A 60,948-nucleotide genomic window follows, 5' to 3' on the forward strand; every position below is an offset into this window, starting at 1 on the left:
CTGAGTTCAACTGTATGAGTATGTTACCCACCTCAGTCTGAAGAGACCCAGACGGGTATGTAGATTGCATGTTTAGGTGTCTGGAGAAAAATAAGAGACACACATGAATATGCTGCTCAGATGATGTTTAATAAACTCTGTATTTAAAGTTTTTTTTGTTTATGTGACAAATTTGTAAACAATAAAAAATGTAAATACACTCAATGTAGTAAACTGCATGCCATTGAATGTCAATGTATGCAAAAACATCACTGTGTCTCTGTGATCCAATGGCATGACAGTAAACTATACATTTCATTAGCTATCTTAATGTTAAAATAGCCAATTATATTGCTTTCTTAAATGTTTCCTTTTTCTACTCATACATTCTGTTCACATAATGTAAGCAAAAACATACAGTAAAATGCACTTTTATCTTTACCCAAAAAGTTTGACCTTTTGTTTTCACATTGATTTCTAACAGTTTGCTTCTAACTCAAATACACTTGTCACCATTTTGGCTTAACTTACATGTACTTCATTATGTACAACCCTAAATCAGAAAAAGTTGGGACAGTATGGTATATGCACATTAAAAACAAAATAGGCTTTCTGAAGAACGTAGAGATTTTGAAGTACAATATGCTACCTTTTTTCCAGGGATGCCCATGCAAATTTCAAAAAAACAATGCAAAACCACATTCTCCACGTATTACAAAGTCCTGGCTGTAGAGGAAAAGGATACAGGTAATTGACTGGCCTGCCTGAAGTCCCGACCTATCTCCATAAGAGAACGTGTGGCGCAATTTGAAGCATAACATTGTGACAATGAAGACCCTGTACTGTTGCCCACCTTAAGACTTGTTTGAAGGAAAAATAGGACAAATTTACGTGTGAAACACTTTGTCACTTGGTGTCTTCAGTACATAAAGTCTTTTATGTGATGTCAAAAAGAATGGTAACATTACAAAATGGTAAATGCTTTACTGTTCCAATTTTTTCAAATATGTTGCAAGAACCAAAATTGTAATACATGTTTATTTTTATTTTTTTAAATCATGAGGAACAAATTATGTTTCGAACAAATAATGTTTGTTGTATTGTCTCCAATGAATTCAAAGTAAATTTAGAAATCACTACTTTGTTATTATAATAAAATGAAGTGTATACAGTCTCCATACAGTTAAAAGCTTTTATATGTTTGGACGAACTTCAGCATAGTTTTTGAGGACTTGAGAGAATCTAATGATTTTGATCTCTTGTGGTTTCATTTTTTGGTCATCCCAAGAATATTCGGGTGAAAGCAGTTTACTGGGTTTGTTATAAAGGAAGTACTTGTTCAAATGGGACTCCTCCTGCCATGCTGCCTCAATGGATTTAGCTGCATCAATGTCCAGCTGCTCTCGACAGGTTTTAGCGAGCTGATATACGCACTTCACTGAACCACCAAGCACAGCTCCACCATAATAATAATCACCCTCAGAATAAGGGATAAACGCTTGAGACTCAGGCCTTCTCTCATATGGAAATAGCACACATGGAGAATTATAATGCCATGCATGTATCACACCTATAAGATCACCTAAAGTCTCTGCTCCCCAGCGGCCGTAGAACTTTGTATCCACATCAAGGCTAAAAAGATAGTCAGCATCATTGACCAGTCCACTCTCAATCAGCATCTCCAGCCTTTTCATCCTGCCTAAACTCATCTCCTGCCATCTGCTTGAACTATTGACTGTCATCACCGTCAGTTTACGTTCTCCACCCAGTTTCACATCAGGAACCTGCTCTGGATGATCGGTGAAGACATAATAGTGCACACGAAATCCAACAAAGAAATTTTGCTCTGCAGACTCCAGGAAATCTTGAAGAAACACTGTATACCTGGAATATTAAGGAATGTGATAAATAATAAATGAAATGGCAGTTCAATTTTCCAAAACATTATAGATGATAGTCTTAAGAATACATTATAAAAAAACACATTTAATTTATCTACTTAATAAACTACAATACCAGGCATTAAAGATGAGATAACACAAGATAAAAGAAGGTATTTGTTAGGGACGTAAATCAATAATGCCTATGGCTTTATGTTCCTCATAGTCTACATAAAAAATAACAGATATTTTTCTAAAAAAAAAAAAGTCAATAACAACAAAAAGCCTCAGAATTAAACTAGGTTTAAAGTATACATAGCTTTCCTTGGCAATCCAGATTTCAACACAGTATTAAAACAAGCTGAGTAAATTATGGCAAAAATATAATACAAAGCTGAATAATTTCAGGGAAGATGAACAAACTCACTTGCCAAGAGCGAAGACTGTAGTCGCTACAGTGATGTTTTGTTGTTTGTAGATTGAATCAATTAGTTTGGGATCAAAAGTTCCTTCCCATACTATTGGAGCTAACCATGATGTCAGGTCAGCTTGAACATCTGCTCTGTTTAAAAAAGAATGATCACATACATATGCCTGAAATGCTAATTAATTGCAAACATTACACAACAAGTTGTCTTTTACTTAAAACATATACAGTGTATAAAATCGTATTTAAAACTATGTTCTTTGCAGAATTTGGGTGGGTATTATGGATTGAATTTGGGTGCATTACATTTGCCATGCCAATACCATGTATGATACACCAGGCACCCCATTCCCCTTCCATTACATTCTCTCCCATAGCCTCATGGGATGAAAAAGTTTTTCCTGGTTGCTGTACATGAAAAAGAACGTTCGAGGTTACTAAAGTAACCCTTCGTTCCCCGAGGAGGGGAACGGAAGCACTATAAGTGGATTTGATTTGTAAAATCCACGCATTGGGAGGTTCGGTTCAGAAGCTACTCGTCTGAAAGAGTATTGAACGGGCCAATTAAGAATGAATTGGCAGCGCAAGCCTGCGCAGGTGAGCGGCATAAGCAATCAACTGAGTATATAAGCTCACCTGGCGCCAGCAGACGCTATCCTTTTTAAGCTGAAGAGACGTTCAACAGCTAAGGGACAGTCATTATGGCGACGGAGTATAGTGCTTCCGTTCCCCTCCTCGGGGAACGAAGGGTTACTTTAGTAACCTCGAACGTTCCCCTTCGGGGGGAACTTCAGCACTATAAGTGGATTTGATTTGTAAAATCCACGCATTGGGAGCCCATTGAAAGCGCCATAATGACTGCACCTTACCAACACCCCCGATGAGGAGATAGTCAAGCAAGCGTGACGCACCCGCATCATGGGGGGCGCGGTCCTCCAACGTGTCCCTGGCCCTAATTTATCCTACTTCAACAGAAGTTTTACGGATTTATATATATTTTTGGGAAGTCGTGAGCATCTAGATAATTCTAGGAAAATACGACAGTACGTTGGGAAGCGTGCAATCCCGATAGGGAGGACGCTGCGGAGGCCATCCGTTACCCAAGGGGGGATAGATGGCAGAATTTACATATGGACTAGCCCTAAAAAGGGGGAGTACGCATAGCAAAAGAGTGGTTAGCGGGGAGGGAAGACACGGGTCCGCCCAGGGGGGGGGACTTAACCGTGGCTGAATAAGCATATGGGATCGCCTAGTGGGGACCACGCATAGCAGGCACCTTTACCCAAAACGCGGGCTGACCAGCGGGCAGACCTACAACGTAGTGGGCCAGCAAGTGACTCCTCCGCTGAGTCAGTGCTGGGGGCCACGGAGGAATCTGCAGGGCTCACCTGACGGGGAACTTTACTGACAGATAAAAAGGCGCACGTATCTCCATGTTAGGGAAAATGGCGCAGCAAGCGTGTTTCAACACCCTACCGAATTGTTTCCTCAATCACCAAGGGTTACCTAATACCCTTGAGGAAACCGGCTCCACTCGCAGATTGTAAAACCTTGCAAATGTGTTGGGTGTCACCCAGCCCGCAGCTCTACAGAAGTCTGTTAGAGGGGCGCCGCGTGCGCGCGCTCGAGAGGATGCGAAACTCCGAGTGGAGTGCGCACGCGCTCTCGGGGGACGCGGCTTATCTCGGCTCTGATAGTGAAAGAAAGGCATCCACAATCTAGTGGGAACTTATTTCGGTACGGCACTTCCCTGCTGCCGACCGTTATAACAGACGAAGAGCTGCTCAGATGATCTAAACTCTGAGTGCGGTCCGGATAATACGCAAAACGCGAACTGGACAATAAAGAAGGGCTGGGTCTGCCTCCTCCGAGGGCAGCGCTTGCAGGCTCACTACCTCGTATTAAAACGGAGTGGTAGGAACCTTGGGCACATATCGCGGGCGGGGTCTCAGGACGTGAGAGAAGCCAGCCCAATTACAGGCACGAGTCACTGACCGAAAAATGCCTCCGGGTCCCCAACCCTCTAATCGATATCAACGCGACCAGCAGAGCTGTCTTCAGGGACAGAAAGATACTGAGTCGAGGATCGAAGGGATCTGACGCGGCTTGTGTAGCGAGGGCGAGATCCTAAGAGGGCATGAGAGGGGGCGGGATGGATTAATTCGCTTAACGCCCCTGAGGAACCGGATGATGAGGTTATGCGTTCCCACGGTGCTGCCAGCCACCGCGTTATGAGAGCGGAGATGGCAGCCACGTAACCTTGAGTGTGGAGGGCGACAGCCTGCTCTCCAGCTTCTCTCGGCGTAAAGAAAGCACAACGCTGATCTGGCAAATTACGGGGGTCTTCTCAGCGAGAGACACACCATTCAGTGAATAGACTCCACGTCAGGGCATAGGCGCGCTCGGGGAGGGGGCTCTAGCCCGAGTGACGGTATTAGCCACCGCAATCGGAGGTTACCTAAGTCTTCCTCGCGTCTAAAATCTCTTCAAAGATCGGCGAGGGTGCCAGGTGGTGCCCTGTCCCTGAGAGAGTAGGTGCTCTCTCGAAGGGACTGCCAGGGGAGGGCTATCGCGAGGGAGAGCTCTGACATCCAGGTCCGGTTGAGCCAGAGGGGCGCAACCAGCAACCTGTTCCTCGTCCTCTTCCTGACCTTGCACAGTAACTGCGCGAGCAGGCTCACTGGGGGAAACGCGTATTTGCGCGTGCCCCGAGGCCAGCTGTAAGCCAGTGCATCCGTGCCGAGAGCACTCGGTCAGGGAAAGAACAACTAGCAATGAGCGATCTCGGGGGAAGCAACAGATCGATCTGGGCTTCCCCGAATCGCGCCCATATCAGCTGAACAGACTCAGGGTGGAGTCTCCATTCTCCAGGACGCAAGGCTGCCGTGAGAGCGCATCGGCTGCACGGTTGAGCTTGCCTTAATATGAATGGTGTGCAGCGATTTCAGCCGCGGATGACTCCAGAGGAGCAGACGGCGGGCGAGCTGAGACATGCGGCGAGAGCGCATACCCCCTATACGGCTGATATACGCCACCGCCGCCGTACTGTCCGTCCTGACCAGCACGTGTTGCCGCTCCAGCACCGGAAAAAAACGGTGGAGAGCGAGGAACACTGCCAACAGCTCCAGGCGATATGCCAATGCAACTGGGTACCTTTCCACAGGTCCGCAGCCGCATGCCCGCAACGCACAGCCCCCCAGCCCGTGTTGGAAGTGTCTGCTGAAACGACAACAAGACTGGACGCCTGTTCTAGAGACACCCAGGCCTGTAGGAACGAGGGGTCGCTCCAAGGGCTGAGGGCGCGGCGACACAGCGCAGTAACAGAGACTCGGTGTGCGCGCGCGTGCCATGCGCGTCTGGGGACTCGATCGTGAAGCCAGTGCTGAAGTGGTCTCATATAGAATAATCCGAGCGGCATGAAGCGGCTGCGAATGCCATATGCCCCAAGAGCCTCTGAAATAGTTTCAGTGGGACCACTATTTTACTGTCGAGCTCTCTCAGACAGTACAGCATCAGCTGAGCGCGCTCTCTGGAGAGGCGCGCTGCCATGGTGACCGAGTCCAGCTCCAGCCTGAGAGAAGAGATCCTCTGCACGGGGGCGAGTTTGCTCTTTTCTCGGTTGACCTGAAACCCCCACAGGTGGAAGTGCCAGAGCACTTTGTCTCTGTGCATAATCAACTGCTCCGAGAGAGGGCAAAAATCAGCCAGTCGTAAAGAAATTGAGTATGCAGATGCCCGCGAGCCGAAGGGGCGCTGAGGCACCCTCCGCGGGCTTGGTGAGGACCCGCGGAGACAGAGAGAGCCCGAAGGGGAGGGCTTTGTATTGCCAAGCTCGACCTTCAAACGCAAACCGCAGAAACTGTCGGTGGCGAGGAAGAGTGGAGACATGGAAATACGCGTCCATCAGGTCTAATGCTGCAGACCAACCCAGAGGACGAACGCACCGGAGGATGCGCTTCTGCGTGAGCATTCTGAACGGCAGCTTGTGCAGGCAGCGGTTCAAAACGCGCAGATCTAGGATTGGCCGTGACCCACCGCTCTTTTTGGGCACGATAAAGCGTGGGCTGTAAAACCCACCCTCCATCTCGGCTGGAGGGAGCGGCTCGATTGCATCCTTCGCCAGGAGGACAGCAATCTCCTCTCGCAAGACAGGGGCGGACAGGGGGCTGACCCTGGTGAATACACACCCGCGACTTGGGGGGCCGTTTCGCGAACTGAATCGCATAGCCGAGTCTGATTGTGCGTATGAGCCACCGCGAAGAGCTGGCCCGCGCTAACCAGGCAGGCAGAGCTCTCGCTAATGGACTCATCGCTACAATCGCTGACGTACCAGCAGTGGGGCAGCGCGGAGTGGGTGTGCTGATCCGGGAAGCTCGCGGGTCCCACGGAAAAGCTGGAGGTGAGATATTTGCTCTCACTCCAAACCCGAGCTCCGGAGGGGAGGCTCGAGGGGTGGGAGAAAGGAGACCGTCCTCCCAGCGCTCGTGAGCCACTGGCGAAACGCACCGAATCTGCAAGCTAGAAAGCATAGCGTCCCAGACTGGCAGATTTCGGGCTGTCACATCTGGGGAAGTGAAAAGTGCCCTTTCATAATGTTTTCATGGCAGTAAAAAGTGCCGTTGGAAATGGGGCCCCGCCCTCCAGCGGGGAAAGAGCAAGTTCCCTCTTCTCCAGATGGCCTGTCCCAGGGGCGCTTCGCGGTCCGTTGCCGGACTTAGCGGCGTTCTGGGCAGGGGGGCTGCCTGCTTCCGAGGTGCCCGACGCGCTCGCTTCGCCTGAGGCGTGTGCGGGGGCGGAGCAGCTCTCGTAGGCGGGCGCCTTCGGCGAGGAGCAGGTATGAATGGCACGGCGGGCGGAGCGGGCTACGGACCGCCGATAAGACATCACCCACCAACTGCTCTCTCACCGCCTTGAATTCCTGGGTGAATTCACAGACAGTGTCGCCGAACCTGGCTGGGGATATGGGGAAGTCAAGAAAGCGGACTTTGTCGACTTTGCGCATATCAGCCAGGGGTGGCGCTCCTGGACCACTAATGTGGACATCGTCCTCCCCAACGCACACGCAGCGGACTCAGTAGTCCGAAGAGCTAAGTCGGCGGCGGTGCGAAGCTCGTAAGCCTGGGTTGGACCCACCCTCGTGCAGCTCGGCCAGCGCCTGCGCTTGGTAGCGCTGGTAGGTGGCTATCGCATGCAAGGCGGAAGCAGCCTGGCCCGCAGCTATGTAAGCTCTAGCTCCGAGGGAGGTAGATAACTTACAGGCTTTGGATGGGAGACGAGGCGGACCCCGCCAAGAAGAGGCGCCGCGCGGATTTACCGCCATCGCGCACTCAACCTGAGGAATCGCCACATACCCCCTGGCTGTTTCACCGTCAAGAGTGGTTAGGGTGGAGGAACACGCAGCACGAGCAGAAAAAAGTGCTTTACAAGACCGCGTGAGCCTACTGTGCACCTCCGGGAAGAAGGGAACGCCCCTCTAGTCGGTCCGGCCGCGGAGCTGGGGGATAAACCATCTCCAACCCACGGCCGAAGCAGCCCGGGAAAGCACGGCTAACATGTCCGTTTCAGGATCCGTAGTGACAGCGCTCACCAGCCCGAAGGGGGCGAGCGGGTCTGGATCATCATCGGACAATGAAAGCCCACCCTCCGATGCCGCGGTGGACATCTGGTCTCCGGTGTCATCGGGCGTAAGGGCTACCATCTGTTAGACGGATCGCTTCCCCCGCCCGAAGCTTGGATGGAGCGCTTAGAGGAGCGGGAGGTCCGCGGGCCCGTGGGCGACGGATTATCTCTCGCTGAAACCCTCAGATCTGCCCGAGTGCCCGCTGCAGAGCAGGGGACAACTGGGGTGGTTCACCCTTTTGCAAAGGCTAACCGCGATCTTGCGCAACAGTCATGGCATCGCAATGACGACATGAACTGCCCGCGAGCAGCGCATTAACATGCTGGACCCCCAGACATGTAACGCAATGCCCGCGCCCATCATCCGAGGACAGGAAACCACCGCATCCAGAAACGCACAGTCGGAGCGCCGTCCTGATAAGGACGTGCTGCACGACTGTGTTGCTCTTTCTGTGAAGTTTGCAACTTTATACGCACCGCTCTGGAGGACCGGACCCAAAGAACGCCAGGCAAGGGAGAAACCCAGCTCGACCGTCTGCCACTGCGTGTACACCAAGTGTGCCGCAAGCCTACGTTTGAGTGAAGGTTTCGGCCGTTAGATCGCCCCCTGGGGGCTGGCTGCAGTACAAGTCATAAAGCCCGCCTCCTCCGTGTTAATGAAGGAGACTTGAGCCCAAATAAAAAAAAATATTACACTTGCAATAAAATGTCCCGAAAGATAGTTCTGGTCGATTAAGGCACTGGTTATTGTGCTGAAATAGGTGCAGATCTTCATTTTTGTAAACAGTTTGTTTTTAGCAGTAATTTAATGCTGGGCGTGTCATCGTGATTGACAGCTGGGATTGACAGTTTCTCAAAGCGCGGCGTCTGAGCTTCGGCAGGAGACTGAAGTAGACTGAAATGTTATTATTCGATTTCTGTGTTATTTTACCATGACAAAATGAGTTCAGCAGTAAACTATAGTTTCTGACATACATGATCCTGGTGGAACACTGTTTATTCGCTAAGTTCAGGGCTTTTTTCGGGCTTTATTAGTTTGCTGATACACGCCTAGCCACCCAGATAGCAAAACACAGTTCCGGCTAGATTCTCGCCTGCCGGAGACTTATCTCTTAGAGCTCAGACTGACTAATGTTACCTCTGCTGGACCTACTCCGGATGCCTGGACTCACTGCCCGATTCCAGTCCGAGTCAATCGAGCCAGATGCAGTGGCCGAGCGAGCCGGCGCTGCCGCATGCGAGCCGGAATCAGCCCGCGACGCCGCGAGTAAGTTATGCGCTGTGGCCCGGAGCTGGCGCGATTGAATATATAAAACCCTCATATTTGTTAACGTTATTACATCCATTTGTGTTGATATGACAGCAAACGCATGCTGAGAAGTTCGGGGGGCGTGGTTGATTTTACATAAAGCGTTTGATTGGAAGCTCGACTCTGCTCGTTTTCGCGGCTCCTCCTCTGGCTCCATCAGACAGTCCTTCTGCGCATGTCTGGCTCCAATTTCAGCAGTCTTTTGCGACAGTTTGTGCCCGTCAAGCAGGCGTTTTGCCCTCAAGGCGTTCAATGGGAAAAAGGGCTGTCGCGTCGTCCATATTTTTTACAGTCATTGGTGTACACACTCTGGACCGGGAGAATGCTCTCGTTCGCTCAGAATCGCTGGTCACAGAAGGAGGAACCCTCATCGACTCGATCAGAAAGTCTCTGAAGCGAAAAGGATAGCGTCTGCTGGCGCCAGGTGAGCTTATATACTCAGTTGATTGCTTATGCCACTCACCTGCGCAGGCTTGCGCTGCCAATTCATTCTTAATTGGCCCGTTCAATACTCTTTCAGACGAGTAGCTTCTGAACCGAACCTCCCAATGCGTGGATTTTACAAATCAAATCCACTTATAGTGCTGAAGTTCCCCCCGAAGGGGAACTGCCATTCATTTTTTATAGTGTGAGTTTGAGCGCCATCTACTGTGACATTTACAGCCATTCTGGAAACATCAGAAGATACACTGTCAGAAACAAGACACCTCGAGGGTGCAACTTTGTTCATTGATGTTTCTGCAGTGGTATGTTTTGAAATTGTCCGTGGACAGTGATAAGCATCTACCGACTCCTGTTAACCAGAATAATCAACTTCTCATATCTGCAAAAATGCCCAGCCTTGTTTGCTGCCCTACACGATCTTGAATAGTTTCAACAATAGTTAAAATAACCAGCACATTGATCTCATTCATGCATGAGGCAAAATTGTCCAGTGACTAGTGGTTTTAATGACTGTCAAATGACAATTACCAAGTATAAGGGCTTTAGATGTCCTGTTTACTAAAAGCAAAATCTACTGATGTTGAGGAAGAGGCTACTGATATTCAAGTTTTCTCCACTGTTGCAGCAGAACATTTTTGCATTCTGAATTGCAGAGAAAATGTTGATGGTAACCAATTAATTCTTGTTAAAGAAAAACACTAAAATGTGCAGTCCTTGATGTAGCTAATTTTTATATAGATCTAAAACAGTAATTAGTGCTTTTGTTTTTTTCTACGGTATTTGTATTAGTCCAGTCTGTTATTTACTGTACACTCTCAGAAATAAAGGTACGCGAGCTGTCACTGGGGTGATGCCTTTTCAAAAGGTACAAGTTTGTACTTAAAGGGTTCATATTGGTACCTCAGAAGTATATATTAGTACCTAAAAATTTAAGAGGAAGACTTTTGTACTTTTTAGGTACTAGTATGTACCCTTGAGGTATTAATATAAACCTTTTGAGTACAATGTTGTACCTTTTGAAAAGGTACCACCCCAGTGACAGCTTATCCTTTACCTTTATTTCTGAGTGTACAGTGGACAATTTCTTGTACAGCTGTTACCCTTTTTTTTAATTACATTTTAAATGCTTTATAACTCACCTGTTTTTTTTTTTTCTTGACAAACCTTCAGTTGAGATGTTTACATTTCTAAATTAAACTGTCAAATCTATTAAAATATTTTATTCATTTATGTATGCAGTGCATTTTTGTACCTTCAGTGTCCACAATTGTTCCTTGAAGAGCAATTGTACCCATTAAATGATACAAATGTTGAAGGTATTTTTTTCCTTGTGCAAAATAAATATTTTGACTAATATAAAAAAAATTCAACCAAAACAAAACTATAATGGGGAACATGTATTAATTTAGATGTAACAAATTACAATGTTTTTTAGATTGGTCCAAAGCAAAACTATATTTGAGGTAAGGTTAAAAGGGTAAATCCAAAATAAAAATTTACATTGTACCAAAGTAAAAAATCATAAAATAATAATAACTAGTGGTTTAGTAAACAATGTTTTTACCTTCTGGAGTTCCCCATCAAGAGTACAAAAACACAATAGTGAAATCAATTTCAATCTTTGTCTTTATCAGTAATGTGTAGCAAAACACTCAAGCAAAGCAAAGTAAAATAAAACAAAACAAAATAAGACTGTTATCAGTCAAACTGATCAAAATCAAGTGGTTTGATGAAAACAACAAAAATATCTGCAAATAGCCTTATATTTCTTTTTCAGAATCCCTGAAAATATTATATATGTTTGATCAATACTCCAGCTTGCTTTTATGGTTAGTTAGTTTTACTCACTTAATCCATCCTTCAGCTTACTTCCTGGTAGTGAAAGTGGTAAAAATAAAACACACACACACACACACACACACACACACACACACACACACACACACACACACACACACACACACACACACACACACACACACACACACACACACACACACACACACACACACACACACACACACACACACACACACACACACACACACAGTGTCCAGGAGAACACCCTTTACAGATGTGTCTTTTAAATGAATATTTACTTGGATGTTAAATAATAATAATATATTTGTGTAACATTAGTCAGTAAACCAAAACTGAAAGTAAGAAAAGTGCCTTTTTCTACGTCAACTTCTTTGTGTGTGTGAATAACATTTTAAATATTTAAGAAACCTTTTGTATTTGAAAGAACCTTTTGTGGAATTAAAATGTTGTTTGAATGTTAATAATTTGTCATGGAAATATTAGCGCAAAAATGAAACATTAGCTTTCATGCAGAAAGGAAGTGTAAGGTACACAAGATATTTAGAGGATGTGGTTAGACAGCATGGGCAAATTAAGATACTAAAGTTTCTATAATAATTTCTCAAAGTCAGACAAGATGTCTGAGGCAAAGGGCTGATGTTGTAAAACAGAACAATAATCATTCATTCATTTTCATTGAATCCCTTTATTAATCCAGGGTTGCCACAGCGAAATGAACTGCCAAGTTATCCAGCATGTTTTTACGCAGCGGATGCCCTTCCAGCCACAACCCATCTCTGGGAAACATTCACTCTCATTCACACTCATACACTATTGACAATTTTAGTCTACCCAATTCACCTGTACCACAAGTCTTTGGAGTGTGGGGGAAACCGGAGAACCTGGAGAAAACCCACGCGAATGCAGGGAGAACATGCAAACTCCACACAGAAACGCCAACTGACCCAGCCGAGGCTCCAACCAGCAACTTTCTTGCTGTGAGGTGACAGCACTACTTACCGCGCCACTGCGTCGCCCTACAGAACAATACATTTAACAGAAGTAGTGACATGTTGGTGAACGTTGCATAGGTTTTGATGAATTGATTAAAATAGTAAGACTTGTTGGTTGATGAAATAAGAGATTCTTTTTTTGTTTTTGCAATTTGACCTTTTTTTTACCATAAGGTTTTTAAATACTTTTGTATGCAGTTTTTGATACAAATAATACAATGATGTACACTGATCAGTATATAAAATTACTCTAAAGACCTGAATCTGGGTAAAAATGAGGACAGAAACTTAAATGAGTTAATATGTGCATGCATTCAAATGAATTTAAGAATCACAATTAATTTATCAGGCAGCATGGTGGCTTAGTGGTTAGCACTGTTTGGCTCACAGCATAAACGACACTGGTTCTAGTCCTGACTGGGTTTGTTGGCGTCTCTGTGTGGAGTTTGTCTGTTCTCGCATGGTCGCATGGGTTTCGTCCGGGTGCTCCAGTTTCCCCCATTAATCTTTTCTGCACAAACAACCACGGATGCAAACTTACCATCTCTTCCATGGCATTTCTCTTCATCAAAAATTCTCTACTGTTACCTTAATCCCTCTGTATTTAAACTTGTGATTTTTTTTCTCTGGACAATCGCTGAAATATTCTATTAATAACACTTTTACTAATTATTTGTCTCTTCAAGAATCATTTGTTGCAAACAATATAGATTTTTCATAAAATATCTGTTGTCTACTGATATTACTTGCATGATAATTAAAACACCTATTGTACAGTATACTGGTGTCAATCTAAATGACATGCAACTCAATGCATTTAAGCATGTAGACATGGTCAAGACGATCTGCTGCAGTTCAAACTGAGCCTCAGAATGAATAAGAAAGGGGATTTAAGTGACTTGGAACGTGGCATGATTCTTGGTGCCAGACAGGCTGGTCTGAGTATTTCAGAAGCTGTTGATCTACTGGCATTTTCACGCACAATCATCTTTATGGTTTACAGAGAATGGTCCGAAAAAGTGAAAATATCGCTACAAGTCGTACATGCTCACTAAAATTGGACAATAGAAGATTGAAAAAAAATCTGCATTAACCGCATGATGCTATAAAGTCAATATGGATCAAAATCTCTAAGGAATATTTCCTGTGCCTTGTTGAATCTATGCCACAAAGGATGAAGGCAGTTCTGAAGGCAAAAAAGGGTCCAACCTGGTACTAGTAAGGTGTCCCTAATAAAGTGGCCGGTAAATGTATAATAAATAAAAACATAATAATATGTAATACAACATAAAAATAATAATACAACCCAAAGAACTGTTTTGTAAATATATTTTACAGACATTGTACCCATATTTTTTGTTTTAAAAATACAAGAACATGTAACAGGCTATGGTTTCAGATATAATGATCGTGATCCAGGCATTTTATCCTTTAATTTAGCAGATGAATCAATGCCTGCTACAATTTAGTCTACTATTTGTGTGAAAATATAGACAATTTGTGATAAATGTTTTGCTATTTTGCTAGTCCTCTTTAGACTGTAAGATTTTAAAAACATGTTAGCTTTTTCTAACCTGAAACCAATACTTCAATGAGAGTTAGTTAGCATGTGATCACAAAATCATTTATAGCAGAAAAAGACAAAAATATAAAAATAAAGTGTAAATAAATGGGTAGTCAGACTAACATTTCACCAAAAAAAAGGAAATATAAGCATAGCCTATGTAAATTACATCTAAACACAAAATTAATTTTCTCTAGAAAAACCAAAAGATCCAGTAATTACGTACCCAGTTAGACAGGAGCCAGTCAACAAAAGCAAAAATACGACTTTAAGTTTTAATACTCTTAAATTAGGCATCATTGTTCTAACGTTTTAGAGGACAGAAAGTAAAATACTGCAATAAAAAAATGAGTTAACGTGCACGTCAAGGTAGGAGGAGCGTAATGCAGTAATTGCGGAAATAAGATTGGTGCATGCAGCTGTACTTACTTACTGTAGAGTGTTCAGGTGGCAAAATTTTATATGTAGATAGTCCAGGTTTTAGAATGTGCACCTCATTCTCAAGCTGTACTACTTCCTGTCAAGTCCCATCAAACAAGCCTTGCAGTTTCCTGTTCTAAAATGTCAAGTTTCACACAAACTGACCTGCTTAAAGGGACAGTTAAAGGTTTACTTAGTTTACTTTGATTTTTATTCTTTTTGGGAACCCACATGCAATTATTTTCAAACCATTCTGAATCTACATTGGGATTTTTTTTAACATTATGTATTCACATTAAGAAGAATTTACAAACATAACGGCATACTTTCAAAATTCGATGCCAAAGATACATGAATAAAAGTAACAAATAGATCATGTTCCCTTTCTCATAATTGTGTTGAGTGAAGCATGGTCTGTTCAGAAACATGTAATGGTTTTCCAACCCATCATTTGCTTTGATGTTATTTCACCAGGACGGCCAGATGTCACCATTACACTATGAATTAGAAATAAAAAAAATGAAAATGTATATTATTATTAACTCTAACTAAAGAGTTGTGAGACAGAGATGATACCTGGATGCTGTAAAATGTGGCTGTCCATTCAATGAGCTCCTCCTCATTCTCACAGCACAGATACCTAAAAGAGAAAAGACCCAGAGACAATATGAGAACAGAGCCTGCAAGAAAATAATTATAGATTAGAGTTAAATGTTCTAGTAAAACCATAAAAAAATACAATATACTCTATATTAAACCATAGAGATTAAAATTGGGATGTCATTAAAGTCTATGCGTCCCAAAATCTTTGGAAATTTACTGTAGTGTGTACACTGGGTATAAGCCGGTATAAGATTCTGATGGTATGATAATCTTGGATACAAATAGCACGGTTTCATGGTATTGTGATTACTGCTCTAAAATATGTTTTTTTTTTTAATGTCTGGGTAAAAAACGAAAACTTGTTCCCCTTTTTAACACAATATATTTCATTTTGAGAAACATTTATAATATTTTAGAGCAGTAAACATGTCAGGCTAAATCATTCAAATGAATCATTGATTTTTGCTTTCTTTATTTGTTTTTTAAAAAATTAGATACAATTAAAAAGGTATCTTTGGATATCTTTTTCTGCTGGACATACTGAAAAGCCTTAAAAATGTAAGTAAAAAAATCTTACATATACCATAGGAATGGTATAGCAGAAAAATTTGGTGGTTTTAAAATCTTGAATTTTCCCTACCACGGTATACCTTGAAACTGTTATTGCCCCAAACCTAGTGTACACATCACTAGCAAATAGCAAATATTGAGCTGTGCACACACATAAATTAGAAAAACTGTCTGCCATGCAACTTTTATTACATAAACAGCTTCAATACTGAATGGTTATATTGTATCATATTTCTCAATATAATAAGGGTGTAAAACGGTTTTAAAGGTAAACACATAGATTCACTGGTGGTAGAGAGAGATGAACAGTTATTTCACACTGGCCACTTTTATTTCTCTCTCTCTTGATAGTTTATTAAATAGATTTAATATAGTATTACTAACTTATTTTAGCAGTAAATATGACTCTTTTTGATGTAGATTAACTCACAGCTTTAGATAGAGTGTTTGTAGAGACAGAGAGAGCTGCAGAGATACAGGTAATTTACACAACTCTCTTTTAACAAATAATGATATCCTTTTGATCCTGAATTCCTACATTATATATTTTTTGTACATTGTAGTTGTTTAAACATAAAGCTTTATCTTTAAGTATAGCATCTAGTACTTGTAAATGTACTAGTCATTTTTCTGCCTGGAAAATAATTAGCAGAAGAAAAAAAAAATGTTTCCCTAAATTTGACAGGAGAATGTGATGACAGGTAAAGTTAGAGTGAGAGGGGGATTGGATTGGGGTCCACAAGCCGGCACTTGAACTCAAAATGCCTGCATCGCTGTTGTGCTATATGTTGTGTGTATATAATGTATAAGCGATATACAGTTATAAGCAGGGTTAAACAAGGCAGACTGTGTTAAAGGATTGAATGGGGACAGGACCAAGAAAATAACAACACACTCACCACTGCTGCTTGTCATGAATAAGCGTTAGACCCCATCTGTAAAGAAAATAAGATATTTATTTAAATGTGTGTGTTAAAGCTATTTTTATACAATATATATTAATGCAGGGATGCAAACCCATGATGTCTAAAAATCTGAACTATTTCAGTTGGAAGTTCTTCTCTAAAATTTAGCTGGAATAAACATTTAAAAAGTGACAAAGATGCACTCAAGCAAAACAAAAATATAATTTAAAAAATCTAAATGTATGCAGTGGTCATAATTGTAAATAAATACAAAAAAAAATTTAGTCAGGCACATGTAACCTGTGGACATTAAGTCCATTCGTTTTTAGGAGTGTAAGCATTGTTTACTAGTCCATAATATCAGATCAGACAGCTTACATAAACAGGGTAAATTAAGCCTTACGAATTATTAAAGATGCAGCATGTTCATATTTCAATGCAGAGTACAAATACAACATCTGTTTTTCACCACTAAAGGGCACATATTCACAAACAAAGAGGTCATCTGATGACGCTGTAACTGACGGTGCTTTTCAAACAGGATAAACCACCTTCCAAAAGAAAAGTGCACTTCCATAGGGGTGAGAACTTCTGACTGGAACCCTGTGTGAGTGTGGAATTACAAGTTTTCATTTCCATTACATCCTACAGGACTTCAAGTTTTTAGATCTTGAAATCATGTCGATAGATGAGTTAAATCATTCATTCATTCATTTTCCTTCAGCTTAGTCTGTATTTCAGAGGTCGCCACAGCAGAATGAACCAGCATATGTTTTACGCAGCGGGTGCCGTTCCGGACATTAGTCATACACTAATTAACAAAAATAATCATACACTAAAGACATTTTAGTTTATTCAATTCACGTATTCACCTTATTCTCGCTGCCATTTAAATCTTTTTGGCTTGAGACTTTCGGTCTCATTCACTTTCATTCATTTTTTGACGTTAAAAACTGCTCATTACGCTGCTTGATGTTGCAATTTGATATTTTCTTATTATATTATTCTACTTGGTCTGTATAGTCATGCAAACATTTGTTTGTAGAGCAAGTAGTTTGATCGTTTTCTGCCGTTTATTATTCCTAGTCATTTCTCCCATAGGCGACTGAATCTTAAGTTCTAAGACAATCGCGAAAACAAGCGCACTTTCGTATTTTAGAATAAGGTCAATAGCACATATCTTTAGACAGTGGGGGAAACCAAAGCACCGAGAGGAAACCCACACCAACACAGAGAGGGGTCTGGATGCAGACCTGGTGCAATGCAATCTGAGCTGCATCCAATGCTTTTTAATGCCCTCACCTAACCCCACCCCTAACTCTAACCGTCACAGTGACGTCACTCACTCCATTGAGTGCATTGTGTCTGACATTGCCTCGCTGAGTGATGCAATCTCAGCTTGCATCATGAAGACTGCATCCAGATACTATTGTCAACACAGGGAAAACATGCAAACTCCACACAGAAATGCCATCTGGCCAGCCGGGACTTAAATCAGCGACCTTTTTGCCGTGAGGTGACAGTGCTAACCACTGAGCCACCGTGCCACGCTAAAGTATTTAAAAACTGCTACTATGATAGTATGAAGCAGAGTAGGGCTGAAAGCCATCGAAACAAGACCTGCAACACACATGCAAATGCATGTGTTTGTACAAGGAGCTTACAAAAGCAGGTAAAATATACATTTATTTGTTCATATGAAATGATGAACAGCAGAGTGCTATTGTAGGGATATATGAGGGTTTTGAGTCTGTCACAGTGAAATTAAATTAAATAAATAAGCCACCTCCACTTTCTAGCTGAACACAATCACCCTAGCAGCATTTTTCAAGTGCAGAGTCTCATGACTGCTTAAGAATATGTTTGCACATAGCCATATCCCAATTGTTTGCATCCTGATATAAATGGCATAGGCCTGGATTTAGATTTATTACGGTGTGGGTGGATGTAGTTTGCTGCGGCAGCCATGATAGAGTTTAATCTCTTTGACAGGATATTCTTTCTCAACCTGAGAACCCTGGAGAAAAAAAACAGAAGTGAACATAGTTTAGACTGACTCTTGTGTGTGGCTCTGTGTGAGTGTGTGTGGTTTTCACTTGTGTAGTCTGCTTGTGTATTGCTGTATTGTGAGCAACTAAAATTTTCTTTCCATTAAACCTAACCTTTACAGTATCCTCTGTGAATTTATAAACATAACATGAACACAACTTATTAAACATCATTTATTAATGTATAGTATGTAATTAATTATATACAATGTCAAACAATGTCAGCTTTTACCATCTTTGTTGAGATATTTGGTCCTTAAAATGTATGTTAAACTGACCCACATTCCCACCTACCTGTAGTTCTTTGTGCAGTCTGAAGGTTTCACCAGAAAGGTCACAGTGACGAGTATGAAAGTTTTTGCTGCTCTCGCTTTTAACCTCACAAACCCGCAGAGGCCCGCTTTTACTCAGATTGACCTTGTTTTCTGAACACACACAAGCAGACAAGCAAACAATGCTCATAAAACAATTTAAGCAATGTTAATGCAGTTGGCCATTGTTCAGTTGGCTATTTAAACATTTTTATTATAATACCGTTCTTTATAGGTTTACTATTATTTTACTTCAAAATCAAAACACTTTTTTGAAGAAAAAAATTTAAATAAATCAAATTTCACAGACATTTTACATTTACAAGCAGCTACATTTGACTACATATTAGTGATATCTACAAATAGTATTATCTTAAAAGCTTAATAGGAGCATTTTGGCGTATTTATTTATTTCCCATATTTATTATTACTATTGCTGAACATCTTTTACTGCGTTATTATGTAAACTGCATTAACAATCAAAAGTTTGGACGAAATTCATTTGGTGTCATCTGTACAAAATGGAGGGTTTAAAGGACACCTATTTCACCCCTTTTTCAAGATTTAAGAAAAGTCTTTTGTGTCTCCGGAATGTGTCTGTCAAGTGTCAACTCAAAATGCCTATCAGATTATTTATTATACTTTCAGAATATTGAATCTTCTGCTCTGAACACTATGTAGCTGTTTTTGTTGCCTGTGCCTTTAGTGCTAGTTCTCCCTGCCCACAGTTCCCATATGCCTGTCAGAGTGTGCTTCCATCTCTGCCTCGGCTGCATCAGATAAACAGCACAGTGACCGACATGAAGTGGGCAGACCTCACCATCCATTATGTTAATCTACAAAATAAACCTGAATTAACGTCAACAAGCCGGGATTTAAGCATCTTCTTTTAAAATTGTACTAACATGCGACTGTGGTGATAAAGACGGTAAAACCGCTGTATTTCATTACAAACATGCACTGTTTTTAAAACGATTTAAACTTGTGAAACTCATTCTTGATCACATTTAATGATGATTGATGAGAGCTCAACAGATCTTCTTTTAATCCTGGTTGCTTTGCGCACGTCCTGTCTTGTTGATATGATTATACGCATTACTACGGAAGCATGTTAATACGCGTCTGTCAATCAGTTCGGTGGGCAGTGAAACAGCATTTCTACGTTACGTTGCGGTCGGCCTCAAAAGGGGAGGGATTTGGATCCTATTTTAGCGACAGGAAATTCTAAAAAAGACTTATTGTCTTTATATCACTTTAATATGGCTGTAGATTCATTATAGCTTTACATTACATAGCTTCCAAAAAATCCTCATAGGTGCCTTTTAATGACTCTTTTGAATTTTATTTGTGTTTTTACTTTGTTTTGTACACAGAATAAAATATTGTGCAAATATATTAATTTCTATATAAAATGTAGATGTTAATTTTCATTTATATAATATTACTGAATGCTAAAAATTGTGAAAAATAAAAATGGAAAAATGAAATGAAAATGGAAATATGTACACGAAAAGTTGATTAATACACTCCATTTAGCTGTGTTTCACTCTTAGTCACCTTTCGCATCATTTGTGATGACTAAAATAACTGTTAAAGGCACAGTGCACTGGTGTTTGTGTGATGAGACGTACCCAGGTACCTCATGATGCTGATAATGCTGTGATTCTTCTTGACCAGCAGGTGGCAGTCATTACTAAGTGAGAAATAGACTGGCAACACTCTTTCCTGGTAATGTAGCCTTCTCTCTATTCAAAAATAAACACCCAGCAGTTACAACAAATAAATTTCATCAACTGAATTTCTTAATCACACAGTCAAGATGTCCATCATGTTCATCTGTGCACTGTTTTGTACTACAACATATTTAGCAAATATTTGACATCAACTGTGAGGTTAAACACTACAGGTAAATGCAATATATTATAAACATTGGATTTGTAAGAGTTTTTTTCTATTTAGCAAAGATGCATTACATTTTTTTCAGAAGTGGCATGTTTTAATTGTTAAAAAAAAGTTGTTTTTCAAATATATAGCCAATAAGCAATAACCAATATTTAAAGTATGCTAATGAGAATACAAAATTATTTCTGATTATGTGGAACTGTAAACAGAAGTAATGGTTGCTAAAAAAAAGCATAAGTTCTCTTATAGCCACAAATAAATGATTGTATAATCCTAATAAAAATATGTTTAATTAAATGATAAATTAAAGCCTTTGTCATCATAGCACTTGTTATTAGGCAGTTTCAGGCAAGGCAAACCTGCCAAGCTGTGAAACCAAATGACTGGGTGAGAATGTATATGTGCACGCACAGGTCTTATGTGTTTGTTTCCATGATCCAAAGGGTTTGTTGCATGTTTTTGTTTTGCATTGTTTTTCCCTGCAATGCTGTCAGGGCAGACACAGCAAAGCTGTTGGATTGCAGCTAGCATTTTTGTCGGGAGAGCTGTATGAGAATTAGTGAAGTCCTCCTCATTTAGTGCTTATATAAACATGATTATCTTTATAATAATATAACAAACTGTGGTTATGTGTATATGCAATTATGAATAACAAATGTAGGAGGTCATTAAATTACTTACTGTTTATCTTTTTGCATTTTAACTTTGTAAACTATAAAATCATTGGTCTCCTCAGGACGTTTTGCCTAAGTCTCTGGTTCAGTATGTTAGACTGTGATTCTTTCATTTAGGGCTGAATATGGGCAGGGACTATGCTAAACAAAAATGAAATCCCATTGCACACATTTCACAAAATGGCTCATGTTAAGATTTATGAGGATTAAACAAAAGTATTTGGTGGGATTGTATAATTTTAGGCTGGTTGTGCACATACACTGCCAACAAACATTTATATCCAAACAACACGCCAAAGTAAATTTTGTATAATGGGTGATAAATGCCAGTTCCAAAATAGGTTAAAATCTCACCCATGTCTTCTTTCTCTAGAACCTCAAAGCAGCTCCAGCATTCTTCATTGACCTGTTGAATCCCTTTAAGCTCCAGAACCACAGTAACCAACTTTAATACTGTCATGTCCGCCGCAACCTGTAATAAACAAGAAAAAATGTTATCAACAATAACTGAGAAGACAAGTGGAGTACATAAATGTGAGTTTGTGTTAAGAAGATAAAAAGACCACCTGAAGGAGCACCTCTGCACCCTCCTCTTTCTTCTCCAGGTAAACACCACATATGGTACTGGATGGAGTTCGAATTAAGGTCTTCTGAAATTCAGCCATTAATGTCAAAAGACAAAAAAATTAAATTAAACACTTCTAATTATGCAACTTTGTCAAGACGAAGACTTCATGCAGACTTCTCATTTCTTATAGCAAAATATAATTTAAAAAGCCATCATAATAGTAAATGTCCTCTAAACTGACCTGGGACTTGTGATTGTCCAGGATGACAGACATCATGTTTAGCTGTTTCTCAAGTTCAGACTCAGAGACCTGCCATAGAAGCTTCATGTTAGTCTCTATTCTTCAGCTCATTAACAACACTGGATTAATAGCCTCTTTATGCTGATTTGTCATAATTGCACAAGCCGATTTCACTTCACTACTTATACACTAAAGCAGAAATGCCCAAAGTAGGGCACACGGACAAAAGCTGGCCTATGGTAACCATTGAATCCAATGAACCAGACTTCCAAAATGTAAATAATGTCATTTGACAGATAGATGTAGAGGTAAATAAAGGTAGATAAAGGTAAAGGCAGGAGCAGCGGGACTACTGTAATCAATATTAAACTGGATTATGTTATAAATGGGATTGTTTATCTTTTTACTTTAATAAGTTTATTATAACGTCTTTAAAATGATACTGCATTAGTTAATATGATTTAAAGTAACGTTTTCTAGTTATTGTTAAACATTACAGAATAATTTAGGAAATTATCCATGGCAAATTTAATATATACGCTTTGCTAAATATTCATCCTACAGCCCTCTATCAAGTTTGCTTTTTAGGCCTTTATAGGAAAACGTTTGGGCACCCCTGATTATGTATCTAGTGCCATCTAGTGGGGAAAGATGTAAATGCATATGTCTCTCTGGCTCTGACACTCAACAAGAATGAATGCAGTTTGATGCAAAGGTTTACAAATTATACAAGAACCTTTAACTGAATAAATGGACGAACATAAAATGCGTTTTATTGTTCGTTTGTTTTTACAAACTGTGATTTCCTGAAAGGTTGTTTATCTAGGTCAGACTTTCTTTAAGTTTTACACTATAATATGCAACATAGGTAAATGTATAAGTCATTGTCATAGGTTAGTACACATACAGTATATTAGGGTAGTAAAGCAAGATTAAGAAAACAATTCTACATTACACATCTACATTTTTATTTAAAGTTACAGAATGTAGCTTTGATATAATAAGAGTAGCACAGACATTAAAAACAAGTCTCACTTTAAAAATGCTGCAGTAGTTTTGGATGAGCTCCTCCACCACCTGAGATGCTGTGGTGTCTTTTCCATCTGTCTGAAAAAGTGTTGGGCCAAATACGATACCAAGGTTTCTTATAGTCATCTGATTCTCATTAGACAGGTTCTGAACACTGACAAAACAGACATTTCAGGTCAAGTTTTTAAATGCACCAGTAACAATAACTACTCCTTACACTCCTTGTCACAGCGATATCGCAGATTATACACAAATTAATGTTCAGTTTAGAATGATTTCTTGCAAGCATCTGTACAACAAAATAGATTCTTCAGTTTTATTTAGACTATAATGCCAGTATCATGGAGGCCATCTTGTGTTGATGTTTTACTGGAACACAAGTGAAGAACAAAGCCTCATGTAGCCTACATTTTAAATAATTTGTAGGCCAAATAAGATATATAGCTTGTGTAAAAGTAATAATAATTAAATCAAATGCAGTGTACCTAACATTTGAGTTGGCCTAAATTCGTTAAATTTGCATTAAGCACAGGATTTGAATATCAGAATCATATCCGTTTATACAAAACACATTTATGTGGTCAAATGTAAATTAAACCTTTCTCATAAATCAATCATAGAAAGCGCATAAAGTGATGAGGTGTAAACAGGCCTAATGGCTATAAAGATTTATTTTAACTTATTTAGAACACAGAATTTATGGTGTTGTACTAATAGTGTGATTATTACATTGTAGACGTTGGACAGTTCATCAGGTCAAATGTGCTGTGTAACATACCAAACCAGATGGTGTATGAGAACTTTGAGTGCTTCTCTGTTGATATCTGGGAGGTTTGAGAGCAGAATCTGGTACCTTTGAATCTTCTCACATCCATCCTCCAGACCTGCAAAGAGTTAAATCCGTATTTGTCGCAGTAAAATAATGTTACTCCTACTTTCTCAGCAGTATTAAATATCTAATCTCGCATTACAGCAGTTTTGATTTCACCTGCAACTCTAAGCCAGCTGGCATTGTTCTCTTGTCCATTGAACACTCCGCCTTTGACCTCTCTGAGAAAGCGCTTTAGCGTGTTAGCCACATCATGCACAGAATATTCAGACTCGCACCATGTCACAGTTCGAGCATTATTTTGAAACTTGTCCAGTAATTTGGTCACATGAGAATTAATGCCACTCAACCGATAGATTCCTGGTGACAACAGTCCTGAAAGAAATGAATAGGTTAGTATGTCTGTGTTTTGAATTTGCAAAATATTTGACAATTATTTTACAAATTTCATCATTCCTACTTTTAAAAAAGCATTTTTACAGTTTGAAGCATATGCTAATTACTTTATAACATCATAAAGGAAAACCGCTTCATAAAAGCAGAAACAGAATATATATTTGCGTACCATAACGTGTTATATGATCTAGGCAGCGGTCGATGGTGACAGGAATGCCCAGGTCAGTGAGTTGTTGTTGGGATAGCCGCTCATTTCCAGCACCAGATTTCTGCTGAATGCAGGTCTGCCAGCCCACAAAATGAGGCCTGCGGTCAGCCTGCAAATGCAAGGGTCCACCTCTCCACACCAGCACTATAGCGCCACCAGTGTTGGAGAACTCTACATACACACAGTCAGAGTAAATATACATACATTCTGTATACATGCATTCTCTCTCTCTGTGTGTGTGTGTGTGTGTGTGTGTGTGTGTGTGTGTGTGTGTGTGTGTGTGTGTGTGTGTGTGTGTGTGTGTGTGTGTGTATGTGTGTGCGTTTGCGTGTGCGTGTGCTGTAACTCACTGAGTCTGAGTAGCTTGCGTAGGTCGATTGTTTGGACAGTGTCTTCCAGTAGCACATGCAGTTTGAAGCCGCTCAGGCAAAACCAGCCAATGCCATGACTGGCCTCAGTGCAGCGCAGGCGACCCAGACGATCACAGGTCCCACACACTTCAAACAGTGCAGGAGGCAGCACAGCCTGAATGGAGAGTAGAGGGGGAAGAGGACATATATTTTGTATATTAGTCCATTTTATTTAATAATTACAGTTGTAAACGTTTACAAAACAAAGCAACAAAAGCTGCAATGATGGAGAAATCTACATATTGTTATAAATTTAAATAATTCTTTGTACAGGAAAGAAGTATATTACTAAAAGTAATCGAAGTATTTATTTGCTAAAAATTCTCCAGGAGCAATATTGTGAAATATTGTTTAAATTAGCACTAGTAAGGCCTCTTCCCCCCCTAACCCTTGTGTATTACTCTTCCCACATACAGTGACAAGCAGAGGACACTCGAATGTTGCTGCTGTTGGACAACATAGTGTACTTTTGAGTTTTTTTAGACGAGAATGTAGTTGTTTAGATTTCAGCTATGCAGTTTATTAATAAAGATAGTGCCTATTTTGAAATATGTTTCATTTCGGAGCATCGGATTCAGTGCATCGGCTGCCATCAACCTGTTTGAGCAGACCAAAGAAAGTGATGGCTCAAGATGGCGAGATACACCATACAATATGTCTTTAGGGGAGAAAAACAGCATTTTCTCAGTGTAAATTTCAAACTAAAGCTAAACAAATCACCATAAATCAGGTAAGTGACATTCCCAGTCAAGCTCTCTCTTTTGTATTTTGTATTGCTGTCTTTATACGACAGAAACTGGAAATGTTTTGTTTGCTCTGGCTTTTTCAAGGTTGTGAAATCCCGATTGCAACAGAGAAATACTGGGAAATCTCTGTAGACTGATGGCACTTCATGCCGTTCAGCCCTATAATCTTAAAATGTCAGCAAAATGCAAGTGGTGCTCACTGCAGAGCCATTTGGGCAGAGCTGAGCTCCAGCGAGGGGGAGCATGAGCTCTCACTCCTCCTTTCTTGCACTTCTTCTACGAGTGATGTCACTGGGGGTAGGGTTAGGGGTGGGGTTGGTGTACGCATTAAAACAGCTTCTAGGAGGAGGAGCGGGAGCTCATGCTCCCCCTCGCTGGAGCTAAGCTCTGCTCAAATGGCTCTGCAGTGAGCACCGTCTCGCAAAATGACTTGTTTTGTCATCACTTAAGATATTACTCGAGAGAATCATTTAAATACTAGCTTTAAAGTGACATTGGTGAATTAACGATTTCTGCTGTTCTGACATCAGCTGCAGATGTGAATGAGTAGTGGAAGAAAGTAGTTCCTCGTACAAAAAGATTTTTAGACTCTCTGTGTTTGATTTTCTTTTTTATTTACACGATTATGCTGTCAAACTGTTGTATAAACACAATATTAATATCATAGCGATATGGCTGTAAATTGTCACTGGTGGGACCCTAAGGCACTCAGCCTGCAGCCTTAAGCCAACGCACGCCTCCCACCAGTGCCGATATACAGCCATATCGCACTGCTACTCGTGTGATATTGCTCATATATATAATAGGAAATAAGACTGCTTTTACTGCCACATGATTCTATAGAAACAATTACAAGATGCAGATTTGGTGAATGATTAAATTATATTATTTTAAATGATATTATATTAACTATACTCAAAAAAAAAACTCTAACAAAAATTACAAACACACACAAACACAGGCACACACACACAAAACACATCAAAATAAAAAGTGTTGCTCACCATGGTGACAGCCCGAATCCAGTTCTTGGCAATGCTGCCGTCATCAGTTCCAAACAGGTAGACTCTGCCCTCCTCAGAGTACAGCTCAAAGGTGTGCTCATATCTGCTCACCAATTACAGAGGACATAGTAAATGCAGAGAATACACAGCTTTACATGATATAAAAAGGACAGAACATCAGAGTTTATTACCCATGTTTCCCTGGGCTGTTAACAGACAGGCAGATGATTTCACTGATCTTCATCCCACCATTTTTGTGGTGGCTCTGTTCATTCCTATAGTAGCTGAACATTCCATCACCCAAACAACACCAGCGCTGGGAAAAATCTGCAATATCCATCACAATTATAATTTTTAGGTCTATCAATTACGAGATATAAATACACACACACACACACACACACACACACACACACACACACACACACAATAATGCACTACATTTAATGATAATAATTACTCATTTATATCATTGACTTTTTTATCCAAATATCAGATAAATATCAGACCCATACAAACTAAATACCACTGAGATTAACATCCCAAAGCAATCTACTAAACCTATAAAGACATAAGGTTCTCCACAGACCTGCTTTGGGTTTGTGCTCTGTGATTGGCCGAGCTGATGAAGCAGTCTTAAAAAGGTAACCACACTGTGATTGAATGTCTGCATCTTTAACTTCTGTTGTAATAGGCTCTGGTGAAGAACAAAACAAGATGAGTTTTACAAAAACAGAAGGTAAACCCATGAACCAGATGAGTTTGTGCATCTATAAACACACGCTTTGAAAAGTTAGCATGCCTTTTGCAGTGTCTGGATGGTTTAATGACATTAATTGTATAAGACACAAAACTTTTTTAAGCGTACTCATACGCTTGCAAAAAAAATGGGGGTCAAGAGGTGAAGGACAACGCACTGAAGTAGGTCAGTTTTCTGCTGCCAATAAGGCAGAAATGGTCCAGATGACACTTCTTACCAAATATTACAACCGAAAGCCTGGGAGCGTTATCTTCAGGAAAGGATATTCTTTGCTAACTAGGAGCTACAAAATGACCTCGAAGGACAAGACTCCTGGAAGACTGCCTGGAAGACTGCTGATCTAATACAAGAAATGATTTGCTATGTTTATATTCATATATTGTTTATATTTATATTCAAATGCATCACCCTAGAGAGAGAACACAAAGGGATTTTTTTCTATGTATTAACAGATATACTCAAATATATCAAACTTTAGATATTCTCAAGTATATCAGACAGACAGACACCAATTGCTGTTTTGCTGTGTAATTAGTGAAAAGGATTTATATGTATTAACAGATATTCCCAAGTATATCAGAACAGATATTCTCGAGTATATCAAACACTAATTGTTACTTTGCTGTGTATTTACTGGATAAAACTACTACTATACTACTTTTTTTTTACTACTATAAAAAGCTGGAGCAGACAGACCAGCAGCGCGCTTAGACTGACTTCTGTATGCTGAATGTCTTAATCCCTTTATTCTCAATGGAAGATAAAGAAAAGGATTTTGTTTTGTTATTGTGATTGTTTTATTCTTCTTTTCACTGTATTCATTTTATTAATGAAAGTATATTTGATTAATTTTGCTCACCAGAGTGGTGGACATGGCTTCATTTGCAGAACCCATCAAGATACATTGTGTGGTAAGGTATGAATCTGATTTATTCCTTTAACAACATTACAATTTAAGATCCTAAACAAAACTCTAGCTAAGAAATATAGCCAAGAGAGGATTCTGGTTTCATTATTTAATTAGGGTATTAAATAAAGGCATCCAGTACACTTAAGAGTATATATGCTCACCTGAAGTGATGTACTGTGTAAGTAGCTCCGCTTGTACTGTTTGGCTGTAACGTTTGGCCAGAGACAGTGGAGTAGGGAATTCTGGGATACGAGTGTAGCAGGCAGCATCTGCCCCACAATTCAGCAGTGTGAGAGTCTCCAACAAATCAGCAGACTGCATAGCTAAACACAGAGCCTATGAAACCCAGAGAAACCAAACATGAGAGATAAACCTTCATTGCATATGCATTCAGTGTCATCTTTTTGGTATTGCATTAAACCGACTAACATTGTTTAGCGCCTCCTGTTGGCCAAAGAGTTTGTGGTATTTGCGATATTTTCCATTTTTGTATTTATCTGTGATGTGTTTGAGACGTTGCTCGCTGTTTGCGCTCGCACTGAGCCGCTCACTCGGTGGAATATTTGCTCCCCAGAATTTATTTGCTTTGCCGTTACCCAGCATTAGAAACACCTGGGAATGTGTAATAAGGTTTTCAGACATCACCCAGAAAAATGCACAACTGCAAAAGTACAAATCTACAGTACAGCAACCATGGCAGCAAATAGACATGATGCATAGCATTTATTGTACCCTGATGAGGTCATCAGTCCACACTCGTTCATCCAGCTTCAGACTGCGAACCTTTGATATGTTCTGTCCCAGATTTCTGTGTGCTCCTGTTATGTATATGAATATACATGTATTTATGAGCAGACATACAATAAATATAATGTACAGCTGCCATTTGATGTCATTTCTTATGTGTAATTGTATATCTGTACCTGCACATTTTTCACACAGAAGAACACACAGGTTAACTGAAGCCCACTCTGGCATTGAAGAGCTGCAGTCCGCACAAATGCGGTTTGCTTGTACACGCCAAACACTCTCACACACTCCATCACATGACAGAGAGCGACTCACACACTCAGTAAGGGACTCACACCATCTCTGCTTCTCACTTTCTGAATCCACCATAAAACTACAGAGAAATATGGAGAGAAGTAATTGCTTTAATATTTAAAGGCTGGTGAACATTAATTTGAGAGAGTTTAACGCTTGATTAATGAATTTACAGATTATTTCAATTAGTCAAAAAATAGAATTTGCTTAAAGTGTCCCTGTTATGCTACTTGAAAGGGTTAGTTATATTACTTATTCTCATTTTATTCCAAACACCTGAGGCCTTTGTTTATCTTTGGAATACAAAATAAAATATTTTTGATGAAATCTGAGAGCTCACTCATCCTCCATAGACTCAGTACAGTCTATGAAAGTACAGAAAAATAACAAAAAACATCCTTAAAAACAAACTATATGCTTCAGTGGTTCAATTTGTAATAATATCAAGCTATTGGAATACTTTTGAGCCCACGTAAAACAATAAAATGAACAGTTTCTTCTCCTTAGTATCAGTATAGGGTGTGTGTTCATGACAGTCTGTGCTCTTCATGTGTGTTGTGATCGGATGTGCTGGCATCAGGCATCCAGGGGGTATACATCAGTGCACAGTGCTAATGTGAACTCGCAAAGTTGTTATTTCTGATTTATCCATGCACAAAAGTATTCTCCAACTGTAGCTTCTTAAAATTACAATTGTACCACTGAAGACCCATGAAGACTGTATTGTAGATTTATTTGGTACATTTGTGGACTTTGAATGAGTCGGGACTGTTGCTGCCTATGGAAGATGAGGAGGCTTTCAGATTACATACAAAATATATTTTTAATAGACCCTTTTTTTACAAGACTGTTATGATGCATTTAACGGTCATCATAATCTTAAATCCTTAAAATCTTTTAATATTTAAAAAAAACACAAATATTAAATGCACTTATGAATGTATTATATCATCTTTGCGTCAAGTTACAAAAAAAACTAATTACCGCTTATGCAAATGTTTTTAATGCAGAGTCTACAGGGTTGAGGAGTAAATTTCATTTTATTCTTTCATTTTGCTGCCATTATCAGTCTCATACATTTTTTCCTTCTGCTAAAAGTCTTGATAACACCACATTGGAGTTTTTCTTTAATTGTTTCAGCAAATAGGATTGTAAAAAAAAAATGTTTACTCTCCTATTCACTGCGCTCTAAGTTTACCCAATTATGACGCCTTCCATTACTGTGAAACCCTGAAATCGGAAAAGGGTCTATTGTTTTTAATGAACAAAGGTCGAGAGTATGTCATTTTTGACAGCATTTTCATGTTTGGGTGAACTATCCCTTTAAAGATTCTTCTTTATTCTTCTTATTATTTAATTGTCACCAACGATTAATTTAAATGCATCCAAACCCAAAACATTACTTTTACACAGCATTTGAAACAATTCTAAGATGCAGCCTCACTAAAGTCATACTTTCCCAAAACCAGTGAAAGCCAGCAAAATCTAGCATAATGCATATTTGATCCACAGCTACAGAAGTTTGTGCAAGAGGTATGTCTGGGACTCTCTTTTCAGGCAGTTCAGAATCAGTTCTTTCTCTGAGGCTCATTCTAAAAACATAGCCCTATATACGTTTCTGGAGATAGCAAATTAGCATCCAGAGCTCCATATGGCTGCATTTAGTTTTTAAAACGAACACTATGGGGTGGCATGATGCCGTTTCTTTTTTCGCTAACCAGCTGACCGCTTCCCTGCATGTGGACGGCTTTCCCGCTGTTACCAGTTTGTCCAGTAGCTTGACATATACTCTACATCATCGGACTTGAGATGTAGAGCGGAGTTGACTACAATGGTGGGGTTCGAGTCTAATAAATAACAGTTCCAGAAACCAGGTAAAACAAAAACAGAATCCAAAAATAAAATAAACAAGTAATGACGGGGTGAGAATGTGGTAAAATCTGAAAATGTGGTAAAAATCCAGGGGCTTTTTTTCTGTATTGCTTTTCAAAACACTGCGGTTAGGTTTAGGGGAAGAAATAGGCGGGTCAATCTGTACTTTTTAAAATACAATTGGTTGGGTTTAGGTGGGGGGGTGTTATGTGAGAACAGCAGGCACGAATGGCACTCGCGAGAAAAATTTGAAATCTAAAAAAGCGTACACAGCGGCCTTTGCCGAATTCACAAAAACAAAAACTGCAAGAAAACGTAGCTCCTGGGACGTAGTTTGCTCTCTCCAGAAATGTATATAAGAGTATGTAATCAGAGTTGGAAAAAACACAATATGAGCACTTTAAAGTCATGCTCATATCATATACCATCTTTAAAGCTCTAACAAACCTTGATAAGAAGTGCAAATTGTTTTTGACAATACTTTCCATCTGTTATTAGGAAACTTAGGGTGCTATTCATTTTTTTAATAAAAATATTTCATTTCTGTTTTCGTATACATCATAGTGTATTCAGCTCAGAGCTGTTTGCTTGAAAGGAAACCATCTGACCAGCATGTAAAATGACACTGTGAAAAAACTTTTACTCTCATCTTCTGTGATCTTTTCAGAGCTTGGAGTTTTCAAAACAGTGTTGTTTTATAACCAAAACATAAAAAAATCTAATTACTGAAATAACACTGAAATAATATTAATAAAAGAACACTTGTGCACAAGCAGTTTCCAGTGTTGTGTGCAAAAGTTGAAAAGGCTGTAGTGTTTACCTGAATGCTCTGTATGGAGTGGTGAGTGTGAAAGAGCGTTTGTTTTCACCATCTCTCACATTTGCCATTCGCATGTCAATGTCAGTGATGCCCATGCCCTGGAAATATTCCTATACAAAAACACTCATGCTAAATATCAATCTCTCAAACCCAACAAAACATCTAGAGAGAAATCTATTCTCATTCAGACTCGCACCTCATGGCTCTTGAAGAGGAAGAGTTTGTCTCTGTTGATCAGCGTGTAGACTTTGGTGCGTGGTGACAACATCTCCAGGTAGCCCTCGAAACTAACACTCACACTTCCGTTTTTAAAGAACAGATTCCGGGGCTCCAGACTATGTTTTCGATCACTCAGTATCTTTTCAATACAACTCACCCAGTCATCTCTTTCCTCTGTGAAATGCACACAAAAAATATACATTTTAATCATTTGCAGCTTGGATGGAAAAACAGGCTTGTAGTAGACACTGCAAAATGGTTTAGAAAGACTAAGAGAAACGATGGACAAATACACACGAGTGTTTTCAGCTCGAAAAAGGAACGTCCGGCTTTGACTGTGAAGCTCAAACCGAACATCTCCGACACTGACCACCTTAAAGACAGATCCCAGAGACACCATTCTTTTAGAGTACACCTCCTGTCATGGAAAGAGAGTCAAATTAACTGCCTTGTTAATAGCGTTCATAACAAAAAACAGCCTGAGAAAATTTGAAAATATTTCTTTAAATACAACCCTGCATTTTGGATCATTTTATTTAAAGTCTTATCCTGGTGACTGCATAAATGCATTTTTTATGCTGTATTTATGGTCCTAAAAAGGAAGATAAGATGGAATATTAATTTTGGATCCAAATAGGGTAAGTGACATGAATGTCATTTTTGGGTGAACTCATTCATTTTCCTTCAGCTTAGTCTCTATTTCAAAGGTTGCCATAGTGGAATGAACCACCAACTATTCCAGAATATGTTTTACCCAGCGGATGCCCTTCCAGCCACAACCCATTACTGGGAAACACCCATACACACTCCCATTCAGACACTACGGCCAATTTAGTTTACTCAATTTACATATAGCGCATGTCTGTGGACTGTAGGGGAAATCAGAGCACCTGGAGGAAACCCACGCAAACACAGGGAGAACATGCAAACTCTACACAAAAAGCCTCCTAGCCCAGCCGGGACACGAACCAGCGACTTTCTTGGTGTGACGCGACGGTGCTAACACTGTGACACATTTTTGAATAAACTACTTTTTTAAGCTGATGTCATTTATTTCATTTCATTGAGTCTGCAAAATGGATTATAAGGATTTGACAACAAAGTGTTAAATACAAAATGAAAAGGGATCTGAAATACATATAGTATATTTGGAAATTTAAAGTTTCCCCTTTTTACATTTTTCAGTTACATTTCCCATAGACTAATGTTCACTTTAAGAAGTGAGATCAGGTTATATACTTTAATAGTTTTCTATAACACAGTTTTCATTCATGGCTATTTATTAAAAGATTTCTACACATAAAGATTTTTTTTAAACACCAGAACTTCTGGAATGTAAATAAAAACAAAGGTAGCATTTTTTATTCATGCTGGAGGGAAAGAAAAGGAACATTCCGTTCTTTCTGGTAAAACTACAATCTGGTAAAACATTCCTTTCCTTCTGGTACAACTACAGTCTGGTAAAACGACAGAATAAAAAAAAGGATATTGATGGTTTTCAAGATTTCCTGCAAGTTATTTAATTACAAGTTGACAGAATCTATATGAATAGAAGGTGGAAAAATACCACTGATTTTTTGATTACCTTAATAGATTGAAAATATCTCAAATATTCTGAATCCAGCTGGACCCATCTCCGCTGGTAAATCCTCCCACTGAAAATATAAGCATGTATATTATATATTTATAAAAATGCAAACAATTCAAGTTTAAAAAAACAAGGAAGAAGATTTCATTATGCCACTGCAAAAGATATCCAAATGTTTGTTTTTTCTTACCCTTTTGGAGGAGTTTTCTCCAGCCAGCCTGCTTTAACAATCTGACGGAAGTCTTCTTTGAGCTCGGGATATTCTGTACATCTTATATCAATACTGTCCACACTAATATAAACAATCTCTGTATTAATATTACATAAAGCAGGTTACCTTTTGCTAAAAGCTTACGCAAACACACACACACACAGCAAATATCAATGTAAAAGTACATTTTTGTTTCGCGCGCATACCGTTCCCTCTCAGTAATTGTCTCCTCTTTTTTATCCTCTACAGTCTTCAGGTTGAAGAAGCACTTCTGCATGTCTCGCAGCACATCCTCCTTCTAAAAGAAATTTAGGCATTAGAACCAAAACAGTTGATGAAAATTATATTTAACTAAACAGAAAATCTATCAAACAATAATTAGTAATGGAAATCAATATCACAGATGAAAGATTTTGAACTTTCTAAACATAAATTTAAAAGATTGCATATTTAACCATTTGTCATGCACAGATGGACAATTTAGGGCATCACGGGGATGCAGTGGGTGGCACAATCACCTTACAGCAAGAAGGTCGCTAGTTCGAGCCCCAGCTGGGTCAGTTGGCCTTACTGTGTGGAGTTTGCATGTTCTTCCCATGTTGATGTGGGTTTCCTTCGGGTGCGGGTCCCCCACAGTCAAAAAACATGCAGTGTAGGTGAATTGAATAAACTAAACTGGCTGCAGTATATGTGTGTGAATGCAGGCGTGTATGAGTGTTTCCAAGTGTTGGGTTGTGGCTGGAAGGGCATTCGCTATGTAAAACATATGCTGGATAATTTGGCGGTTCATTCCACTGTGGTGATTAATAAAGGAACTAAGCCGAAAATAAAATAAAGAAAGAAGATGCACAATTTACCTTTAAAGACATCTTCTGGGATTTTGGCGTGCACACCTTTGAAGCACACAGGACACACAAGTAAATTATCATGACGAAACTAGCAACCAATTCAATCAACATTGAATGCAAACAAAAATAGAGTTGTAAACTGAGAGTCGTCAAAATTTATAAAATACTAAATAAATCAGATCACTAACTGTGCAAAGTTCCAAACCATCTTGACATTTGTTTACTAATAAAAAAACACAGCCATCATGTTATCTCTATCATTAGCATAGAGAGTTTTAACCAAGTTTTCACAAATGACAACCATCCTGAGATCGCTTAACATATGATCTATCTAAAACCCTGATCTTTATCAAAACTCATGTGAAGCTATGACTATATAATTACAACTTACAAAAACATCTCTTCCGCCTTACCCCAATTTACTGTAACAAATGCAATGAAGCTACCAAACCTGATGCACAGCATTTCTGAAAGTTCTCGAGCTCATAGACTAACATACACAACCTTTGAAAATATCAGAAGTAACATCAGTAACAATGGTCCTTTAAGCGCACACACACAATAATGCTCTTCTTCGCTGTGGTTAAGTATGGGAAGTAAGTTCAGATTTGTGTTCTTTATGAAACCAAATATTAACTCAAACATTTTCTATTAAGCTTGTGTATGAAAAACAGACACAATTAAAAGAACTGACTCCGGCAACAGTAAGTGTTTACAAAACTGTGCAGGAATAGAAACCATTGCTGTAATGCTAATATTAAAGGTATTAATGTAACTTTAATATTAAATGTTACTTTATTCATATCAGGTATTTGTCCGATATCAACACTTGTAAATTTAAACTAAATCAGACTATGTCATGAAGCACTAGGGATTAAGAAACACTTTCTCTAATATTTGTTCTCATATGCCAAGATATCCTTCTCAAAACAAGTCTTACTGAAAAACTTTATTATTAATTTAAACTGTATTGTTTAAACATGCAGTAACAATCAGCAGTGTTAGTCTTATTCAATAAAACAATGGAGAACACTTTTTAGTTGGATGTTAGTAACAGAGAAAAGTTAAAAGTTACCGGTGTGCTTCCAAATCTCTGCCAAGCCCTACTGCAATTTAAGGCATTTATATACAGACACACACACACACACACACACACACACACACACACAGAGGCAGAGAGCGAGCGAGAGAGAGAGAGAGAGAGAGAGAGAGAGAGAGAGAGAGCTCTGCCTTGACAACAAGGAAGTTTAAGGATCCATTTGGCAAGTATTTGTGTTTCTACTGTTTAAACTTCAATGTCTATTTACGAAGTGTTAAACTTAAGATGTTATTATAAAAACAAGCTTAAGAGCACAGTGCTGAATAAATGAACTCTGAAGTCAATGTTTTGATCAATTCATATTACAATGTTGTTGTCTGCTCTCTGTATTATGCATGAGTAGCAGACAGCAGGTGACTGGCATTTAGTAAGGAAGCAACTGTTAAAGGAACGATATGACCACAGCCATATTATCCTGCTGCCCCAGACCGGTTACTCGCTGAAGCTAAGCAGGGCTGAGCCTGGTCACTACCTGGATAGGAGACCACATGGGAAAACTAAGTTGCTGTTGGAAGTGGCGTTAGAGAGGCCAGCAGGGGGCGCTCAACCTGCGGTCTGTGTGAGTCCTAATGCCCCAGTAAAAATAAAGGGGAAACTATACTGTCAGTGGGCGCTGTCTTTCAGATGAGATGTTAAACCGAGGTCCTGACTCTCTGTGGTCATTAAAAATCCCATGGCACTTCTCATAAAGATGTCCTGGTGTCCTGGCCAAAGTCTCTCAATCGGCCCTTACAGTCATGGCCTCCCGATCATCCCCATCCACTGGTGTCGTTATCCTGTAGAGACCCCCCCCCCCCCCATTACGATTCACTCAAAACTGAAAAATCTGTTATCATTTAATCATTTATCATGTGTGATGAAAAAAACACACTAAAATAGGTGGTATGTGTGTAGCCTACAGTTCAGTACTGGACCTATTTTTGTGACAAGTGAAAGTAATGAAGTCCTGTACATTTGTGTTTCATTTCAACTTTTGTATCTGGAGGTGGTTTTCCATACCTGCTGCAGCTGCTCAGTCAACACCACTGAAAAACAACAATTAATCAACACAAAGGCTACAGGCCCGTAGCCAGCCTGGTAAAGTGCCTCTTCTTTTTTTCTCAAAAAGTTGACTTTTTTTGCAATTTTCTATTTAATTATGAGGTTTAAATATTGCATTTTAGTGAAATCTTAAAGGTTCAGGACACCCCAGAGAACTTTTTTTTTAATATTAACAGATGTGTGTGTGTTGAGCATTAGTTAAGACAATGTTAACACCTGTCAGCTTTAATTGTGGGGAAAACTGGATAATTTTGAGCTTTTGTCAGCTAATTTCAGCTTCCGGGTTTAAAATGAATTTTGGGGCGGGATCAAAATCGGCGACGTAGCACAGAACTGCAAGTGCAATGATGACGCGTCGCTTTCTCATTATTATTCATAGCGGAGTTTTCTTATCCTATGAGAAGAGCCGGCTGCTTAATTATTCATGAGACCTGCCAGACCTGCCAGTGTCAAGCCCGAGCTGAGAGACACGGAAACCACGGCACAGTATTTAGCCGTTCATGAAGGCTCATATGCGTTTGTTTCCATCATCCACGGGGTTTGTTGCATGCTTTCCCCCGCGATCTTGTCAGGGCCGATCATACAGCAAAGCTGTATGTGTGTTGCTAGCATTTTTGTCGGGAGAGCAGCACGAGAATTGGAGAATGGCGGACGCTGTCTTTTATCAGGAGTTCGTTCACATTCAGACACATCGCCATGCTGCTGTGTTTGCCTAAATCCTCCAGATTACCAGCAGGGTTAATGGTTAAAATAGACGGGTCAGGAGACCTGCTGCACTGAGTCTGCTGGATACGGGGATTGAGGGAGAAGTCCTCATTTATAGTGTTTACATGAACACGATCTTTATAATGATATAAATTGTGGTTGTCTGTATATGAAATTACGAATAACAAATGTAGCAGGGCATTAAATTACTGTTTATTTCTTTGCATTTTAACTTTGTAAACTATAAACTCATGCGTCTCCTCTTTGTGTCTCATTTTGTGAGCTGTCAACAGCAGTTATTCGCTCCGCGGAGCTCCACGCCCATTAATCATGCATCTTTTGAAAAAATTCTGAAGTAGACTTTAACCGAAAGAGGGGGGTGTCATGGCCCTTTAAGCACTATTTTTAGCTGTATTAACTTGTGGGAGGTCCTTATAACCACAGTTTTTGATGTACCAAACATATCTCCTAAAGATTTACAATAAAGAAATATCCTAAAAATATATGTGTGTTTTTTTAAATACAAAATTATTACATTATAAATCATTAAAAAAAGAATCTGTTAAAGTTTTTAATTAAAAACAGTGGCCTACTGTCATTTATTAGGCAAATAACAAACTGGCCAGATCATTCGACTTTCCTCAGTCAGAATTTGGCCATTTGGATGATAGAAAATTCTAATATTCATTCATTTTCTTGTCAGCTTAGTCCCTTTATTAATCTGGGGTCGCCACAGCAGAATGAACCGCCAACTTATCCAGCAAGTTTTTACGCAGTGGATGCCCTTCCAGCCGCAACCCATCTCTGGGAAACAGACACAAACACTCATTCACACACACTCATACACTACGGACAATTTAGCCTACCCAATTCACCTGTACCGCATGTCTTTGGACTGTGGGGGAACCCGGAGCACCCGGAGGAAACCCACGCGAACGCAGGGAGAACATGCAAACTCCTCACAGAAACGCCAACTGAGGCGAGGTTCGAACCAGCGACCTAGCGACCTTCTTGCTGTGAGATGATAGCACTACCTACTGCACCACTGCCTCGCAAAATTCTAATATAATATTAATTAAAAATAACAATAGAAATTATTATTACTATTAATTGATTCATTCATTTTCTTTTGGGCTTAGTGTTGGACAAAGGTTGATTAGCTAAGGTCACGCTGAAGCAAAAGCCAACAATATTTTCACTATTTGTGGTGGCAAATCAGTCAAAATAAAACAATTGAGCTCATGTATGGGACAAATTCTGGCCCTTTGTCGGTGAGGGTTTGGTCTTTCGAACAATCCAAACCCCCCTAGCTACAGGGCTGGGATACAGCATATGGGGATACAGTACTGTACAAAACAAATGTTTTTTCCTCTCAAAAACACAGAAGGGAGCCTGACAGTTCTTGTAAGTAACGTAACAAAGGTATTAGATCTCTTCAATCCTGAAGAGGAGCAAAAAATACATTTATATTACCAGTCAACATCAAAATTAAATTTTGCCTTTCTGGTTGAATTTCACTGCATAAACTAGGCTAAACATAAAACACCAAAGACTGTATACATCAACAATCTCATGTGTATAATAGCAGATAGAGTTCATCATACTTACTGCCCTCTATTGACTGGAACAGTGACTGAAATGGGAGTTTTGGTTGAGTTTATCAGTTTGTAAAGGTTTGTGTACGCAGTATCATTTGCTGGTCACCCTTAAGTTTTTTTAAACATTAATGCAAATATTCAAACACGTATCTGTTATCTAGGTAAAGAAAGATGACACACGGCCAAATGACAAAACCCATTATGTTATTCACCCTTACTAGATTCAAACGCGGAAACACCATGCGCATGCGCGGAAGTAAGGGAAGCGATTGGATGTGAGCTGCGCGCGAAGAAAACATTGCTTCAAACCAGCTTCCGCAATCGCCGTGTTGAGACGCATGCTTTTTCCAAATGAAAATCCGTAAAAAATAAACAAAAACATGGAAAGCAATAACGTTGAAGAGGTCACCGATAAGTTTGGGGGGTAAGTAATCGCATATGAAACGGTCGCAGGTATTTTGCTATAAAGCAGTTTAACATTATTTTCCAACTTGACATTGCCATTGTACCTTGAAGAACATGGCTTTATGCGCTTTTACTTTTGTCTTGTTGCAGCTGTCTGTCTTTAGACACGGAGAAGATGGGAAAATACGACAGGTAACGTTAACGTTAATCAGACTAAATGCTTCTTTAATTCGCTGTTGTTTTTTCAACATCTGATCTCGGCAGACTGTATTTTACTGTCCACACTGTTTTGATGGAATTAAACCTTTATACTCCTTGCAAATGTTAGATAGCTGCTGCTTTAATTTCATACTAATTATTTTACACTGTCATACAAGTCGATACAAAGTGCAACTGTTACTTTTAGGGTAGTTGGGAGATGTTATATCAAGTTCGTATTCTCTCTGTGTGTGCCTGCTTTGTTTATACTAACGTTACATTATAAAACATGATTTATACATGGAATATTTCTTTAAACATTATTAATGTTATCTAAAACTGCATAAATGCAAACAGGTTCAGTGATGGAAAATATAGTTTTGGTTAGTATATGAGTAAGTCTGGAAATTCCCCACAATTACCAGAAACTCCTCAAAGGGATATTAAAACCTGAGATTTATAGACCATTTTGAGGTATGTAAACAAAAACAATGGTCCTGGTGGATTTCTTGTTATATGTTTTAAATTTCCATAGCTTCTGAGAGTCCAACACGTTCCACATACTGATAAATAATGTTTCAATAGCTGGTAAACAACCAGTTAAGATGGAATCGTCTCTTGTTACAGATATGAAATATTTTGACAACAAGCAGGAAATGTTCATGGGCCAATGACTATTTTCTTAAAACATAAAAAACCTAAACTATGTTGAGTAATAATAAAGTATAAAATTAAAACATGTATTATGTAGAGATAATGTTGGTTTTGGAAATACTTTTAATAAAAAATATATTTTTGGGCAGTATATATATATAAAAAATTTTGGAAACACCCTCAAATTTACAGACGCTCATGTGTGGGTGTGTTTGTGTGTTAGGGCTACTCAACCTTTTTTTCTGCAATATATGTACAACTTTAGATGACTTGAATAGTGCTAGAAGGAAATGATGTATTGTTTTAAATAATTCTGTAGTGAATCATGCATAAATGGTAATAAACAAATTACAAGCATCAATGAATACAATAGTACAAAAATAAAAGTTAAATAAACAGTGATTTATGTTTTTTTTTCAGGGTAGTCTATTACTAAGGTACAACATAGAATAATCACTAATGTAATGTAATCAAACCAAACTGTAAAATAACTCACTGTATAAATAATTTGATACAATAATTGTTTATTAAATTTACAAATGGTCAAATTTCTTGTTCTTGAATGCTTTAAACTCTCAAGCCTTAAAACATGCAAATTATAAACTTTTACAGAATTATGTTTCAACTAGGGGATTGCAATATTGCATTGACATTAAAATATTTTGTTCTTCTGTGGTATTTATAGTGCGATATGAGGACAGCCATAAGGCTTTAATAGCTCTATCTGGAAAGAATATATAATTTTAGATAGATTGGTTCTGTATAGGAATACATCCTCATAAAATACAAACAATCTACAAGGATAGACAAATGCAAAATAGAAAATGATACAAGGGAAATAGCGTAACAATGACATCACCTTGTAGGCAAATCGGCTACATGCATAAAACTGGTTCCCTCGAAAAAATCCCTATAGGATTTTCCCAAAGGCTTTTCAAAGGTTACAAATAATAAGCTCTGTTTTCAACCACTGTTTATTACACGTACACGTTTTGTCTAGCCGGATAATCCTCACACAAAAATACAACTTTGAGCACTTTTAGATCTTAAATGCAAATACAAGAAATGAAAAGCTAACATTAGGCTATAAACGGAGTACAGTGCCCTCGGGGCACTTGTCTGTGACATCAGCGCCACCCTGCTACAGACGACTATTTTTAAAAATAATGTCCATGACAAAGAGTTAATCTCTCTATTTATTATATTATAATCCACGTTATATTTTTAACAAATAAATACGCACTAACACATAGACCTATATGCCTTTTGGATCGTTTTTACGTGGGAATACATCTGTTTTACTTTATAGTTGTTCTAAAAGTTTTAAAACTTTATCTATAAATGTGCCTACATAGTATTATCATAAGTCATATTTAAATAAGTGTATCGCTCAAGTGCAAACAGCCTGCTTACCTTAACATAAATTACCTTACCCTAAATGTGTACAGATGAAGAAAAAAACGATGAAAAATCCCTTGTTCACAGGAAAATGACAGTTAACGTGCATGTATTTTTACACATTTATTTACACGTTTGCATTTTGAGAGCAGTACAGAGGCAGACTGCATTGGTAAGCAGTATCTTCATAATGTCGTTTAATTAAAATAAATAATCAACAAATTAATCTGTCTTGGCAGTCTTTACAAGTGAAGCATTATCTACACACAATATGAATTCCCAATTAAAAAACACTAAAAACGATAAAATACTATTTATGAAAATACTTAAATCACAGACAAATCCAAATGACAAACACAAGCGAGCTGCACTCCAGACCAGCTTAGCTTGATGACGTATAATGTCTCCGACACCGCCTGTAGTCCTATTTAGCAACTTGATAGCAACGGTCTTTTTAAAAAGCGTAACCGATTTAAAAAATCAAGAGTGTGATGTAACTGATATGTTTTATGTCGTAGAACAAAACGTGAAAGTATCTTGAGTTTGTGTTAGCCACGAACCTTATTTAAGCAATTTTACTGAAACCCCATTCAAAAAACCTATTGACTTTAGGATGAGGGAACCGGAACTGCTAAAATGCTAACTCGCTTTCAGGTTTTTGCATATAAATTAACGTCATGGTTCCTCCACTCTATAAAGAGTGTTTTATTGTCTTCTGAGGAGTATTCTGGTGCAATAATTGAAATGTAAATAAAATCCTCATACAGTCACAGGCCTCAAAAACACATGCAAATGATAAATTATAATCCAGACTCAACATTGCATATCCTGTGATGTGCCTATTGTGACAGGTCACATTGTGATTATCAATGCTGAAACAATATATTGAGCAGTCCTAGTTTCAACTGGGCAATAACTCCACAATTATCATGTGCTGCTTACCTCAACATTGCATGTTCTGCGATGTGACTATTACAGATTCACACAGTGCGATATCAATGCTGAAATGACATTGTTAAATTTTCAAGCAAATCGATACTTGTATATTTGATAAATTTATATTAGCTAAATTTTAAAAAAAGCACACATACACCGTTTCGTTGGCATGCAGAATTAATAGGAATTCTTTTTTCTTCACATCAACAGTTGTTTGTTTACTTTATCAGATTGCTGTATTAAATTGTATACTTTTTTCACCAAGCCTTTTTAGCCTATTTTACACTTGAATATATGCGTGCGTGGGTGGAGTGTTGGTGAAATGTTTATGAACCCCTAATATAATATATTATTATATATCTATCTATATTAAAATGCGTGCGTGGGTGGAGTGCTGGTTGAATGTTTATGAACCCCTTACAGAATAATTGTAACAAAATAGGTTGTGATACAAAATGCATGTTTTTTTTTTTTTGTTTTTTTTTTGTTAGAAAATTGTTCTGAGTAAGTGTACATAAAATGTTTACAAACGGTTAACAAGACAAATAATCTCTGCTGTGTGTGGTGACTTTCCTTTTTCAATGTGATGGTTTTCATGATTCGCTTTTTGTTCTAATAAATCATCCGTGTCCAAAAGATCCTGAAGGGTATTGCACAAAAAAAAGATAAGAGATTAAGCTGGGATTTTGAGGCTATCCTGGCTGAATTTAGCCATGACTTAGTCGCATGAAAACAAGCTAAATTAAGTTACTATGGAGATTTATTCTTTGCAGCTAGGCTACTCTAGAGCAGGCTAACAGCCAGGCTAAGATTAATCCTACAGATCTATATGTTAGTTTCATTGTCAGTTCTACTAGAAATTAATGTGTTTTACAGTCACTCCATGCTCTTGGCTATTTACATATATTTTCCAACCATTAGAATTAAAAATTGTGAATTAAAAGTGTTAAAATGTTTTCAGAATCATTTTATATATATCCATTTTAGATTTAAATATAGGGGTTGATAACAGAGAGAAAAAAATAGATGAATGATTAGAGGAAAAATACATATACAGTGCTCAGCATAAATGAGTACAGCCTCTTTTAAAAATAAATATTTTTATCCATTTATATATTTTATATGTGTATATTATATATAATTAGTTATATTAATTTAAACATCAATAACATCTGTAGTACAAAATAGATTTAAGTTCAAAGAGAAAAATAAATAAAAACTACAAACTAGATATATATATATAGTTAAAGTCAGAATAATTTTTTTAAACAATGTTTAACAGAGCAAGGGAATTTTCACAGTATGTCTGATAATATTTTTTCTTCTGGAAAAAGTCTTATTCGCTTTATTTCGGCTAGAATAAAGGCAGTTATTAAATTTGAAAAATAATTTTAATGACACAATTATTGGCCCCTTTAAGCTATTTTTTTTTTTGATAGTTTACAGAGCAAACCATCATTAAACTAACTTTCCTAATTACCCTAACCTGCCTAGTTAACCTAATTAACCTAGGTAAGCCTTTAAATTTCCAATAATTCAGGGGGTTAATAATTCTGACTACTTTAACTGTAGTGTGTGTGTGTGTGTGTGTGTGTGTGTGTGTGTGTGTGTGTGCGCGCATATAATTATTTAATCTATTATGATGTTTCATCATCATCAAAAAAATAGACTCAATTAGAAAGAAAATGTGTAAATGAATGAAATGTTCATGTAGATAAAGTTTAAATAAACTTTATTAAATAAACTAAACAGATAAAACATATCTGCAATATTTGGTAAGTGTTTGCAATAATCTTCACAGTAAATTCAATAGGAGCATGAATGTCCCCTGGTCACGTTTAAGACAAAGTGAATGATTTATTTTATTAATTCATCCTACCTTATAATGAGACTTCCTGGATTGGTGGGTGAGAATTGTGTTTTTCAACTCATTACCTAATTGGCTCACATTGGCATTATCCATACTTGCATCATTGTTTCTGTGATTGATCCCATGATCTGTTACCAAAATGCCGCGAATGTGGACTTATCCTGGCTATATCGGTCCAGGGCTCATTCTCCTGGATTAGCAAACGTGGGACGTAAGCCAGGAGGACCCGATTGAGCGAGGTCACGCTGCGTTTTTTTTTTTTTTTTTTAATCCTTTCTTGAATTCACTTTTGTGCAATACACCTCAGGACTACTGAAGAATCTGCAGGACATGGATTTTTTTCTGAAGAACAGCTGGCAATTAAACTATACATAACAAACAAGAGACTCATAAACCATCGTCACAAGTAAAAAAAAATTTTAAAAAAAAGTCGTAGATCATCCAGGCAATAACACAACATTAAATAACACTTTAATAAATATAACTGTGTAATGAAACTTTTGTTAAAATGCACCAAAATATATCGGATATATTATATATCTATCTATATTACAACATTACACTTTGGACAGAATGCATTGTGACAAAATAAAGTGAGTATATTTAATTTTAAATCTGCTAACAAAAAAAAGCACAATTTGATTAACTTAAGTTTTGATGCTAGACAAAGAGAAATATCATGTCCATTGTATACAGTCTGACTGAGTTATTTATTGAATTAAAGGTTTTATAGATCTAAAATGCTAATTAGCAGTCAGAAGAATAAAAACTTCAGTAATACCAACTAAAATGCTGAAAATGTACGTTTGTGTATAACAATAAAAAATAGCATGTGTGGTTTAAGTGTTGTTGTTAGTCTGTGGTTGTATTTTGTGCTGAGGTGTAACAGTTATTTGATTATTTTTGCAGATATCGGCAGAAGGGGAAGGAGGCTGCCCTTAACGGTGAATTGCCTCGTGCACTTGAGCTGTTTCAGCTGGCCTACCAGCTGCAGCCTAGTGAAAAGCTGAAGAAACGTATTCAGGCCATACAAGATCTCATTCAGAGAGAAGATGAGGAAGATGAGGAGGAGGAGGAGGAATTTGTTAATGTGAATAATAGTGGATTAAAGCTTTATAAAGGGCTCTATGACAAACTGTATGACCATCAGAAAGAGGGAGTAGCGTTCCTGTACAGTCTTTACCGAGACGGAAGAAAAGGAGGGATCCTGGCCGATGACATGGGCTTGGGGAAGACCATCCAGGTCATTTCATTTTTGTCAGGGATGTACGATGCCGAGCTGGCCAATCACACCCTGTTAGTCATGCCGACTTCACTTATCAAGAACTGGGTGCGCGAGTTTGCCAAGTGGACCCCTGGCATGAGGGTGAAAGAGTTTCACGGCTCCAGCAAGACTGAGCGGAACAGAAACCTGGAGCGAATCCAACGTAAGGGAGGAGTCATCATCACCACCTACCAGATGCTCATAAACAACTATGAGCAACTTGGATCAAATGGCCATCGTGAGTTCAAATGGGACTACGTCATTCTAGACGAGGCTCACAAAATCAAAACCTCGTCCACTAAAACGGCTAAAAGTGCTCACGCCATTCCTGCGAAAAACCGTGTGCTGCTGACAGGCACTCCAGTTCAAAATAACCTTCGAGAGATGTGGGCGCTGTTTGACTTCGCTTGCCAAGGATCACTCTTGGGAACCTCCAAAACGTTCAAAACCGAGTATGAGAATCCAATCACACGAGCAAGGGAGAAAGATGCCACACCTGGGGAGAAAGCTCTCGGATTGAGGATTTCTCAGAACTTGACAGACATCATCAAACCGTATTTTCTCAGGCGAACCAAAGCCGATGTTCAGCAGAAAAAACTAAAGCTTGAAGAAGGCTTTGAAGAGGAAGAAGATCAAGAGAATAAATGTCCAAATGCTAGAGAAGGCGTAGAGATGCCGTCGCTGACACGCAAAAACGATCTAATTGTGTGGACATACCTCAGCTCGGTGCAGGAGGACATTTATAACAAGTTCATCTCGCTGGATCAGATTAAGGAGTTGCTGACGACTACCAGGTCGCCGTTGGCGGAGCTCACAGTGTTAAAGAAGCTCTGTGATCATCCCAGACTCCTGTCTCAACGAGCTGTGATTCAGCTGGGCCTGGAGCGAGGTTCTGACTCTGAATTAGTCCATTCAGATGAGAGCGAGTCGGCTGTCAGTCAGATCGATAACATTTCTGATCACACTTTAATTGAAGAGTCAGGGAAGCTGCAGTTTGTTGTCTCTCTTATGGAATGCCTCAGAGAAGAGGGTCATCGGACTTTGATTTTCTCCCAGTCAAGGAAGATGCTGGATATTATGGAACGCGTCCTGCGTAACAGAAACTTTCGCCTGCTGCGATTGGACGGAACCGTGACACAACTGGCCGAAAGAGAGAAACGTATCTCGCTATTCCAGACCGACAAGCGCTACACAATCTTCCTCCTCACCACTCAGGTGGGTGGTGTCGGAATCACACTGACTGGAGCAAATCGTGTTGTGATCTTTGACCCCAGCTGGAATCCTGCCACAGACGCTCAGGCTGTGGATCGGGCTTACCGAATTGGCCAAACCGAAAACGTCATCATCTACAGACTCATCACCTGTGGCACTGTGGAGGAGAAGATCTATCGCAGACAGGTTACGAAAAATCACTCTACCATGGTTTATTTAATCAATGATTTTGTCTTGTGACCATGGACCACAAAACCAGTCTAATGTTGCATTTTACCCATGTATTGTAGGTTAAAATGATTGATTTTTCTTTCATACCAATAATATTAAGTATAGATGATCCATGATGATATTTATACATTTTGTACTGTAAATACAGTAGGGCTGGGTGATTTGGCCTCAAATCAAAATCTTGATTAATTGAACATTTTAACTCAATTAAGAGTAATGACAACTATCTACTGTCTATGATTATTTATTGAACATCAGCATTGAACAACTACAATTAAAGTGCACATTGCCTAAAACCAACAGTTACTTTTCTTATAAAAAAAGTGAAAATAAATAACTTGCACTAATGGAAACAAAATGAATAATTTTCAATGTTTTTCATATTAAAAGTAAAAAATAACCAACATCTCATCCAAATAAAATAACTCTTGCATCTTCTGTAAACAATGTTTTAATGTAAATAACAATTTTACTGTAATGGTAAATATGTCGTCTAAAGGCATCTCTGGCGCAGCTTCCAATCGCCGTCAATGTAGTGTAAACGTGCGACTTGTACTTACATTTCAACAAAGGTTCTGCCCATGTGTTTGATGCAGAAGTATAAATCAATTTAATACAAAAATGTTCAAATCCAACTTAAATATTTTCCAATCTTAAAAAACAATGCATCAAGGGAACGTTTATTTCTTCAGCTTTTAGATAAATCTCAGTTTCCAAATGTTTCACACATAAATGGTTTTGTGGTAGAGTCACATATTGTGATAATTTGTTTGCTTGTTTTTCAATGCACATTGAAGGCAAGTCCCAGAAAAAATAAAGGGCTTGCATAATCTGGTAGCCCTAAGTCTCAGGGTTATTTTTTTTTTTTTTTTTCTTCTGGCTACCAAAATCAATCTATACCTTGCTAGGTATGGGCCAGGATAAGATTTATTCCGGTATGATATGGTATGATTCGGTATGATAAACTTAGATAAAAATATCACGGTTTTACGGTGTTGTGATTACTGCTCTAAAATATATTCTTTTTAAATGTCTGGGTAAAGAACAAAAACTTTTTTTTCTCATTTGAACATATATTTAATTTTGAGAAACATTTAGAATATTTTGGAGCAGTAAACATGCCAGGCTGAATAATTCAAATGAATCATCAAGTTCTGCTCTCTTTCTCATCTTGTTTCAAACACAGATTTTCTTTACAATTTAAAATGGCATCTTTGGATATCTTTTCTGCCGGAAATAGTGTTGCCGTAAAAAACTAACAAAAAAGTATATAAAATCTTACATATACCATAAGAATAGTATAGCATAAAATTTGGTGGTATTAAAACCTTGACTTTTCCAAACTTTGGTTTTAGGGTTGTGCGATTATGCAAAAGAAACCTATCACGATTTTTTTAACAATATTGCAATTTCGTTAATCATGATTTTGACACACAAAGAAATTTTACAGTGTATCTGAAACATATTTCCAATAGAAAATAATTAGATCTTTATCAAAGGCCTGTAACATGTCTCTAATACAGACATAACAACAAAAAAATCACCTAGTATAGGTAATAAATTGTCTCTAGAGCAGACCTATGGTCAAACAAATAAATATATCAAAATCATAAATATAACAAAAATTCCTTATTTTGAGTAAAAGTGTTCGGCTTGTGTGCATATTGGGAGTGACACACGCACGTGTATATATGTGACTGACAGGTCATACAAATTACATGTTTCAACGATGCATCAGAATTCATGTATTCACAGTAATCCCACACCATAGATGACATAGTTGACTTTTTTGGGCACCAAACCCTCTTGTGCTGAACTCATCATCATTCCTGTTTATGCAGGCTATTTGTCATTAAGTTCAGTCTCCTGTTCTCATGCTCTGTTTAGGTGAGCTTTGTTATGATTGGTTCAAACAGCATACAGTGGAAAATCGTGCTGTTAGGCGATTTAGAAATTGTGCATGTTCAAATCGTGATTTCGTTACGATTTCAATTAATCACACAGCCCTACATGGTATACCATAAAAAAATGTTATCGCCCCATGCCAACATTGAAGGCAAGTCCCAGAAAAACTAAAATTATTAAATCACAATGTGTTCCACTAAGCCGTTTAAATTTGGAGTGTTTAGGACATTCTTTTAAAGCAATCGTATTCATGTTTCACAATTCTATTGCATTTTAATGTAAAATGCATCCCTTTTAATAAAAAAAAAAAACTAAATTAAAACTTTTTTTGAAGTTTTGCCAAAGCAATATTTTTAAACCATAATTTACTTCACTCTGTTTTTTTCAGGTGTTTAAAGACTCTCTCATCCGGCAGACAACCGGTGATAAAAAGAACCCGTTTCGATACTTCAGCAAGCAAGAGCTGCGTGAACTGTTCAAACTGGAGGACACACGCTCTTCCTCCACTCAGCAGCAGCTTCAGGCAATGCATGCACAAAGCCGCCGCTCTGACACCAGCCTGGACCATCACATCGCTCGCCTCCACAGCATGGAGATGTTCGGCATTTCTGACCATGACCTCATGTTCACCAAAGAGCCAGCAGCTGACGAAGACGACCCAGAGGATGCAGAGTCCCATCACTACATACAAACACGTGTCCAGAAAGCTCAAGAGCTCATGCAGGCGGAATCAGAACTGCACGGTCAGCTCTTGGACAGCATGGCCCAAAACACTGAACCTGCTTGGCTCAGGCAGATGGGGCAACCGAATTCATCCATTAGAGACCGACCGGCTCCTCCACGCATTAAAAATGAGCCGGTGACTGTGGATCTGACTCATAACAGTTTCGATGAGCCAGAATTTGAGGAAGATGAGCAGAACCTCCCATCAGCTGAGGATGCAGAGATGGAAACTGCAAGTGAAGACGTGGAAGTTATTGGTGATGAAGATTTAGGAGACAAAGTTATCAGCAGCGAAGTGGAAGTTGTTGGTGAAGAGGTGGAAGTTGTTGCTGAAGAAGTGGAAGATGCTGGTGAAGTGGAAGTCGTAAGTGAAGAAGTGGAAGGTGTTGGTGTAGAAGTGGAAGATGTTGGTGTAGAAGTGGAAGATGCTGGTGTAGAAGTGGAAGATGCTGGTGTAGAAGTGGAAGATGCTGGTGTAGAAGTGGAAGATGCTGGTGAAGTAGAAGTTGTAAGTGGAGAAGGGCAAGTGCAACCCAAATCTCCTCAATCTGGAGGGGAATGGAATTTGCAAATTGTAAAAACAGAGGTTAGCCCTATTGCTGAAAAGTTTGCTGACGTGATCACACTGGATGACACATCAGATGAGGCAGACAGCTCAGATTTTAATACAGAATCCAAGCAACAAAACTCTTCACAACGCTTCCAAAGTCCTTCTCTCCAGTTTCCAAAGTTGGATGATCTTTCAGGAGCATCCAATACTCTTGGTAACGAAGAGGTCGAGCCTGAGAAGTGCCATTCACAAGTCCTCTCATCACCCTTGTCTCAACATGAAGCCACAACAGATGAGCCTTTTAAAGCGGAGATGGAAATGCCTCATGGAAACTTCAACCTGTTGCTTGAAGATAGTGCAGACATGTATTTCCCTGAAGACGAGGAAGTTCATGAAGTGGAGGAATCTGCAGCAGAGGAAAGTCCTGAGTTTCAGCTTCAGATGGATGTCAGTGGAGAAAGGCTAGAAGAACCAAGTATCAACCATGACAAACAAAACAATGGGGAGTTTGTCAATTATAACGACAGTGAAGTCAGCAAACGTGAATCTCTTTTAAAGATCCGTTCTACTCCGAATGAATCTGTGGATGATTCCTTTGTGCATTCTGTGCGGACGAAGAAGAGGCAGGTCATCTCTGACACTGAAGAAGAAGAAGAAGAGGAGGAGGAATCAGAGAAGCCATGTTTAACTAGCAGTCCGTTTATTGATGCAATCAGCAGGTTGGGTTCTTCTACACCCAAAGCTGTTTTGGTTGATGGTGCAAGACTCCGTCGCAGTTTAAATGCTTCCGTGGCATCAAGAAGGTCCTTTGTCGTGTCCTTGCTGGAGAATGAGTCTGATGAGGAGTCTAACGAAGATAAAACCAAATCCTCAGGAGCCAGTGAGACTTGTGCAGATGAATTGGTGGAGGAAGTACAGACATCAAGTGGAGATAACTCCAAATCCTATGAGACATCTGAAGCCAATGGAACTCTTGCTGATGAATTGGTGGAGGAAGAAGGGGAGTACAGAGAAGGTAAAAATACATCTGATAAGGTTTCTGAAAGCAATGAAACTCATTCTGAAGAATTTGCAGAGGAAGAAAAGCCCAGTGGAGATAAAAGCGAATCTTATGAGATATCCGAAGCCAGTGAAACTCATACAGATAATTCAGAAGAAGAGATTATTGGGGATCACACAGGATCCTACAAGATATCTGAGTCCAGTGAAGCAGATGAGTCGGTGGTGGAAGAAGAGGAACCCAGTGGAGAGACTTTAAACACAGAAGAGTCTGAAATGGGTGAAGAGGAGGAAAGCGCAGAACTAATAGCAGGCCAGGAGCAAGAAGAATGGCACAGCGCTGTGCTTGAATCCACTGGTGATGTTGAACTAGATTCTAATGAAACAATGGACCAGTGCGCTCCTAAAACAGTCCCTGTGGAAACGCATGTTCTTCCTGTCAGCTCCACAAACACCGCTGCTGAAGCTTCTGACAACAAGTACAATTTGCTGGTTCTGTCTGGGAAACAAAGTTTGGCAGAAGGGAGGAAGCAGGAAGCTCTGGATTTCTTTCTAAAGGCAATAGACATTAATACTGGCGATCCTGAGATCCAACTCTTGATTATTCAGCTGTACAGACAACTGAGCCAGTAAAGAGATTCAAATGTGCACAGCCATATTTAATTGTTTACTATATCTGTAACATGAATAAACTCTTTAACTTTTTTTCTCTGTCTGTTAAAACAAAATAGACTGAATTTGACTAAAACATTCAGCACTGCCCGAAAAATTTATGTTCTGAAAAATGTTTGCTGCTTACATTTCTTGTTGCTTTGGTTTAACAGTACTGTTCACTTTATCTGAGATAAGACATACAATAATCTTGGAGAAAAATTAATAAATTCTCAACTGTTTTGTAACTTGCTTCCTGTGTTTTCCTGCATTCCAGGTTTAATCTACAAGTTAGATTTGCATTTCCTGAATATCTAATCTCATCTAAGGGTGCTTTCACACCTGTGAATCGATTCAGTTGTTCCGAAACTGAGATTACAATTGTTACATTGTTGCTCTTTGCTCTTGGAGTGGTTTGCTTTCACACTGCAAAGTTTCTAATCGGACCAAAATAGCTAAAACAAGTCACGTGCGAGTAAACTCTCCTTACATTGGTCAGAGTGTCAGGGTTTATTTTGCAGCGTCCCGCTAAGCTGTCAGAAGAGGTGGTGGTTTGGTGGTGATTGACAGGGTGCGCACGCGATGTGTCTGAGGAAAGATGCGGTGGGGAGGGGTGAGAAGGGTGCGCGACGATGCCTATTTGAGGACCGGGAGGGAGACGCGAGATTAACGGGAGATCATCACTCGTTTGCGGGCATCCGGAGACTCGCGAAACTTCCCGCCCTACTCATAATTCTCTCTTCATATAGCCGTATGCCTATTACATATCCCTAAAACACTGATATAACCGCGCTCGGATCGGATCGCTTTCTCACTGTAATCGAACCGCTCCAGGGTTTGTTTCAATCGAGCCGAGACCACCTCATTCAAGCGATCTCGGAGCGATTACTTTGGCGCGGAACAAAGCGCGATTGCCCTGTTCTCATATGCCAAACGAACCGCACTAACTGGGCAGTCGAGACACGTTCCGAAACAAAAGTGTAGGTGTGAAAGCACCCTAATACCTTTCAGGAATAAATGAGCAGTTAAGGGATGTGATGTGATATGGATTTCTGTATTTTCCAAGCTCAATGGGTGACACATGTAATTTGTGTTAATACGAAGTTATACAAAGTTTATCCAACGACCTGCTTCATTACGGATGTCTTTTAAGAATGTAGTTATAAACAAATCTATGCTACTGTGTATATAACAAAATATGTGCAGTCCTTAAATGTGATGAAGCTGCTGACAATATGCAAGATTATGAAATTGATTTAAATGTGTGTGCGGCTGTGCACTTTTCCCCGATCACATTTGCATGTGACGACCAAGTGTGCTCTATGTACATAATAAATACAGCTGCAGGACGCACACTTGTTATTATTTTCTGATAGTCATCTGTCCTTTTGTCTTCATCAATTCAGTGCTACAGCCGAGTACCTCAAATTTAATACCTGAAAGTGTCAAGTTTAGATGATATTACAAAAATTTCAGCGCATTTTACCGACGTGTTTTTAAAAGCAGTTCACGGAGAGAAAGACAAAATGCCTACACTGTTTGTTTTCCTTATTTTGCAAAAGCACACACGTTTGTTGTTGTTGTGAGTGTACACAACAAAAAGTAGACACATAACAGATTCAATTGATCTTATCTGTACGATCAAAACTGAAAGTGTTATTTAAGTTCATTTCAGCAGTTTGATGCCACCACAGGTCAAAACGCGTATACGCGGTCTTCGACCCCAGAGGGTTAACATTCGACCCTAAAAACAATATCATACATCATTAAAAAGAGTTTATTACTTTCACTTTTCCTCGGCTTTTTAAGTTTTAATCAATTATCAAATATAATTTTAAAACTCCGCGAATACAAAACGCACACAGATGAGACATGTATTTCTAGAAAGCTTAAAGTACTACTTTATTATTTTATGCAACAGCCTTACATTTAAAAGAGAAACATAAGGGCGATCCAATGCAAAAAGACCCCAGCCTATAATTTGTTCCAGATGTTTTCTTTCCCTTATTTATTTAATTATTTATTTGTTTGGCGCATGTACTCATGTCCGATTGGAAAACTGTCCCCGCCTCTCCTTTCACTCCGCCCGAAGCCCCGGCTGGCCCTCATTGGCCCAAGGTATTCGGCGGGCCAAAAAAGGCGGACCGCTGGAACCAAGAAAGCCCAAACGATAGTGGAAACGCGGCTAGTAATGCTCAACCAACACTTACTTAATCACTTAATTAACTCATTACTTCAACTAAAATGGAGTAAGTTCACAGTACTCGTATAGATTAGTTTTTAAACTCAAATGGTTTGTAGCTATCGGTTTCCTCAAACAGTTTGAGTTGCCTTATCTTATTGGGTTCTACAGTACTCAGTTGATTTGAGTTCTCTTCATTTATTGGATTTTACTGTGCTTAAATGTGCTGCGTGTACTCAAATAAATTAAGTTCACAGTACTCATATAGATTCGTTTTTGAACTCAAATGGTTTGTTGCAATAGGTTTTCTCAAATGGTTTGAGTTACCTTAACTTTTTAGGATTTTACAAGGTACACTGTAAAAAGTGATTAGTTACTTAAAGCGAGTAAACCAATTGCCTTAAAAGCAACAAGTTGACTTCACAAAGATAATGTAAGTAAACCCTTTGTAACTTGGAACTGTTATGGGGCTCTATTTTAACAGTCCATGCGCAAAGTGCAAAACGCAGGGCACAAACACTTTCAGGGCGTGTCAGAATCCACTTTTCCTAATTTAAGGATGGGAAAATCCGCTTTGCATCGTGGCGCATGGTCTAAAAGGGTTGAGTTTATTTTCTTAATGAGTTATAGGTGTGTTTTGAGAATAAACCAATCAGAGTCTCATCTCCCATTCCCTTTAAGAGCCAGTTGCGTCTCGCCATAGCGCATTTGCTATTTACTTGACAAAAAGTAAGATTAAGTGGAAAAACTGAGCATTTCACTAGCAAGAAAACAGTTAAACAGAAGAGAGAGACTTATAGGGTACCACCTGTCAAAAAGTTTGATGGATTGTAGCCCCGCCCACTAAGGCGGGACTTCCGGTCTAAGCCCCGCCCCTTTAATATAAACTTTATAGTTCCGGTAATTAGATTCTTATCGGTTTAATATAAAATAATAGTTCCGGTAATTAGATTCTTATCGGTTTAATATAAAATAATAATTCCGGTAATTAGATTTTTATCAGTCTAATTAAATTAATAGGCTATTTCCAGGTAATGAAAATATTGGTAATTAAATTCTAATCAAACAGAAATAAAATTATTATTATAATAATAACGGTAATTAAATTACTGTTATTAGAACCATTATTTTATATTTTTAGCTATTTGACTAAATTATATTATTATATTACAATATATTATATTATATTAAGTTATATAAAATTAATATTTTATTAAATAAAATTATGTATTGTATTATAATATATTATATTAAGTTATATTAAATCATTATTTTATTAACTTATTTTGTAATTATACCATATTATATAATATTATTATATTATATTATTATTATAATATTTATATTAGATATTAAATTAAATTATATTATATTATATATCATTATTATTCTATTCTATTCTATTATATTATATTATATTATATTATAATTAATAAACTATTAACATAAACATTTCTTTATGTTCATACCGATGTTTCCTCTGTGTCTCAGTCTGGGCCTGAGCGTGTGAGTGAGTGATGATAAGGAAAACTTTGGATAACATCCCGTCAAGTGCTTGTGAAAGATAGATTTATATCAGATGTAGAATATGTATATCTGATTGTATGTGTTGGGTGTCTCCCACTAACTACTATATGTTGTTAGGTGATTAGAAAGTGTACTGATATCTATATGTCCATATGCAGTCAACTGTATGCATATGTATGTGTTTGTGTGTGCGTACGTGCGTGCGTGCGTGCGTGCGTGCGTGCATGTGTGCGCGCTTGAGCGAACTTGGGTCTGGCTTTGTATGCTTGAATCCAAAGACACAGTATTTACTAAAAATACTCATTAATAGGTTATGTTGTTTTTCACATTATTACTACAATAATACATATTTTAAGACACACAAACATTTTGATGTATCTTTGTCGGAGTATTAAATTAAAATATGTTTACAATATTTTTTGTCGCCTTAGTCCCTTTTTAATTCCTGGGTGGACACAGCGGCATGAACCGCCAACTTAACCAGCAAGGTTTTGCGCAGCGTATGCCCTTCCACCCGCAACCCATCTCTGGGAAAATGTTTACAATATTAATCCAGTAAATAACACATCTTAATCTTTATTGACAATAAATTGTCACACCTTTTAAAACAACGTTATCTAAAATGTAATATTCTAAAATGTTGAAAAACACAGATGTAAATTCAAGTTGTCTTTATAATTAATGAAAACTTTTATTATGAAAAACAATTTAAAATGAAAGTTTTTCCTTTGACTAACATGTTTTCAATTTATTTACATGCATGTCCTGTAATTTATGGCACACATTGTAATACAGTTAATCCAAAGCCTAATGTTTTGAGCACTGGTCATCACTGGTGTTGGTTTAAAAAATCAACATAAAATATTTACTAAAAAGGACTTATCACTCTTTAGACATTATTGTTTTTTCTGTTTCAAAAGATAAATAAAATGTAATTTTATTACAATAAATTGTAGTAATTGCATTACTAGACAACTTAGTTACTGAATTTTAAATTCAAACTGTTTTTAATTCATTGCAAATACTTGATCATATAAAGAGAAATATGTTAATTATACTGAATAATGGAATAACACTGATATTTATTTTAAGAAGAAAATTGGCTCTCAGTTTATCTAAAAACAGTACACAGCAAATTCATCAGAGTTAAATTCTCGGTGTTGAAGCATTTCAGAGTAAAGTGTTGACGTTAAAGAGTTAGATTTTGATAAATGAATATAATAAGAGTTAGAATTGATTTTATTCAGTGCGAAATCAAGGAGTTATCTTTTTTACACTTGGTGGTGTTATTTCCAACATCCGGGAATTCATGCAGCCCCAGTCACTGAAGAATTTTCCAGACGCCATTTTCCATCTGAAGTTTAGAACAGCAACTGGTGAGTCAAACTACCTAAATGTTGGTATTTTACTGACTTTCTTTAAGGAAATACAGTTGTAAACATATTGTTAAGTTAATAACTTTAGAATGTAGTGACAATTTTAATCTTCTGCGGTTCATTCATGGTCGTTTGTGTATCTAGCTTAACTGCATTACTATCGACTTCTTTTCAAGAATGTTTTTATATGTGCTCACGCATACATAGTGCATAAAAACATCAAATGTACATGTTCAACACATTTCTGTCACGCTTAATGCCATTTTGTGCGTTGTTACCCATCTGTAAAATAAAATCGACACTTCTCCTTTAATTCGAAGCAAACTAGCGAGGGATTCCCCGGAGCGCCTAGCCTACTCTGCCCGGATGCTAACGGCAACACAGGACGGTTTCCATAAGCTCTGGAGAGTTTCTAAAACATATCTGGTGAGTAAATGAACATATGCTTACTTGTAAAAGGCTTCCTGACTAAAACATATGATTGTTTGTTATCCGTGTATGTTAATTTGGTTATTTTAAACACCGCAGCCCTTTTAAACTGGTTCATTCGTGGCCGTCCATATACCGTTAGTCCATAGACTCGCGTGATAACGTACGCTTGAATTATATTAAGTGTTGACAACCATTAAAGTCGGAATGTTAACATTAATGTCTTTAAATGACCGCGTTTGCACTTTCTCAGACATTTGACATTACAGAAGTCTCCCGGAAGTTGCGGGACTAACGTTAACGTTATCCCGCAAATGCACAGAGACTCCCAGATGCCTAAGTAGATGCCCGCAAATGAATGATAATCTCCCGGAAATCGCGCGTCTCCCGCCCGGTCATTAAACACTTTGCACACCCCTCTCCACCGCATCCCTCCCAGCTCTTCAGGTACGTCGCGCACAAGTCACCCCCACCGCTCTTTAGGTACGTCGCGCGCAAGTTACCCCACCGCTCTTCAGGTACTCATCTCTCCCGCTACCTCCCGCAAATCAACTCTGTATCCCCCGAAAATGACTTTTCCCAACTCGGGATGTCTGACGTTAGTAAGTTAGGCTATTTCTGTAGTCAGGAACATCTTAGTCAAGCTTTTTCTCCCGCATGATATTGTGCTTAAAACTATAGGCTAAACTTAAACTTAAAGACAATTTAGTGCGTTGTAAACAGCCACCTGTCTGTAAAATTAATCAACTGATTCATATTTGAGCAGCCTAATGATGATACAGGTTTGATTTGTAGATTTATTATCAATAATCAACATCTGAATCAAAATATATCTGAAAAAGTGTGAGGCATACTTTGTGATGTTCATCTCTCTTTTTTTATCTGAAGGTTATGCATATGTGTTAGATACTAATGTGTTGTTTTTTAACAGCCACAGTTCTCTATACAATAACACAAGACCCTGTGACGGTGGCTGATTAGAGACGGATGGTGTATTTCCAGAGTTGGTGAAATGACCAAGCACACCTTCTTGGTCATATGTGGTGATAATAATGAAGGTATGTTTGATAAAGTTCTGTATTTGTTTCACAATAAGCTGAGAGGGTATTAGAGCATTAGAGAATAACAAATGACATGAAGGTGATAAGTTTTGTATTGTGGGTGAACTGTTACTTAAATAATGTTTTGCTCTGCTTTGCACTTTTCCTCTTCTGCTTATCCTAATAGTTAAGATTATATTTGGACCTGAAACATCTGCTAGACTCCAGTAAAGGTGGCGTCAATACTGGTTCTGAAAGGGCCCAACAAGTTGAATCTGGTAAAGAAACACGCACGCACGCACGCACACACACACACACACACACACACGCACACGCTTACAGAAAACTGTAAGTTTATGAATATTTTTTACACTGTGGCCAATATTTTGGGGAAGTCAGCATCACTAAATGATATAAAAGATTTTAAGCTCCTCTAAATTTTGCTCCAAGTGTTGTGTTAAATTCAGGATTCTGGACAGACAGCTGTCTGTTTTTCCAGTTCTAGTCATAGTGATTAACCTAATTGTTTTTGGAGATCCAACAGTGATGTATGTGTTTTTTCTACTTTTCCATATCCTGTCACCTCAACCAGCTGGGAGAGTCAAGTTGTGGATCATCATGAAGATTTTCAAAAGGTGAGTTTAGATTTCTTGAATGTTTTATTTACTTTAAATGTTCTTTTAAATATATCATAGAATTTGATTGCAATTTGTTTTCAAACATTTATCTTAGTCATGCTGGAGTCTTGAAGAGTTCTTAGAAGAGCATCACCCTATATCCGTGCATCAGGAACTACCAGACGAGCGATCAGCAGCTGCTACATCGTCATGGATAAAAAGGTCATCCTGTGGCTGGGAAGCACTTCATTCACAGGACATGCTTGATGAGATTTCCTAGCTCCAGTTTGCTTTCACACAAGTTTCCAGCATTTATACCTTCATTTAAACTGCTGTGTTTGATATGGAGGACCAAGGAAACACCAGAAGTGAAAGATTTGCACGCCAAGTTGTTTAAAATGTAATTTCAGAAGAAAACTATGCGTTCAGAAGAAAACTGATGAAACATCAAGTTTGGACCAAAGGACTAAAACAGCCTTTTTGAGCACTGGTCATACATATTTTGTTGATACTGTCTGTACTAATAAAACATTTAAAGCATATTTGACATTGTTGCATTTTAAAAACTGAATGAATTGTTGAAGTGGTGAATGTTTTCAAATAAAATGTTTTTTCTTTTGTAATTTACAGTCTATTTGAGTTTTTTTTACCATATTTACACTCAAGAGAGTTAAATAAAATAATATATTACACCAGGCGGTGTTAAATATAGTTACATTTTTTAACTCTGCCCAGAGTTAAAATTAACCCTTACTTCGGTGTCAATGTGCCAACCCTTTTGAAAGTGTTGATTTAACTCTGTTTTGAGTGGACCCCATGAGACACTTTCAAAGTGTTGAAATTAACACCCATAGAGTTGTTTTGGGTCCCCATATTTTGCTGTGTACAGCTCCAGCCCTTAGTTAAATCTACTTAATGTTTTATAGTAAAATTTTCTAGTTTAACTACTGAATCCACTATGTACATGTTCATACAATAGTGTCAAATCTAGTAAGTTTACAAATTTGTCAAAATTAGTCAAGTTTAAAAGTAGTTCTTGAAAGTAGACTGATTACTTTTTTACAGGGTAAATGATGCTTTTCTTCTACCAATAGATTTAATCAAGATTATTGTCACTACACACAATTTGTTGGGAGTGTATATGTTTCTTTAAACAATGTTTTTTAT

The 60,948-nt window shown here is 38.6% G+C and overlaps 3 protein-coding genes and 1 long non-coding RNA gene across 17 annotated transcripts; 2 read left to right on the plus strand and 2 right to left on the minus strand.

Moving 5' to 3' along the window:
* Positions 1-110: 110 nt before the first annotated feature.
* Positions 111-2,447, minus strand: gbgt1l6 (globoside alpha-1,3-N-acetylgalactosaminyltransferase 1, like 6). Its single transcript, XM_087253477.1, has 2 exons — positions 2,287-2,447; positions 111-1,863 (listed from the first exon to the last, which is right to left on the minus strand). Exon 2 carries the CDS (start codon positions 1,719-1,721, stop codon positions 1,173-1,175), a length of 549 nt encoding a protein of 182 aa, XP_087109603.1. The 5' UTR covers positions 1,722-1,863; positions 2,287-2,447; the 3' UTR covers positions 111-1,172.
* Positions 2,448-14,073: 11,626 nt separating this feature from the next.
* arap1a (ArfGAP with RhoGAP domain, ankyrin repeat and PH domain 1a) lies at positions 14,074-39,851 on the minus strand. 13 transcript variants are annotated; one of them, XR_015491174.2, is made up of 29 exons: positions 39,625-39,851; positions 35,181-35,216; positions 34,530-34,621; positions 34,303-34,404; positions 34,110-34,179; positions 32,822-32,942; positions 32,502-32,698; positions 32,306-32,415; positions 29,493-29,692; positions 29,302-29,387; positions 28,999-29,181; positions 28,731-28,905; positions 27,489-27,596; positions 27,091-27,226; positions 26,900-27,002; positions 25,090-25,264; positions 24,701-24,910; positions 24,295-24,510; positions 24,085-24,190; positions 23,313-23,460; positions 22,278-22,346; positions 22,035-22,115; positions 21,823-21,940; positions 20,532-20,637; positions 18,876-19,006; positions 18,468-18,550; positions 16,528-16,563; positions 15,032-15,095; positions 14,074-14,952 (listed from the first exon to the last, which is right to left on the minus strand). XR_015491174.2 is itself a non-coding variant. In XM_087253475.2 (29 exons), exons 2-29 carry the CDS (start codon positions 35,190-35,192, stop codon positions 14,923-14,925), a joined length of 3,276 nt encoding a protein of 1,091 aa, XP_087109601.1. In that variant the 5' UTR covers positions 35,193-35,216; positions 39,625-39,851; the 3' UTR covers positions 14,074-14,922. The 13 variants fall into 13 exon arrangements, 7 of the variants coding, with proteins under 7 accessions (XP_087109601.1, XP_087109599.1, XP_087109598.1 ...); XR_015491172.2 differs by having other exon boundaries at positions 22,035-22,118; XR_015491170.2 differs by having other exon boundaries at positions 22,035-22,118; positions 34,509-34,621.
* An 80-nt stretch (positions 39,852-39,931) lies between these two features.
* Positions 39,932-52,858, plus strand: ercc6l (excision repair cross-complementation group 6-like). Its single transcript, NM_001100093.3, is given in 4 exon segments — positions 39,932-40,038; positions 40,170-40,211; positions 45,985-47,737; positions 50,076-52,858. Coding segments are annotated over 4 exon segments (4,356 nt in total). The 5' UTR covers positions 39,932-39,994; the 3' UTR covers positions 52,593-52,858.
* A 4,777-nt stretch (positions 52,859-57,635) lies between these two features.
* On the plus strand, positions 57,636-60,404 carry LOC147843961 (uncharacterized). 2 transcript variants are annotated; one of them, XR_015491177.1, is made up of 6 exons: positions 57,636-57,695; positions 58,016-58,121; positions 59,056-59,182; positions 59,352-59,442; positions 59,757-59,799; positions 59,897-60,404. It is a non-coding gene; the product is annotated as an uncharacterized LOC147843961 (long non-coding RNA). The 2 variants fall into 2 exon arrangements; XR_015491176.1 differs by having other exon boundaries at positions 59,357-59,442.
* The last annotated feature ends 544 nt before the right edge of the window (positions 60,405-60,948 follow it).

The sequence above is a fragment of the Danio rerio genome, chromosome 5, assembly GCF_052040795.2.
Source record: "Danio rerio strain M-AB ecotype USA chromosome 5, GRCz13ab, whole genome shotgun sequence".
Taxonomy (NCBI): Eukaryota; Metazoa; Chordata; class Actinopteri; order Cypriniformes; family Danionidae; genus Danio; species Danio rerio.

Excerpts from the sequence above, each read along its gene's own strand:
- arap1a (XM_087253470.2), bottom strand. Across the intron at positions 32,416-32,501 it reads TCCTCTTCAAGAGCCATGAG|GAATATTTCCAGGGCATGGG; the intron begins GTGCGAGTCTGA and ends GTTTTTGTATAG. Across the intron at positions 22,347-23,312 it reads ACTACTGCAGCATTTTTAAA|GTCTCTGAGTCTGAACTTGA; the intron begins GTGAGACTTGTT and ends CTTCTATGGCAG.
- gbgt1l6 (XM_087253477.1), bottom strand. The coding sequence starts at position 1,721 with ATGACAGTCAATAGTTCAAGCAGATGGCAGGAGATGAGTTTAGGCAGG.